Below are 72,089 nucleotides of genomic sequence, written 5' to 3'. Positions count from 1 at the left end.
TCATCACAGTCATCTTTTAGTTTCCTTATTCTCTTTTTTCAAGTAATGTTAAAGATGTGTGTGTGCGTTTTGGTACCCATGTCACCTTCGGTTTGGTGATTTGTGAAAAGCACTCTCAGAGCTCAGCGTGCAGTTACACTTACAGGTAAATGCTATTCCAGCCAGAGGCTACAAGGCAGAGGTAGCACAGGGAAAAGTCACATGTGGCACAGCCCACAGGACACAGACTAGCTTATTCCTCCAGCAGTGCGTTGTGACAACACATGCAGGTGTGTCTGCTGGAGAAACTCACGGTTTCTGCCGGGTACAGTGCACATCGGCATCTTCACCAGGCAGGTACCAAAACTCCAGACTCCCGGAAGGAAAGCGGGCACTTGGTATAAACCATTTGTTTGTACAAAGAATTAAGTCACAGTGAGCCATATTTATCACTTAGGTAAAGTTCCACATCCGTGTAAGGAATTCGAATTCCTAGTCCAACGCCCAGTTGCCAGGCTAGGAAAGCAGGCCTTTCTAAGGATGGGAGTCTCAGGCCCGTACATGTGGTTTTGCATCAAATGTTCACATATGTGAAATTATTTCACATTGCCATACAGGAGTTTGGAGAGATTGTTTAAAAATGCCCAATATTGTCTGTGTCATTCCAAATCTTACGAACTAGAAGTAATCACTCTACGGTAGTAAAATTTTAAATATTTTTGTCAGCAGAAGGTGCAGCCCCAGGATCGGCCGCGAGGTGGCGCAGCGGCACAGGCCGCTCGGCGATGCGGATGCGCAGGCCCAGTCGGGCGTCTGGGGCGTCCGTGGTCCCCGGGGTCTCCAGGAGCAGCGCTCCGCTGGGCCGCTGGGCCCAGGAGGCCCCTTCCTCGGGCCTCAGAGTGGTTTTGCTCCACCCGTCGAGGGGCAGTGCGGCCTCCACAGGCCGGGGACTGGTCCAGCGCAGCCAGCCGGGCCCAAGGCCGGCCCAGTCGGCCCAGGTCGGCGCCCAGCTCCTCCCGCGCTGTGGGCCCCCGGCCGCCCCCGGAGGAGGACACGGCGGGGACGCGTCCGCGGAGCCGGCCCGGCTCTCCAGGTAGGCCCTTCGCCGTCTCCCGGCCCCGGGCGTGGGTCGCGGCTCCAGCCAGGTCCCCGCAGCCTCTGCCTCGTCACCCGTCCTTGCGCAGGTCGCCTGGCAGGCCTCGAGGACGAGGGGACCCTCTGCGGCGGCCACTCACCTCTGGGGACCCGGGTTAAAGTGTCCTCAGAGCCGGGCGGGCTGGGGACGCGGAAGCTGAGGGCAGGTGGGCGTCAGGTAGACGGGCCCGGGGTCAGCATCCAGGCCTGTGGCGTCCCAGGTGTGCAGGTGCTCCCGGCACGTTCCGGTGAGCTGTGCGCCGCCCGGCAGTGGGTGTGCAGCTCTCGGGGAGGAACCCACGAATGGGACCGTCTCTGTGCTCAGTTTCCCCACCAGGGACGTGGAGCTAATTACAGTGTCCTCAGGGGAACATATCCCTGAAGTGTCCCCGCTGCCCAAGGTAGCCCTCAGCGTAGTGAGTGGTTTGTTACTGGGACCGTCACCACTGCCTCTGTCACCATGGTGGGTGTCCTGGACTGTTTCTCACACAGTCCCACATCCTGCCCGCCCTATTATCCCTCACCAATTTGGGGGGAGGACACCTCAATTCTGAAGCTATTTTTCTGATCCCATAAACGGTAATTTCAGTTACTCATTAACTAAAAACTACTATGCCACCAACAAGCTGGTGTTACAAGGTAAACTGAGGCACATTAGAATTTACAAGAGTTCATCTCAGCAAACATCCATTTAAATCAGTTCTGTCCCTGTGAGTTGCTAAAATCTCTCAGTGAGTCCTCCCAGACTTTAGAAGGACCCCTTATTAGGAACGTAGGACCTTCCATGACCAGATCTCAACAGTTCTCTTCTCATCTCTTACCATCCAGTCATACTGTCCAGACCAGAGGTGTTCACCAATTCCTCATCTTCCTAATTGCCTTTGGCATCCACTCTAGAAGTCTTTCTCTGTGCAGTAACATTTCCACAGAACCCTCAGAATCCTGTACTTATTTCTATCCTAGTCCTTATTGTGCCACCTGGTTCCTTGTCTGTAACCACCTTCTCCAATGCAAGTGTAATCTGCGTTCTTCCAGGGCACGCACGAATTGTCTTGTATGCATATTATGTTTGTCATGCATATGCCTTGTTTACTGGCAGAATCACCAGTGCAAAGCTAAGCCACTACAAATCAGTGTCAAATAAAGATTATACAGTCAAAGATATTCCAGTGTGGAAGATAAATAATGAAGTTGTTAGATGGATAAAGAAGCAACAAAGCAATATTTGATGCAATTTGTACCTTTTCTTCGTTCTTTTAAGGATCGCCAAAGCAGGATCCAGTTCACACACACACAGGTACACAGATGCATGTCAGGTGCCCCTACATTTCTTTGTTCCTTCCCTGTAAATTCTCCCAGACTACTTCACATTGACCTTTTCTAACTGTGTTCCAGTTCTGTGCCCTTTCAGAGGTCCAGCCAGCCAGCCCATCTAAGATATGTAAGCTCCTCCTGGGCATGGTATGACTCCACATTTCAAGGGCCCAGAATTGAGCCATATCAGATTCACTTTTTTGTTGTTTTTGTTAACATCTATATTAGAGTATAATTGCTTTACAATATTGTGTTAGTTTCTGCTGTATAACAAAGTGAATCAGCTGTACGTGTACATATGTCTCCATATCCCCTCCCTCTTGCGTCTCCCTCCCACCCTCCCTATCCCACCCCTCTAGGTGGTTACAAAGCACCGAGTTGATCTCCCTGTGCTACGCGGCTGCTTCCCACTAGCTAGCTATTTTACGTTTGGTAGTGTATATAAGTCCATGCCACTCTCTCACTTCGTCCCAGCTTTCGCTTCCCACTCCCTGTGTCCTCAAGTCCATTCTCTACGTCTGCGTCTTTATTGCTGTCCTGCCCCTAAATCACAGCAAGATTCTTTTTGACCCACCTCCTGGAGAAACAGAAATAAAAGCAGACTCGCTTTTGCAGGTGATAAGGCTAAAAGCTGTGAATACTCACAGGTTTTTGTGTTCTTGTCAAAAATCATGGAGAAAGCATACATTGTTAATCCTCATTCATCGTTAATTCTATGGTGCATTTTTCTGGCAACTCATGTTACAGTAATTAACAAGGAGGCCATCAGTCTGGGGTTGCTTTGATGCTTGGGCCGACTTGAAGCCCGGGCGCTTCAATGGAGAACGTGAAACTTAAGAACAAATGATCACAGATGGCCAGCTGTGCTTCCCAAATATAGCTTAAGGTCCATCCCATCAAATGATTGCTCTGCTTTGCTTTGCTTCTGTGTCTTCTCTATAAAAACCTTACCCTAGCTTGTCCCTGAGGCACTCCTAACCACACGTGGTTTGATGCTGCCTGATTTACATGGATGTTGGCTGAGATGAACTCTTGTAAATTCTAATGTGCCTCAGTTTATCTTGTAACACCAGCTTGTTTGTGGCATAGTAGTTTTTAGTTAATGAGTAACTGAAATTACCGTTTAAGTACCATGAATATTCGGAGCATTCTAACAAAGTTACATAAATTTGATGAAACTTAATAGTACGTATTAAATTTGCTGAATAATTCTTCCTTGATGATTTGAAGGCATGCAAAATCTGATTTATCTGAGTATTTTTAGGTCAGTTTTATTGAGGTAAAATCTGAATTCGATAACATTTTCCATTTTTAGGTGCATAGTTCTCTGAATTTTGACCCATGTTGACAGTCCTGTAACCATGATGATGATTAAGATTTAGAATGTTTCAGTCACACCAAAAATGATTCTCCTGCTTCTTGGAAATAAATCACCTCCTGCCACCAGCACCTGGCAACCATTGATCTGAGTTCTGTCCCTGTGAGTTGGCAGAGTTCAGAATGTCATATAATTGAATTTATAAAGTACATGTCCTCATGAGTCTGGCTTCTTTCACATAGTTTAAAGCTTTGGGGATTTGTACACGTTTTACATGTTAGTTATTGATTCCTTATTATCCCTGAACTGTCGAAAGCACCATAGCTGTTTAACCACTCACCACAGGATGGCCATTAGGTACTAGCCAGTCTTTGGCAATTACAGATAAAGCAGCTGTAGCCACTCATAGGTTTTTCCTGGACATGTTTATTCATGTCTCTTAGGTGATACCTAAGAGTAGGGTTCCTGGGTCGTATGGTAAATATATTTTTAACTTGATAAGAAACTACCAAATTATTTTTCTATTTTGTAAATATTTATACTCCCACCAATAATGTCTGAGAGTTCTCGTTGCTCCCTGTCTTTCCAGCGCACCATGTTTTTAGGATTTCCCCATTTTAATCGGTGTGTGACAGTTGATCATCTTGCTTTTGAGTTGCATTTCCCTGCTGGGTTGAGGACCTTTCCATGTGCTCCTTTTCCTACGCATATCTCTTCTTCAGTGAAGCGTCTATGTAAATGTTTTGCCAATTTTTAAAAGGAATGCTTGCTTTCTCACTCTGAGTTGTGGAAGAGCTATATATAATCATCGTAAAGTCCTTTATCACCTATGTGTTTACCAATATTTCATCCCTGTGTGTTGCTTGCCTTTTCATTTTCTTAACAGTATCTTTTGAGAAGCTAAAGGTTTTACTTTTGATAGTCAGTTATACTAATTTGTCTTATGTTATTCATGCATATTCTGTCCTACATAAGAAAAGTTTGCCAAACTCAAGGTCACACAGTCATTCTCCTATGATTTCTACCAGCAGTTTTATAGATTTATATTTAGATCTATGATGTATTTCAAGTTAATGCATGTCATTTGAATTATGGGCCAAAGTTTGTTATTTCTTTCTTTCTGTTTTTTTTTTATGGGGCTGTCCATTTGTTTCACTACCATTTGTTTTAAAGACTATCCTTTCTCCATTGAATGTCTTAGCACCTGTATCAAACCATTTGACCATATATTTGTGGGTCTATTTCTGTGTAGATTCTTTCTGTTCCATTGATTGATACATATATCATGTGGCCAGTATCACATTGTGTCGATTATTGTAGTGTTGTAGCAACCGAACATTAGATTGTGTAAATCCTCCAACTTGTTTTTTCTTGTTCAAAATTATCTTGGCTAATCTAGGTCCTTGTATTTTTCAGTGTGTATTTTAGAATCAGCTTACTGACATCTACTGAAAAATTACAGGGATTTTGATTGCATTGAATCTATTTAACTCTTCTGATTCCTAAATTTGGTGGGTTTTCTTTTTAATACTTAGGGTTTTTTATTTACCTCATTAAGATTACATAATTTTCAGCATGTGAATCTTGCACATATTTGGTTAAATTTATCCCTAAATATTTGATGCAAATTATAACGGTACTCTCTTGTTTAAATTTCAGTTTCCAGTTATCTATTATTATTATCAAGAAATACAATTGAATTCGTATATATTGACCTTGAATCCTGTGCCCTTTCTTAGCTCACATCTTAGCTATAGTTCTGGTTTGCAGGGTTTTTTAAATTTTCTACATAGGAGTCATGTCAGCTACAAATATATATTTTTTTCCTTTCCAGTCTCTATGTTTTTATCTATCTTCTTGCCTTATTTTTCCTGTTCACTGGTAAGGGCCATGTCATTTCCTGATCCTAGGACACGTGCGTTCAGTCTTTTCTTCATCAGTTGTAGTATCATACCATTATTTGATAATTTATCTGTAGATGCTCTTTTTCAGGGTGAAGAAGTTTTGAGTTTGGTGAGAGTTTTTAATCAAGAATGGGCATTGAATTTTGTCAAAAGCTTTTTCTGAATCGATTAAGATGATCAGATGGGTTTTGTTTTCTTTTGTTTTCAGTTTGCTGGTGTGGAGAGTTACACTGTCTACTGTTAACATTTTCAGGACCTCGCTTGCAATGGGATTTTTCTTATTACATTGAAGGGGCTAGATTTGTTGCCCCTCCCCCAGAATCTTAAATATTTTGATCCTGGGAAAGAAGGGTCCAGATTCCCCCATCCCTCGGGCCCTGGCAATCACCAATCTGCTCTCTGTTTCTTTGAGTTTGTTTTTGGAGATTCCACATATAAGTGAGATGCTACTGTATTTGTCTTTCTCTTCCTGATTTAGTTCACTCAGCATAATGCTTTCAAGGTTCATGCATGTTATCACAGATGGCAGGATTGCCTTCCTTCTTTTTTATGGCTGAATAATATTCTGTTTTATAATATAAACCATATATATAACATATATGTATAATTATTGGATATGACAATTTACATTCCCACCAACAGTGCACAAAGGTTCCCTTTTCTCCACATTCTCACCAGCACTTGTTATGTCTTGTCTTTTTGATAATAGCCATCCTAACAGATGTGAAGTGATAGCTTGTGTTTTTGTTTGTTTGTTTGTTTAATATTTATTCTTTTATTTATTTATTTTGGCTGTGCTGGGTCTTAGTTGTAGCATGTTTAGTTGCAGCATGTAGGATCTTTAGTTGCGGCATGCAGACTTCTTAGTTGCAGCATGCATGTGGGATCTAGGTCCCCGACCAGGGATTGAACCCAGGTCCCCTGCATTGGGAGTGTGGAGTCTAACCCGCTGGGCCACCCGGGAAGTCCCCAGATAGCTTGTGGTTTTGATTCACATTTCCTTGATGATTAGTGATGTTAAGTGCCTTTCATGTGCCCGTTGGCCATTTGTATATTTTCTTTGGAAAAATGTCTATTCAGTTCCTTTGCCCATTTTTTAATAGAATTTTTTTTTGCTATTAAGTTGTATGAGTTCCTTGTGTATTTTGAATATTAACACCTTATCAGATATATGGTTTGCAAATATTATTTTTCCATCCTATAGGTTGCTTTTTCATTTTGTTGATATTCTGTTACAAAAGCTTTTTAGTTTGATGTTGTCCCACTTGTTTATTTTTGCTTTAGTTGCTGTGCTTTTGATGTCATATCTAAAAAATCATTGCCAAGACCAATGTCAAGGAGCTTTTTCCTGTGTTTTCTCACAGGATTTTTAAGGTTTCAGGTCTTACATTTAAGTCTTTAATCCATTTTGAGTTAGTTTTTGTGAGTGGTGTAAGATAGGGGTCCAGTTTCATTCTTTTGCATATGAATATCCAGTTTGACCAACACCATTTATTGAAGGGACTGTCCTTTCCCCATTGAGTACTTTTGGCTCCCTTGTCAAATATTAGATGACCATAGATGTGTGAGTTTAGTTCTGGGCTCTTAATTCTGTTCCATTGGTCTATGTTTCTGTTTCTATGCTAGTATCATACTGTTTTGATTACTATAGCTTTGTATTTTGAAAATAGGAGGTGTGATGACTCCAGATTTGTTCTTTTTTATAGTTGCTTTGGCTATTTATGGTCCTGTATGAATTTTAGGATTGATTTTTCTATTTTGTGAGAAATTCCTTTGGAATTTTTATAGGGATTGCATTGAATTTGAAGATTGCTTTGGATAGCATGGACATTTTAACAATATTAAATCTTCTGATCCATGAAAACAGGATATCTTTCCATTTATTTGTAACTTATTCAGTTTCTTTCATCATTGTCTTATAATTTTCAGTGTATATACTTTTACCTTGGTTAAATTTATCCTTAAATATTTTATTGTTTTTGATGCTATTGTAAATGGGATTGTTTTCTTTATCTCTCTTGCAGATAATTTGTTATTAGTGTGTAAAAATGCAGCTAATTTTTTATGTTGGTTTTGTATACTGAAAGTTAGCTGAATTGGTTTACTAGTTCTAAGAGTTTTTGGTGTAATCTTTAGTACAGTTTATATTATTTTAGAGACAGATATCTAAGTGAGAATTGCAAAAATGTCTAATACATACAAAAAGAAAATATTTATTAAAGGTGATAATTTAATTTAATAAAAGAGACATGGAAATACTTGAAAAAGAAAGCAATTTGATAAATATTGACAGTACAGATTATTCCAGTGAGCAAAGAAAACTAAAAAATTGAATAATCAAAAGCTTTCACAAAATGCTATCAGAATACACACACACACACACACACACGGTCTTTCAATTTGGGCTCTTACTGTAGTGAATGACTGTTTATCCCGTAGTTTTGTGCTTAAATATGCTGATTGTCTGGGAAAGAGGAATTGGAACAATAAAAATTTCCCCTAACTACAAGCTTTTTCTTAGTGTCATTTTCTTTTTTTTTTACATTAAACTGCAAGTTTTATACTGAAAAACTCCCACTGTGTGTTTAATCATTTAATTCTCTATTGGATATTACACATGGATGAACAACTTCAAGTAACGGTTCAATAATAAAAAGTCAATGCTAAAACAATACTAATCAGTATTGTTCTCTTAATAATTCAAGAATCATTTTGGAACTTAAACGATAAAGTCATAATCATTTGTTATCAATGCAATACATAGTGTTAATTCAAATTAATGGCGAATAACATTTAGAGAAATGTAAGTGTGTGAATACTATTTAATATAAGACTTAAATGTATATTTTTTAAAGTGGAATATTTTTATTACCAACTTGTTATTCAGCTTTTCATTTAATCTGAAACTGTATCTGAAACCTGTAATTATATCCTAATGTATCATCTCGATTCTTGAATCTTCTAGGTCTTTTTTTTCATCACTCAACTTTTTCTTTTATGGCAGACAGATTGCATAGTGATCCCCAGTGTTCCTTATTTCCTTGCGTTTATGCTTTGTCTAATCCCTTGTCCTTGAGTAGGGACTGGATCTGTATTGTTTGTAACCAGTAGAATATATCAAAGGTTCTGGGTTCTCTGATTGCATTACATAGTCTGTAACTTCCATCTTGCTAGCTGACCCTCACCCTTCTTGGCTTTGGTAAAGCAAGTAGCTCCGTGGGGGGAGAGAGAGGCATGAACCACATGGCAGTGAATTCAGGTGGCCTCCAGCCAACACCCCGCTAGAAGCTGAGGCCTTCAGTCCAATACCCCAGGAGGAAATGAATCCCTCTAACAACCATGAAGTGAGCAGATCTTTTCCTGCATGAGCCCTCAGATAAGACCCCAGCCCTGGCTGACACTATATTTGCAGTCTCATAAGACCCTGGAGCCCATGTGTGTGGGTGTATGTACTTAACCTGCAGGAGATAGGATGGTGGTATTTTATGTATAAGTGAATTTTGCTATTGTTTACAGATACTCTCAATAAAAACACCATTGGGAAGTTACCCTGGAGATTGATGTGAGCTGAAAACATTTAAAGCTAAATTTCCAAGTGTGAAGTTCTGACCCAAGTCAGTTAGATTAAGAGAAATTGTAAAGGTTGATTCTCATTCTGGGTATTAAATAAGAATGAATAATGTATAGTATTCTTACAGCTCAGAGCAGTAAGATTCAAGTTGGCTCTTTTAATGAACATGGCAAAACTGAAATATCATTTATTTCAAACTCTTTATGCTCATTTAAAAAATGGGTATGTGTCTAGTATGCTACTTCTGTAACCTTTGGAAATGTGTAACTCTAAGAACTCTAATTTGTAGTTATTGTGGAGTAGTGTGACAGAGACAAAACATTTACCACAGTCAGAGTCTACATACCAGGACCAACCATGCAAGTCAGCCCTGACAAATGAACAGAGTTGGCTGTGGCAGGCATTGGGGCAGATTTGTGAGACACCCAGGTCACATTACAGTCCAATCAGGGAAGCTACGAGTTGAAATTTGTTGCCCAAGATAATAGAGTTTTACACTTACTGCTGGTGTGTCACCTTTTTCTTCACAGCCAGCAGATTCTCATTCTGTGATGCTTTTTCTTTGTCTTGTCTAATCCAAACCTAGTTATCTGAACAGAGACCTAGAAACAACTCAGTTGTCAACTAATAGATGTTAATCTCTTACTGATTAGTTCTGTGAATTTACTTAAACCATTTAATGAATGCCAATTTCTAGACTACCACCTTGAGAATCAGTAGGTTAATTAATCTAACTTCTGAAAGCTGTAATACTAAATGTTGAGCTATTATTAGAAATATTTGCACAAGTGAGTGTTTACACTAGACTAATGTATAAGACTATTTGAAAATCTGTATGTGGAGAAACTTATATCAGTATTGGTCTCTTGGTCCCTTAGAAATTAATAAACTCAACCATCATTCATCTTTATTAAGAATGTCTTAAGTATGTATTTGAGATTCAGATCAGTTATTCACTTGACCCTCATAATCTTTCTACAAATCAGTCCAAGAACTGAGAGGTAAATTATTTTTTTCAAATAAATTCTCTATAATGATTTTACTTTTATTAGCAGGGAGTTTTAAAATTTGTTTATTTGTTTATATTTTCAAAATTGGATCCTCAGTGATATGTTTTTTTTCTACACTGTGAGCACAAAACTATAACTACAGGTTGACTAACTGAATGAAGATAAAAAATAACAGTCAGTTAAAACTGTTGATGAAAGACTGGCCATTCTAAGAATTTGACTGTGCCTTTTGTATATCTTGAAGACTTCTTAATTCTTGTAAAGGGGGGAAGAAATTAATTGGGTTTCTGTAATCAAATCAGCTGGTAGGATTCCTTTTGTTGTTGTTGTCTTTTTATGACTTTGAGTAAATGTTTGAGAAAGGATAAAGCAGTAAGCGTGGTCACTGGGAGGAGAAAAATGGAGCAGCACCACGGGCAGAGAGCCCCCTTAGAGACAGGGGTCCCCAGAAGACAAGTTGCTGAAACATGACTATCAGAGGCATATTACACACTTGCTGAGTAATAACAAAAAGCAGGCTTGGCAGGCAAGTAAGGATTCTCAATGAAAAGGTGAACAGACCTTTGATAATCATCCAAAATATGCAGAAGTCCAAGACAATGAAGGAAATGGTAAAACAGTAAGAAATAGTAGGTATGATGTATGTATTTTTTGTGCATTCAAAACATTGTTCTGAGAAAGAAAGAAAGAGAGGGAGGGAAGGAGGGAAGGAAGGAAGGAAGGGAGTCAAAAAGTGGAATGTGAAAGAAGATATATCTTACTAATAATGCTTAGTAAACAAATCTAAGTAAGTTGTAAATGGTAAATAAGGACAATAATAACAATAACAGTAAATGATTTAAATTTGTCTGATAACAAATTATCAGTTTGGATTTTTTGTGTGTGATTCAGTTTATATATATATATATATATATATATATATATATATATATACACAAACACACACACACATGTGTATATTTTTGGATTATTTTCCATTATAAGTTATTACAAGATATTGAATATAGTTCCTTGTGCTATGCAGTAAATCCTTGTTGCTCTCAGCTTGGATTTTAAATCTAGCTGTGTTTTGTTTAGATATGACATAATTGACTATAATATAGAAAGATTGGGAACAAAGGAAAATTCAATCCAGAGGCATGCAAATAAGAGCAAATTTTAAAATCAACCAAAGGGTATCCTAAGGTGAACATAATTCATATAGATTAATCCAAAACACCAAGATCATACAGTAATTTGAAACCAGCTGCCACACATATTGTAGAAGGCAATCTGACCCAATTTAATCAAATCAAGTATGTGCATGTTCTTGACATACAAATTCCACTCTTAAGTGTAGAGCTCAGCAAATAATTTCAAATGCATTCAGAAGGCAAGGTTTACAAGGATATTTATCAACATGTTGTTCATATAGTGGGGAGTTCATCATTTTGTCTATCACTGAGGGAGTGGATACATTGAAAGTGGTGGATGGAAGTATAAGATGCTAGGCAGTCCTTAGAAGATACAGATTATGTGTGCACACTGCAGTATAATTAGATGCTAAAAACATAAAGCTGAATTTTTAAAATACAATGAGAGCTATAATATAATGCTATTTACATGAATTTACAACGCATAAATTCTAAACCATAATGCATGCTTCACAAGATCATGTATTTCATTTACATCACATACATGTGTAACACATTATACTGTTTGCCTGTGGGGAAAGATAGGAGTGAGGAATGGCAATAGAGAAGGGGTGTTAATTAACCCATTCACTCATCTATGGAGAAAGCGTTCGCAGACCAATGATAATAGTGTATGTGAAAATGTATAAATTCTAAACCATATATGTCTTGAGGTGTAGGTGTCTCAGCCCCTACACCTCAAGACAGAAGGAAAGTGCAGTTAAATGGTAGCCTGAGTTCCACTTGTGGTGTGGAGCAACAGGCGCCCAGCAAAGGAGCTCATCTTCTGTAAAATCTATGAGTAACAACGAAAACAACCAAACAAAGAAACTGTTCGAAGAAGAAGAGGTGCTTTTGTTCTTTTTTTTTGGTGAGTCCAGGGGAGGGCTAGTCCAAACTTGGAGCAATCATCCTACCGGGGATGAGTTTTCCATTCTTTGTGACTTTTTCTCTGAGGGGACCCACAGTCACAGCTTGACCTGGGAAGTGAAAAGTCAACCTTCTGGAGGAACCAGAAGGACCCAGGACAAATGTAGATGCAACAAATCGCTCACAAAAAGAGACACATCCATCATGGTTAAATGTGTATAAGGTGCTCACCATCGTAAATCATCAGAGAGTATTGAAAACTCAGTAAAATACTACTGCACACTTAATGGAGTGACTACTGTTAAAAAACCAGTGTGTGCTGGAATATTTGTAATGCCTTTATTCACAATAGCCAAAAACCGAAAAAAGCCAGAAGTTCTATCAAAAGGTGAATTAATCAACAGAATGTGGCATATCCATATAATAAAAAGGAGCTACTAATATGTGCAAAAGTATGGATGAATCTCAGAGTCATTGTGCTGTGAAATAAAATTCATATTTTATGGCAAGACAAGAAAAATTGAAACATAAAAAATTTTCTCTGCCCTTTGGCCTCTCCTCTCCCCCCACTGTGCTTTGGGTATCTGCATTAGGCATGGACCAGAACTCCTCCATAGGAAGAAATACCTGCTCACCCATAAAGGGCAACATTCTCTTAGCATCAGTAAGACAAGTCCCTAAAGATAACGTTCCTTTTTGATAAGGGGTCACATGGTGCTTAGATCTGGATTGTGTAAACTGTTATTTAATGAACATCCCCCTGTCTCAAAAAACTTACAATTGTGCTTTGACTTTAAAATGTGTGGAACAGTTCGCAGAGCTTTCGAGATGCTCTTCCTGAGTTATAATCCTCAAATTTGGCTTGAATAAAATTTTCCATTTCTTACTTAGCTCAACTGATTAAGTTTTCATTTATGGTGCTAAATTAAAGAAATGCAACAAACAGTCTCTACTAGATGATTCCATTCATATAAAATTCTAGAAAATGAGAGCTGAGTTACAGCGACAGCAAGCAGATCTGCTGTGGCTGGAAGTACAGAAGATGGGATAAACTTCAGTGTGGAAGGAAAACTTTCTGGGCGCTGGTATAAGTGCTCTCACTTCTCATCGTAGTGGTGGTTTCATGGCTATATTTATCTGCCAAAGCTCATTAACTTATGCACTCAAATAGATGTACCGGGTGGGCCAAAAGTTTCGTTCCATTTTTTCCGTATGATGGCTCTAGTAGCACTTAGTTGTCTTTAACTTCATTCAAAACAATGTTGTTAGATTTTATGTGACAGCTGTCACATCAGCGTGCATTTAAAAAACTTATGAAAATGGGTGAATTTTTGCGTAACCATTTTAATATTGAAGATGGAAGAAAAAAGCAACATTTTCAGCATATTATGTTTTATTATTTTAAGAAAGGTAAAAATGCAACTGAAACGCAAAAAAAATATTTGCGCAGTATATATGGAGAAGGTGCTATGACTGATTGAACATGTCAGAAGTGGTTTGCGAAGTTTCGTGCTGGAGATTTCTCACTAGACGATGCTCCACGGTTGGGTAGACCAGTTGAAGTTGAAAGCAATTAAATCGAGACATTAATTGAGCATAATCAACATTATACCACATGAGAGATAGACAACATACTTAAAATATTCAAGTCAAGCATTGAAAATCATCTGCACCAGCTTGGTTATGCTCATCGCTTTGATGTTTGGGTTCCACGTAAGTTAAGCGAGAAAACCTTCTTGACCGTGTTTCCACATGAGATTCTCTACCTGAACATAATGAAAATGTTCCATTTTTAAAACAAATTGTAACGGGCAATGAAAAGTGGATACTGTACAATAATGTGGAACGGAAGAGATCGTGGGGCAGGTGAAATGAACCACCACCAACCACACCAAAGGCTGGTCTTCATCCAAAGAAGGTGATGTTGTGTATATGGTGGGATTGGAAGGGAGTTATCTATTATGAGCTCTTTCCAGAAAACCAAAGGATTAATTCCAACAGGTACTGATCCCAATTCGATCAACTGAAAGCAGCAGTCAATGAAAAGCATCCAAAATTAGTCAACAGAAAACGCATCATCTTCCATCAGGATAACGCAAGACTGCATGTTTCTTTGATGACCAGGGAAAAACTGTTACAGCTTAGCTGGGAAGTTCTGATTCATCTGCTGTATTCACCAGACATTGCACTTTTGGATTTCCATTTATTTCAGTCTTTACAAAATTCTCTAATGGAAGAAATTTCAATTCCCTGGAAGACTGTAAAAGGTACCAGGAACAGTTCTTTGCTCAAAAAGATAAAAAGTTTTGGGAAGACAGAATTATGAAGCTGCCTGAAAAATGGCAGAAGGTAGTGGAACACAAGGGTGAATACGTTTGTTCAATAAAGTTCTTGGCGGAAATGAAAAATATGTCTTTTATTTTTACTTAAAAACCAAAGGCGCTTTTTGGTCAACCCAATACTAGATTGTACATAGATTGTATCTCAGTAAATACGACTTTAGAAAGTAATCTGAAAATGTGTAAGACAGATTTGGCAGTCATACAAGATTACAGAGAAATTCATATGAAGCTTCTCTCAGAAATGAATGATGTATATAAAAAGTAATGTGTATAGAAACTTGAATTATAAATTTAAAAATATATGATTATTTATATTTGTGTGTACAATATACTGCATCACAGAGCAAGTCTCATTAAATTTGAAGGATAAAACTAATTTGTTTTCTGTCATAAGGCAGTATAATTAGAAATAAATGATTTAAAAATAGAGCAAAACCCATGTCTTGAAACTTGAGTAGTTACTTCTAATTAAATTATGTATTAAGAAAGAAATATTAATGAAAATAGCACTTTTTTGGAATTAAATGATAATGAAGAGTCTATGTATCAAACCAAGTAGGTTTCAATTAAAGTACTGTATAAAAGGATTTATTAAAAAATTGAAATCAAGAAGGAGAACAAAAGAAAGAATGAATGTTAATAACCAGAGTTAAGAAATTAGAAAAACAATGCTTGTTGAAAGACAAGTTGAAGGAAGTAAATAATTAACAATTAAGATAAATTGATTAGATAGGAAACAAATAACAGCAAAGACCAATAATACCACAAGTTCATTTGTTCAAAAAATAATAAAGTAGGTAAATGTAAATGTTTAGGAAAACTGAAGAAGAAAAGAGGGAAAAATATATATGAATGCAAGGGTGACACATGAGCTAAAAGAGTAGAGATATAAAAAAATGTATATATAAAATTGGATTTCAACAACTTATTCAGTATAATTTTTAATAAAAGATAATTTTGTATAAAGTCATAATAGACTCAAATAGAATTTGGTTTAACTAATATCTAATAAAATATAAAATGGTATAAAATTAACTTCTTTACTCCTCCACGCTCAGATATAAAAAAAGTCATCAGGTTCAGTTGGTTATATATAAACATTTCACTAAAACCTCAAAAAAATAACCTTTATGTATTACAAATAGCTGATTCCCAAAGTAGTTTGTTTTATAGAAATAGTGTATAATAATGTATCATGAAATAAAGTACCATGAAAGTATGTTTTTAAAATAATTTAAAATTAAAAAGTAAATCTAAAAGTTAATGTTTTGAAGGTAAAATTTACTGTATTATTTTTTCCAATAGATGTAGAATATGTATTTGGTAAAATTTATCAGGAATTTACATGTATATAGATAAAAATGGCTCCTTTAATTTATCCATCAAAAAATACAGAAAACAATAGTGAATTTTAAAAAATATTTCCATTAAAGGCAAAAATAAGACAAGGCTGCTTGATATCACTGTGCCCACTCAACATTGTATGAGAGAGCCTAGCCAAAGCAATAAGACATATGAACACACACACACACACACACACACACACACGTCTGTATGAAGTTTGGAATGATGGATTAAAAAAATTCTTTTTATTGTTAGTTGGATTTTCTGTATTTTAAATTTAAAAATTTAAAAATCTTATAAATTTATTTGGCATGGTATTTAGATAAAAATCAAGAAAGAGAAATTCGGTAACTTTTCTATAAACCATAAATGACCAAATTTGTTTAAAAAAATGAAATCAATACTTCCAACTTAAAGTACTGATAAAAATTATAGCAGTCATAACATTAATTCTATGAAAATTATGTAAGTCCTTATGTAGAAATACTGACATAAGATGATGATCTAATACTTGCATGATATACCACAGACTTTACCATAAAGAACCTTATCCCCACCGAATATTTAACTTCAGTGCAGTTTCAAGAAAAAGAGTTACAAGAACTCTTTTGGAAAAATATTGGAAAAACTCCTTCTAATGTTCGTATAAAACATGGAAAAACTCCTTCTAATGTTCATATAAAACAATCACAACTGAAAGAAGCCAAGACAGGTATAAAGAAGTCAAGAAGGGGAATTTGTTTAAAACATCAAAGCATGAATACACGAATCTACTGAAATCAGAGTACAGTAATAGTCAAATAATCCAGTGGAGCAAAATCAAGGTTCCAGAAACACACTCAACCTTGTACTTGTCATTTGTATATAGTGAAAGTACCTCTTCAATTCAGTAGAAGAAGAAGGTGTTAAATGAGACAGAATATCAGTAGATTCTGTATGAAGCAGCTCTCTCAGACCTCTTATCAGGGCACTGAGCCCATCCATGAGGGCTCGGTCTTCATGTTCCATCACCTCCCAAATGCCCCACCTCTAAAACCGCCCCCTGCTTGGGGGTTAGGGTTTCAACCCATGGATCTTGGCAGGACACAGACATTTAGACCATAGCAACCACTGTGTCACCTGCCCCCTCTCACAGTTTATGAACCTCCTCCTGATGATATTTCTGCTAGAATGGAACGTTTCTGCACCATGGCTTTGCGCCTCTCTTCTAATTGTTGGTTCTGTCTGGTGCCCCATGTCCTCCATGTAACTCCCTATTAAATAGACACTAATTGCGGAGTGTTGAGTGATTCCTTTGCGAGCATCACCTTTCTGGATGGACTCAGCTCCTGCTCCTCTCCACTGTAGAACTGTGGGTATTTAATTGGTGAAGTTGCTTCCGTGCGGAAGTGGCCCTAAACATCCCAAGGAAAGACTGTAAGGATCTGCTCAGGTCTCTGTCCTCCCTGACAGAGAGAGGGAGAGATCTCTGTCTCCTCGGTGGGATGAGAACAAAAATATTTTCCTGCCTAAACCTCCAGGTGACTGTGAGAGTCTGATTAAGTACCATGGGTAACAGTACTTTGAAATCCACAAGTTAGGTACAAATGCAATGTATATGTTTACATTCAGAATATATCACTTATTTATAAGCTGTAATCCTACGTCCAGTTCTAGTTTTCTGCTTAAAAACTAGTAGATTAGGCCTTACCGAAGTTATAATAATTACATTCACAAATGAAAATACTTTTTCCCGATACTCAATTCCTCCTACTGGGCCCATTTACCCATCACTCATACAAAAACTCTTTTGGCTTTTAGAATCATTTTTAAAAGCCATAAAAGCTCTCATACAAATCATGCAAAACGGTTGTTCTGACAACATAAATGTCCCATGCATCAAAAACACATTAAAATTATCCCAGTGGCTATGAAAATGCATCCAGCAGAGGAGGCTTCGTTCTTTGATAAGGACCCTACAGTAGTAAAGAGCATGGGGCCCCTGACCCCCTAAGGTGGCCACGTCCAGGCACAGCAGGGCCAGAGCCATTGGAAGGTTTGCACCATGACAGGAAGCAGGAAGGCCAGGGTGCAGGCCATGTGTAGGAACAGAAGGAGTGAATATGGTGATCGTAGATGATCGAACTGCTTCTGTACCATGGCGTGAGGATTTCAAGTTTAAGAAAAGAATAGCCCTTTCAACTATACTCTTTTTAAATTTTGAGATAATTCTCTATATTCTTTGCATTTTCAAACCAAAGCACTTTAACATGGGCTCAGTGTAATTTTTTGCAGGTCTTCTTTTCTTCTATCCTCAAACGAAAGCTGTCAAGGCAGAAGCAGTCATCCTGTAAACCTCTTGATTTGTTGTGCAGATCTAACTGTACCCACACTTGGCTTTATCACATATGTATGTGATATTTATCCATATATAAGTCCGTATATCCATATATAAGTGAGCAGGTCATTGTGTTTCACCACAAAACCCAGATCGAGAAAAATGTGGCCTCAATACCACTCTCTGTTGTCCTTATATTACAGCTTGGTTTTGTAAAAAATGGTACCAGTTGAAAGTTAGATACACAGTAAATTAAAATTTGAAGAAAAATAAGATAGCCTACTTTGTTCTTAAGGAATTCAAGGGATATTAAACACTTTGATGGTGTAACATATGTGCATTGGTCAGCGATACGTGCGAACGAATTAACAGTAGAAAATATTAGAAATATTTCTTTACAAACATAATATCAATTTACTGTTCAAATTCTATTTGCTCCCATTGAATCCTATACATCCCCTAGCTTCATATATTCTGCACTCTATTCAGTTTGTCTTCTATAGCACCTAATATGGGGTATAAGGGGGGGAAATGATTAATATGTGAAGACCCTAAAGGATTAGATATAAATGAAATTAAAAACCCAATATTTTATTAAACTTACTAGCAAGCCACACCTAGTGTGTATCTTCTGTCAGTTTGCAAGTTTCTAGTCTATTGCTTGTTACTAGAAAGCATTTGCTAGTGTGTCTTTAAACTTCTGTCACATAAAAGGGTGCAGCTGATATGGCCACTGTCATGTGATAATTGAATCATATACAACATGTTTCAAGAATGAAACATGGCGAATACACGTGTTTTGTTTTGACTTCCTTTTCTCGAAGCTAACTGAAGTATCTCTAATATGTTACACCAAAGCATCCGTTCTAATACCCTGGCACTTACTTTGGGAAAGAGCTGAAGTGTCCATGTTTGGGGAAACCACTGGGAAGGTGCAGAAGAAGGGTGCCTTCAAGTCTCAAGAACTTCAAGGGGCAGCTGTGCTGTCTTGAGATGATGGCATACGTGTGGGAGAATTTTAAAGCTATTCTGCAATTTCAATTTGGAGGAGCACCTCCACCTCCTGCAATCTATCAGAATTTAGTCCCAGCCCATGACCATTTCAAGGATACACAAGTAGCCCCTTCTCTTTTCAGGGGCAAGAAAAAAAGGATATTCCAAGTTGACTGTGTCACATGGAGGAAAATACAACAGGTACACCCTGGGAATAAATGCCGCGGCTCATCAGAACAGCTGATGGTCTGTGTCTGAACTCATGTGAACGGTCAATACACGTTGATGAAGAATGCAGCCGGCAGCCTCTTGCTGTGTGAGTGCCTGTTCCATAAACGGCAGGGATGAGGTGGGTGTGCTTTTCCAGGAAGAATAAGGGAAAGGAGGGTAGGTTCAATCTACCTGTGATTTAGATACTAAGCAACTCTTGTTGAAGACATGTTTTGCAAACCACTGTAACCTGTTTCCAATTAAGGTTCTATATTTCTTTTCCTTGGGTGTCAGCTCTGGACCTCCACATTTCAGGAGATAGATTGAAAGCATGTCATACCAAGACATTCTGACTTCTTCCATTGTGGGAGGCCGACCTTACCTTCCTGGTTTTTCTAGAGCTGTCATGGTTCTGGCACTAAAAATCCCATGTCCTGGCAATTTCCCTCCTGGGATGTCAAAAGTCCCAGTTTGGGGTGATGAGTACAGAAGTTTGGGAAAAAATGCAAAACCCATAAGGTGGCCCTTAAAATAGTGTTACAGAAAGCAACAATGTTTTAGTGTCAGGTTGATGGGCACAGCTTCTCCTCTGATGGTCTTCCATGGTGACAGTTGGTGTTTGCCTGTAGCCACTGATATTGACAACCGCAACTGCTGTTTCCCATAACAAAGCATCCACAGTTGCATCACTTCAAGTGAAACAGATGAAGTGCGCTGTAATCATGAGTGTTAACAATCCACCTTTGATTTATCTGTAGCTTAGCTGCCATGCTTTGCATGGAGCTAATGTTAGTTTACTTTCAGCACTGTAAGGTGACCACGTTTTGTGAGAGTTCAGATAATGAAAATTAGAATGGTTACAGTACCAATATCTTCATGACCCAGACATCACTGAAAATGACGGTCAACCCACTGTTTTTTTTTTTTTTTCGGTACACGGGCCTCTCACTGTTGTGGCCTCTCCCATTGCGGAGCACAGGCTCCGGATGTACAGGCTCAGCGGCCATGGCTCACGGGCCCAGCCGCTCCACGGCATGTGGGATCTTCCCGGACCAGGGCACGAACCTGTGTCCCCTGCATCGGCAGGCGGGCTCTCAGCCACCGCGCCACCAGGGAAGCCCCATTGTGTTATTTTAATGGTAGATGGAAGGTCACAGGTACCTGATTAGGGAGGAAAATAACCCAAACAGAGCACGGGAGGCAGGGAAGAATTGGGATTTGGGTGTGGTGGTGGAGAACAGATGTAAAACACATATGGAGACTGTCACATGCGCAGGAGAGACAGCAAATACATATAAATCAATTGAGGTTTTCATCCCCCAAAAGACACCACTGCTCATTTGGAAGTGGCGACCTCTGAATTAGCTTGGGCAATCCTCACTAGCAAACACTCACCATCATATTCCCTTGCTTGATCTATGAAACTGAGTAAAGTTGCATTTCTTGGTTAAGAGGCTGCAACTAAATGTCCTGTGGGTGAACCATTTTGATAGCAGATATGTTGGATTCATACAGTGAAGAATAGATTCTGTTGACTACAATCATGCTTTCTGCCGTGTATCAAGTAATGAGACCAATGACAGCAATAACAGGTTTTCCCGAGGTGCTTTGATTTGAAAACTGTACTTTCAACGTGTCGTCTTGATTTCTATGAAGATTTGATGAAACTGCAGATGGTTGCTATCTTGTCCTCATGCAAGCTAGACTTTGCTTCTCTGTGGGCATCTTCAGCAGACAGTGCAATGGTAAAAATTTGTCAGATTCCATCAAGTCTGTAAAGCTCTTACCTTGAAAATGAAATGGTGTTACCCCCAAAATATCCTGCACACATTTTGCACAGTGTGGCTAAAAGGTGTGTTCTTTATTTACCTGTGATAACTGAGTCTTTCGTAATAAAAGATTTTGGTCACTTTTCAGTTTCTCAAAATGTGCAGAAGCACTTAATGAGATTTTTGACTTTAATGAGATGGAAGACAGTAACTTTATACTAGTTGGTGAGCAGTGTTACTGATTGTAGAAAAGATGTTGCCAAACTGACCTGCCGTAAAATCGTGTCTTCAAAGTATGTGGAAAAACTGTCCTTCTTTAATTCGACAAGACATTGAGGATGATAAAGGAGGAAGGAATTATAGGAAATCAGAAATGCGTGTGATGTTTCTCTAGAACTGTTAAATGGTCTCAGAAAGACCTTAAGTTATCTAGAAAAGGATAAACTGACTACACGAGACGTTTAATTCGCTGTTATGTATAGGTTCCAACAAAAACTCATAGAGTTAAAAAAAAAACACCTCATTCTTGGGAAAGTAGCATTCCTTCAGAACTCAAAAAAATTCACAAGGAAGGACAGCCACATTAGAAGAACATTCTACATTTTTTCATTTTTTCATTAAAGCTGTTAAATATTTGGAAACCACTTCAGTTTCATAAATTCAGGTTGTGCTTTAAAACCATTTTCCCTGAGAAAGAGGGGGTTAAACTTTTGATGGCATCCAGTGTGCTTCAGAGTGTTTACAAATGATTGACATTTTAGGTGTGGGTGGTCTATATGATGAATTTATAGATGCCAAAGTCCTGACCGACAAATAGCTGTTTCGCCAAAACAAGCCTGTAGATACAAAGCGGATGGGTATTTCTGGAGAACTGGAGACCAATTTCTACAAGTAAAAAATTTGGTGATGCTAGCAAACAAATTCCTAAGTATCCCCTGCTCAAATGCTTTTATGAGAGGAATTTAACTTGATGTCATCCCATTGGACTGACACCAGGAATCAGAGTAATGTGGCCTTGAGTAGAGCAGAACTCAAGCTGATTGACTATTCAGTTTACCACCATGGAAAAGAGAAGGAGGTGCCAGGTTACTGCGAAAGGAAATAGAAAGAGTAAACTTTCACCTGCATCATGGGACATAAAGAAATGTCATGATTACTTTGTAATTAAATGCATAAATATCCTATTGTATTTACAGTCTCCTTTTCCAAAGACATACATTTTTGTGTGTTAAGAATATAGGGTAATAGAGCTTACAGATTTTAAATATCCAATGAGGAGTTTAAAGAGTTAAAACAAATTTCTGCATCAGAGGACAGAAAGAAATATTATAAAATATTGCTATACTTTTTCACATATTATTAAATTAGTCCTCCTATTAATTATTGCTGATTGCCACCGTCCAACTACCGTACTTTTCCTAATTAAAAAAAAAAAACACCTCTCTAAAGCTTAGTTATTCTATATTGGTTTTAAAAATCTGGGCTAGAAATAAGCTAAATCACATTTTTCATTTGTTTTGTTGAGTTTTTTTTTTTTTAAATATTGGATTCAGACAATTGAAATGTGTTTTCTTTATCTGGGTTCCTGATGATACTAAGCACTTACTTTGGTACAACACTCATCAGTTTGCACAGTACTTTATTCCAATGGTTGCATCTTATCCTCCAGTCAGCTACTTCTCCTAAGGACAGCAGAGCAAACATTTAATATTTGAATTGTGCAGGAAACTAAGGCTCAGTGCAGTACAGTGACAGGGGTAACACAGTTTGTTGTTACAATTCAAATGTACAAAAAGTAAAGGTGACCCTTTTCTCCGTGTAAAACTGGCCTTAATATATTTTTGTGTTGTTTACAATGCTACTTTTCATGCTAACTCAGTTTCTTTTGATGGATGCTCACTCTTCAGCATCCTCCATCTTTCATGATCCTCCTGAAGTCCATGTCTGAGTGCAGGTGAGGGTTAGACAGGACACAGATAAACTCAGGAGCTCCCGGGAGTGGCGAGGGCGGGGCTCCTGGGTCCTAACTGGCTCCTCTCACATCCCGGCTTGGGCGTGCTGGAGAAGTTTAACCTGGGTCTCTATGTTCCTGGATTCTCCCTCAAGACCCCTGCATTCGGTGGGGAGTTGGCGTTCCCACTGCCTTCCCTTCCCTTCTCCGCCTCTGCCTCCCTGGCCAGGAGGGCTGTGGATCTCCATCTCTGCCCATGGACCGGTCACCTTCCCTTTGTCCTCCTGTGCTCCTGTTCGTTTAAAAATTACTCTCAGACGTCTGAAATTTTCACATGATACATAAATAAGGAAAAACATTTGGCACCCAGAAAATCATTTGCCCTCTTAACAAACACTCTGGCTTCAGATTTCTCTTCAGGGTAACCGAAAGCTAAGCTTAGGAATTTTTCTGTAATGTACATCTGAGTCAGTGTGTGGTACTAACTCACCTGGTGGGAAGCCATAGTGTTCCTGATTTTAAATGAAATCTAAGAAAAATTAGCTTAATAACTTCAAACTATCATAACATGTTAGCTTGTCAGAGGGCAGTTACAACTAGTGGATGGCAAAGCCACAAAAATATTCCCCTCACATCCATAACTTCTGACGTTTCCTCTTGCATCACACATTTTGTTTCCTTTTATACATTACATGCTTTATGAAGAGCATAGTAGATGGTCACACATTCTTTCTAAAGCATGTGCACACACACACAGTAACAATGGGAGTGGGGTATTTAAACATGTATCTCTCAAAATTGTTAAGAAATTTTTTAATACTTTTTTTAACAGTGGTAGCTAAATACAAGTTTTAATCACTACATGTTAGGTCCATCTGATGTAGATAAGAACTCTATTTTTTATAATCTGTCTTTAGGTATTCCCAAAGTGTGTCTACAATTAATCGTTAACACCTGTAGAATCCATCGGGCTTCTGCATCCAGATAACCCTGAATTATGGGATGGAGGGAGCTTTTCCAAGTCACCTGATTCTGATGCAGAGTCATGAGCTGATTGTTTCCAATGAATATGCAGTATCATGAATGTCTCTCCATTAACATCACATGCCAGGTGTTTTTCTGATATACAACTTTTTTTAGTGGCCAGTTTAGCCATCATCTGAATTGACTCCAGGGGAAGCAGCATGCTCTTCTGGATCATAGTGTTTTCAATGAGTGATTCTTGGAGAATATTTCTTTACATGAACTGCCCTCGTTCTTTTTTATAAGCGCCTAAAATCTCTTGGTATGATTGTCTTCTATTGATAAACATTTTGGTTTCTAGTTTTCTGTTATTGCAAATAATGCTGTAGTGAATAACTATATATGCATACATGTATACACATACGTAATATGTGTGTGAGTTTATAAATGCACACATACACACAAAATACGTGTGTGTATATATAGCTTTTCTGCACATATTTGTAATGATAGTTGTACAAGTGGGCAGTGTTTACACTCATTGTGTTTTCCTCTTTGCTCAGTTGTAAAATCAGGGTAATAGTACCCACTTTGCATGTTGATTGTGAAGCTGAAACAGCTTGACCTATTTATAAAAGCTCATAACTAGAAAGTACTTAAATAGTATTAATCATCATAATTAATATGCATTATGGAGAATGATTTAACTAATATGTTTACTTTTCTTGACAGTAGAACAGACCTAGAAATTTGTTAGAAAAATTAAATTAAAGCAGAATTTGAGAGTTTTTTAGAGCTTGAGTTTATTCTGATCCCTCATGTGTATCGAGGTCTGCATTTCCAGGTTACTTACTGTTTAGTTTGTGATCTTTGGCATTAGAGAGACCACCTTACTTATATTTTTATATGGTGGCATTCACTCTCAAGGAATTTAAATCTGGCCTTTTTTTTCCTGTTCTTGAGTGAATTAAGGATTTATCTACTTCACATTTGATGCTAAATATGTAGATAAGTAGCGTTTCTAAATTTGGCCCTTGCTTTTCTGAGATGTACAGGTAGCTAAAATGGGCAATACTAAATAGAATTTTTAAAATGAGAAATGTATTAGAGAAGTTGTTTTTGATCCTTCACAGGACCATAGACTTTAAACAGTCTATTAAATCACCGATTTCCTGACAACGTGCAGGGAAAAATTAATATGGGAAGATTACTAATAAAAGCCTGTATTTTTCAGGCCCTCCTTAATATCATCTGAGAGAAAAAAATATATCCCAGAACATAATGATAACCAGCTAATATAAAAGTCAATACAAATCAAGAAAGAAAAAACATTCTTTAATGCAAAGGGAAAGATACAGCTCCCCTCTTTTTTTCTTAGAGAGTTTTCTTTGAAAATTTGTAACTGTTGATTCTTTCTCTGCCCCGCTGAGATGTAGATCTCAAAGCCACGTACCAGTTTCACTGTCTAAGGCTGTCTTTCTCAAGAAAATAGGTGCTGTCCCTTTAAAATGTTTCCCTCATTTCCCAGTCTCTGTCGGGGGAGGAGTACAGCTTCTGTGGGCACCTGGCTCCAAGCTACCTTTCTTCATAAGGATAGGAAAAGTTTATTTTTCCTAAAACCAATTAGCTAACACAGATGGTCATTCTAATTACCAAGAGAATTTAGGATGAGCTATGTGTGACAAATGATGCTGCTGAGTCCTTATACTTGAAAACTAGTTATTGTTTATCTTGAGTATATGCTTGGCTATGTAAGAAGGTGAGACTTCTTTGCTTCTGCATCTCTTAGTAAATAATCTGTGATGCACATAACATTCTGGTTGAATGTTTATTCAATAATGCATTTGTTGTCTTTCTCTTCTACCTTTGTGGAAAGTATTTATGGGGTGGAATGAAATTTTGTTTTTAATTATATTTCCTCCTCACTAGTCAGACTTATTAAGATTGTTAGAAGGATTTTTCAGTAAACATCACGTTTGAAAGATACACACACACACACACACATATATGTGTGTGTGTGTGTGTGTGTGTGTGTGTGTGTGTATATATATATATATATATATATCCTGAAATTTTTTAAGTTCATAGCTTTCTTTTTTGGTTAGTGCAGGGAAACCAACTTAATCCTAAAAATCAATGGAAGATGAAATGTAATCATTTATTTTATTATCATTTAAAATTAAAGTCTTTAACATGTTTTCAAAGCATTTGATATTCCACTGACATTCAGTAAACAAAGGCAGTTTAAGAAGTTCTATTTTATTTGTAAAAATTATATAGTTTTTCTCTTCATAAATTATAGGTACTGGCCATGTCAGGTTAATATACACATTTTAAAGTCATTTTTGGCTAAATATTCCCCAATAACTCTCCAAAAAACTTGCATCATTTCAAAGCCCAATACTTGCATATGGAGGTTTCTATTTTCCTACACTTTCACCAAAGTTATGTATTATTTTCAAAATATCTCATTATTTTATTAGTGATATATATATATACAATTTTTGTGAATTCTGGCATCAAGTTTATGCTATTCTCAGATAATCAGTCCACTTTTAGTATTTCTGGAAGCATGGTCATAAAATCGGAATAATTTCTTCCTTAAATGCTTGGAAGAATCCACCTTCCAATGAGCTCTTACGAGTAATGGTTTTACTGTACTCATTTCATGATGTGTCTGTCTATATAGCTATCTACCCTTCTAGTCACCCATCAGTCATTAGGTGTTCAGAAATTTCTAAGTTAATTACAAGTTATCAGTCGAGTCTGGTCTAAATTTTTCAGCATGCACGTCTTTAAGTAAAGTTTCATCTTTTTAATGCAAAATATGTATACAAACAAATGCACATTTGTAAGTGTACTTTGCCTGAGTATGAACAAACACGTAACACCTATAATCTAAACCTCTGTCAAGATATAGATCAGCACCGCTTCAGAGAGGTTCCACGAGGCCCCTCCAGGTAAACACCATCCTCACTCTCCAGAGGCAATTACTTCTCTGATTATTTTTTTTTTTGCCACAGGTTAGTTTTGCCTTTTTAGAAATGCATGTAAATGCAGTGATACAGTAAGCTGTCTTTTGTGTGAAGCTCCTTTCACTCAGCCTAATGTTTTTGAAATTCATTCGTGGTGTTACGTGTATTCGTAATTCATGCAATTTTGTAGTTGTTGTTTTGAATAGTTTTTATCATATGAATAACCGGTGCTTTTATGCATTCTTGTATTGGGGGAAATCTGGGTTGCTTTCAGGTTCTTTTTCTATTATGAATGAAAGTTACCATGGATATTGTGTAAGTCTTTTTGTGAACGTGTGTTTTCATTTCCTTTAGGTGAGTGCCTAGGATTTGAATTGCTGGGTTACAGGGCACATCTGTGTTAATAAGAAACTGCCGGATCTGTTCCCAGCGTGTTTGTCCCATTTTACATGCCTGCTAGTAACATATGAATTCCACTTGTGGAAATCCTCAGCAACATTTGGTGTTAGGTAGTGATAGTTCACAGTGGTTTCAATTTCCACTTTTATACTGAATGGTAATATAATGTGAGCTTTCTCGGGTGTTTATTGCTCATTTGAATAACTCCTTTCCCATTTTTAATTGGGTTGTCTCTTTTGAATGTTATGCTTTAAGGGTTCTTTGTATATCCCAGATACCTGTCTTTTGTCAGATACGTGATCTGTGAATGTTTTCAAGTCTGAGGCTTGCATAATCTTTTTTTATGGTGAATTAATGAGCAAACTTTTTAATTTTGTATAAGTCACATTAATTTTTCTTTTTTCCCCTGATTTTCATGACCCCTCTAAGAAGCTTTGCTCATCCTCCAGTCATAAAGATATTCCTCTAAGTTTTCTTCCGATGCCTTGGTAGGTTTAGTTTTTATACGGAGGTCTATGATCTATCACTTGAATTTTTGTGTACAGAGAAAAAAATGGTAAAAGTTCATTTTTTAATGGAGATGAAATTCACATAACAGAAAAGTACACTCATAATGTTTTACAACCACCAACTCTGTTTAGTTTCAAAACGTTTTTGTTACCCCCAAAGGAAACTCCTGTCCATAAGTAGTTGCTCCCTGTTCTTGCTACCCAGCAGCTCCTGGCAACCATCAGTCTGCATTCTATCTCTATGAATTTACCTATTCTGGACATTTCATATAAATGGAATCATATAATCTGTGGCCTTTTGTGCCCTACTTCTTTCACATAGCATAAAGTTTTTGAGGTTCATTCTAGTTGTAACATGTGTCAGTACTTCATTCTTTTTCATGGCTGTGTAATATTCTACTGTATGGGTGGACCACAATTTGTTTATCCATTCATCTCTTGATGGACTCTTGGGCTGTTTCCATCCATCGTTTAGTTCTTGTGAATAGCACCACTGTGAACATTCTTGTATTTATTTGAACATCCATTTTCAGTTCTCTTGGGTGTATATACCTAGGAATGGAATTGATGGACAGACAGTAATTTTAGGTTTAACTTTTCGAGAAGCCACCAAACTCTTTTGTGCAATGGCTGAGCCATTTTACGTTCCTGCAAGCAACGTCCAGGTTTCCAGTTTCTCCACATCCTCACTCAGCACTTCCTCCCTCCCTCCCTCTCTCCCTCCCTTCCTTCCTTCCTTCCATTTCACTGGGCATAGAGTGGCCCCTTATTTTGGTAAGATTCATTTTTTTCCATTAATATTTGCAGTTTATCTGTCACTGTTTGTTGAAAAGACTTTGTTTATATTTGATCTGTTGATCACTTTCTGTTACTGATTGCTAGATTGACTGCACGGTGGCCAGGAAACATTTGCAGTATGATTTCAAATACGTGCAATTTAATGAGGATAGTAATATGTAACTACATACACCCAGTAGGTATTTTCAATCTAAATATTTACAGCTTTGGGAAATGTTTTCTTGTGTGTTGAGTGCCCCCAAGTATTCTATGGTTTTGCATGGTTTTGAATGCTTGCTCTGTTTGCTGTGGTTTAACTCTGATCATTAGTTGGGGGAGGGAGGGACTGCTCTTCTGCCTTCTGTTCGAGATGAGCTACCTTCTGGCAGTTAGTTGCTAACTGGAGCACTTCCCTACCTCTTAATACTCCGTGGATGCCCACACTTCAAAATTAGTATAAATGACCCTGACACCTGCTGACGGTGCTCTCTGGAGCCTCTTTTATAAGGGCATTAATTCCATTCATAAGAGGTCCGCCCCCATGACCTAAGCAACTCCCAGAAGCCTCACCTGATAATCCCATCAACTTTGGGATTTAGGGCTTCAGCGTGTGAATTTTAGGGAAGACAGATATTCAGACCATAGCAAGAGGCTGACGCTGCTACAGTTAGTGAGATCTCATTCGCCCAATCCTACTTACCAGATGGAAGAGTGTCCCTCGAGGTCTGAATATTGAGGTTTTAGTAGCACAGCAAAAGGTATACACCCCATCTTGTGCACCCAGGTTCTCCTGTTTTGTTCCCTGTGACTTTATTTCATCCTTTACTCTCTCTGACGTATCTTCAACCTTTTACTCTCTACTGGCTCCATTTCTCAACCCAGGCGAACAGTCATGTTTTGCCCATGATCAAAGAGTAACAGCTCCCTTCACCCTGTAACCACCAGCTTGGTTCTCCACTTTCATTTTATTCAAAGTATTTTTAAGAGTAACCAATACTAAACAGAGCCAACCCGTCACCATGTATTCTCTCCCTAACCCACTGTTTGTTTTCCTAATGAAATGGTTTTCCTTAAGATTAAAAAATCTTTAATAGCTAAATTTATGGTAATATTTTCCATGTTTATCTTTTTGATTTACCTGCTGCATGTAAAGCTATTTTTGTTTCTTTCCTCATGACCTCTCTACTGTCTACTCATTCTTCCTTTTAAAATTCCTATCAGAAAATATTTAAATTAACTCAAGAAGTTTAAGTTTACTCAAGAAGTAGAAAAATTATTTAACTCAAGAAGTAGAAACCTCAACAAACCAGGAATTATAGTAGGAATTGGAGAGGTATTCAAGTAGCTGCCCCTCAAATGGCATCAAGTCCAGACAGTTTTATAGGTGAATTAGCCCAAACCTACATAGAAGAGAAACTCCCTGTAATCTTTAACTCTTCCAGATAATATAAAAATTTCTAACTTGTTTTTACAAAGCTAGCATAACCCTGTTAACAACACAAAACAAGACAAAACAAACAAACAGGAAAACAGATAAAGTCCCTCCAAGAAATCTATGGGCCATTTCTATTTTCTAAGTTAGATGCAAAATTCTAAACAAAATGTGAACAAATCAACCTAGAGTTATATTGAAAGAGTAGTGCATGATGACCCAGTAAAATTAATCCCAAGCATTCAAAGATACAAAATTAGAAAATAGATTAACATAATTCAGGTCATTGATGTTTGAAGAAAGTAAAACATAGGATCATTTCAGCAGATGCCAAAGCATATGAATCTCTTTTCTATGTTTGGAAAATCCTTCAACTTAGGAATCTCTGGAGAAGCAGAACCTGCTTCCTATTATAGAAACTGACAATTCCATGTATTGCTTTTCCAGACTCTCTTGTAGCTGGGTAGCAAGCACATGACCCATGTGACTCAACCCAGACTTTGAGTCAAGAGCTAGTATCACAAAGGAGTAGGGGTGGTGTAAGAGTCTCTCTCTGTAGCAAGTAGGTTGTGGTTTTACTCAGATTTTTTTATACCTTAACCTATCCTTTAAATATTTGTACTCCAAGGATTTGGGCTTCTGCATTGCAATTTTATACTTTTTTCTGTATCGTCTCATTCTCATGCTAATATTTCTTAAAGATTTGTCTTCATGTCAGAGCTCTCTTTTGATATTTACATTCTATTGCCCATTTTTATATCCACCTAAGATTCACAGTCCCAACTTCTGTTGCTTTTGAAGTTTATTTATAAATATTAATATATCACTAGTAGGAAATACATACCTATAATCTATCATTACTTTATTCTGGTTTCCCTAAATGAATAGTTTAAGGAACTATGAATAGTTTATATGAGGATGTGACCCCAGGGAACAGAAGTGAGAACAGGAGGATGGAAGATGGGTTCGGTGGTAGCTGCGTGCTGTTTCCTCAGTGATTGCCCGTGGCTACTGGCTGCTTGACCATAAAGATCTTCTAAGGAATGTCATGAAGTACGTCTCTTGTGTCTTCTCTAAGGCAAGAAAGTAGGGAGTATTTATCTTCAGCTCCCATGCTTCTTCATTAATCCAGGGTAACCTACTGGGTGTAACTCCCTTGCATTTCTAGGCTGAACACGCATGAGTATAGATCTGTTCCTGTGGGTTCCCTAGTGAGAGAAAGCGAGAGGCTTACTGCACAGGGCCAAGGCCAGCCTCTGTCAGGTTCCACCTTTGCAGAGCTGAGGGAAGCCATTAAACAAGTTGGTAATTCCATGAATAGGGTGAGAGCAATGAAACAAAATAAATCCTAACATAGAGAAATAGACTTAAATAAATACAATATTTCTATTGTATTTTTATCTTAAATGTAATATTATTTATTAATTTTACAAAGTTTTAATCCTTTTATTTATAAAGTAAATAATAATGAGTTCCTATTTTCCCACTATGAGATTAATAAAAATCCGAAGTTTGACTGTTTCGTGACTGTTAGCCAGGAATGGGGAAGTGAGTGCTCTCATACATCTTTGGGGGAGTGAAAAATTGTGTATCCCATACGCAGAGAAATTCCTCAGTACTAATGAAAATAAAGAATGCATTTACCCTTTGGCACCATGGTCTTTCTTGTAGGAGTTTATTCTACAGATATACCTTTACAAATACAAAAGTGACAAATGAACAAGTTTAGTTTTTGCAGCATTTCTGTTATCCAAAAATAAAGGATTCAGAACAATCAAGTTATGATATATTTATAATTCATACAAAGAAATATAATTTATACAGTGTAGGTGTAAAGCAGATTTTTATATTAGGCTTGTTAATATTTCATTTCAGTTTTTATAATTTCACTGATTTTATGTCAGCCTTATCTATTGAGAACTGAGAGAGGTGGGTTTAAAATCTCTTGCTAAACTAATGGTTTGCATGTCTTGGGGATAGAATTACAATTGATTTTTTAAATAATTAATGGACCTTGCTCAATCATCTTATTAGTTTAATCACTTGTGGAATATTTTGGAGTTTCTATGTAGTAATATGTAAAGGCTGTATTCTTTCTTCGGTGATGATTAAATTATATGTCAACTTAGCCAGGCTAAGGTACCCAGTTGTTTGATCAAACACTAGTTTAGATGTTGCTGTGAAGATTATTTTGATGCGATTGACATTTGCCATCAGTTGACTTTCAAGTAAAGGAGATTACCCTCAATAATGTAGATCGGCCTTCAGATGAAGGCCTTATGAACAAAGACTGAGGTTTCCTGAAAGGAGAATTCTACTTCCAAACTGCAATGTAGAAACCCTGCCTGAGTTTCCAGCCTTTAGACTCAAGACTGTAACATTAACTCTTCCCTGAATGTTCAGCCTGCCAGTTGCCCTACAGATTTCAGGCTCTCCAGCCCCTCTTTCTCTGTGTGTGTGTGTGTGTGTGTGTATAGGCACATATATATATATGTATATGCATATATATCTGTGTGTATATATATATATATGTATATAAATGTATACATAGAAATAAAAGAAATATTAACAAGTCTGATGTAACATCTGCATTGTATTATATGAATTGTATTTCTTTGTATGAATTGTAAATATATCATCCTTTATATACTCTCTATAGAAAGTAGAGATTAATACAACTTTCTTGACTTTTTCTTGATTTTAAAAGAAATTCTTGAAACCTTTTATCATTAAGAATTAATCTGGGGTCATATTCTTAAGTTATTTTAGGTTCTGGAGCTCTCATATATTCCCTTCCTAAGTTATATTTTGTTTCAGTATCACCTTTGGAAGAATAAATACATGGGTTTTAAAACGTTTGGAAAAAGCACCTATGTTCTTGGTGGTGTAACTTTCTATGTAAGATGCAACATGATATGGTAAACATCAAGATGGTATAATTTGTACTCTTTTTTTCCTTTGGTCATTGGCATTATTTTTCATATAAACTTGCATAAAGTTAAGGGGGTTTGCCTAGAATAAAACAAAGTGATTTCTAGCCAACACTGAATGTAGTGGCATTCAGCTGGGTGAAGGAGAAGTAACCATATCTTCACTTCAAGCTAAGTGCACAATAAAAATAAAAATCACTTCATAGTATAAATTTCCTAATTATTGATATTGCTGTAATTATTACTGGTATAAAATGAATTATACTTCATTCTGGCCTTTCTTTTAAAAAATGTGAGAACATTATAGAAATATTTAATGGCTTATTATTTATGATGTCTATCAAAATATAAACTTAAATGGTGTTTGTTGCATATAGTAACTCCCTTGAAATAGAGACCTGTTTATGTATTTAAAATATTATTTAATTTTATTTATAAATTTTAATAAATATAACTTTTAGTCCCTCATAATGCTTAAGGTGACATGCAGTAAAGTCTATAAAAATATTTTTTAAACCTCGGAATTTCCCAATTATAATGCAGTTGACTTATTCTTTAATTATTCTTATTCTAAATAGTTTGACCTATGTTGTCTTCTCTACTTTGTATTCTACTGAAATCACCTGAAATGTCTAGTTAGTTATTTTAAAGGGAATGTCTTAAGAACAATTTTTTAAGTAATTAGTGAAGAAATTCTTCTTCAAGTTGAGGTGACGTTTGCAAATATGTTTGTAGTTCAGATGTATATAAAAAAACTTTTCAATGATCTAATTTTAATTTGATAGTATAATCGTTATTTTCATTGTAATCATCATATCATCATCATACCTCATATTTAATCAGTATTTACATCCTAAGGGCAATGTCCAGTCCTTTATTGCATGATCACTATTAATTTTCAAAAATGAGTCTATAAATTAGACACTGCTATTATTCAAATTCTCAGAAGAAGAAATGGAGGCCCAGAGAGTAGATAATTTGTTCAACATCAGAGAGTTGGTAAGTGCTAAGAGAGATCTGACCCAGAATTGTCTGATTCCATAAAGCAAAGTCCCAGCCACTGCATTATTTTGCCCCATCACATCCTCATTAAAAACATGTTCCTGGCCAAACAAATTCTAGAAGCACCAGCTTTGTTTGTTTGCTTATTTTGCTATAAACCACCTTCATCTGAGTGGTATGAACCTTAACCTTATCCTTTCCACAAACTAGAAATTGGTTATCTGAAGAATTGTTAGTGATACATTGTTTAAAAAGAAGGGCTGTGTAAACTAAAACAGTGTATAAGCTGAAGTTGTGAGGATGAAGCCATGACTATCAAAGAAGTTTAGTCAAGAAGAACCAAGACTGCAAGAGACATCCAGAGTGGCTGGAAAGGGAGACCAGTCAGCCCATTAGTTGATGGAGGGGTTTCCTGCAAGTCAGTAGTTACCTATGTCTGTAAACAGGTACCCAGGATACACTTGCTCCTTATTCTGAATGCCCCTGACATTCCCTCATAGCCTTAAAAACACAGTTTAGAAGTCTTACTGTGTTCTATGACTAGCATATGTATTTTGTCTCTATGAATTTCAATATTTCCTGATTAAAAATTCATAGTAGTGTTTCATTGTTGAGTTCCAAAAGCAAAGAATGAGGGGAGGGAAATGACCACAGATTTTACAGACTTGTTTATAAAATATCTGTAACAGAGCTGGATGGAAGACTTAAGGCAGATTCTTGTGAAGTTGTATAATGTTTAAGTACAAGGGTGTAATGAGATTTATCCCAGCATCGTATCATATTCTGCTTATCAATACCTTGTATCCTTAACTAGCCCTATTTTATATTTTTAAGTTTTCATTTCCTGACTCATTTATACCAGCATCTAAATAATGTCAAGTCTGTTCATCCTAAAATCAACAACAGGTACCAGAATTTTTAACCTGGCAATTACCCCTGACTTCTACCCAAGCTTTCTAAACCCATTCATGGCAAAACTTTTGAAAATGTTATTTACACTCATTTCATAATTATTTCTGTAACTTTTCATTATTATTATATTTCTTATGGTGATCTGTGATCACTGATCTTTGATGGTACTATTGTGAAAAGATAACTCACTGAAGGCTCAGTTGATGATTAGCATTTTTAGCAATGAAGTATTTTTAATTAAGGCATGTACATTGTTTTTTTAGACAGAATGCTGTTGCACACTTAATAGACTGCAGTGTAGACTAAACATAACTTTTATATGCACTGAGAAACCAGAACATTTCTGTGATTCTTTTTATTGTGATATTTGCTTGATTATACTGTCTGTAAGTGAACCTGCAGTGTCTCTGAGGTACGCCTGTAATCTAGAGATGATTTAAGGTGTACAGGAGGATGTGCTTAGTTATATGCAAATACTGTGTCATTTTATATAAGGGACTTGAGCATCCTCAAATTTTGGTATCTGTGGGGAGTCCTGGAACCAATCCAACATGGATACTGAGGGACAACTGTACTGATTTTTGCCACCATCCACAGTGATACCAAGTGTCCTCAGAAATATTTCAGCAGTCATATTTCTTGACCTCTCTCCTGCGTATGTCCTTGTTCACTACTCTTTACTTATTAAATCTCCTCTGCCTTGCTTATTATATCACACTCTCCTGGGTGTCATTCATTCTCCTTTTCTGCTCCTTACACTAATTTATGTTTTTCTCATGTAGATTATTGCAACTCTCTCTAGCCTTCATGAGACAGTGATAATCCCCTTTAATAGACTGTCTTAAGTATGGCAACAACATCCATTCTAAATGTAAATATGAGTATGTATTTATTTTATATAAAACATTTCATTGAAAAAGTCTGAATCAAATAATATTAGGAGTACTTCTTTCTTGCATAATTACATTGATTATATAAGTTTAGTTAATTAATTTTTAAATAGCTCTAAGAGCTCAGGAAATTCTTTTAACTTCCTTGAGATTCAGTTCTCTCGCTTTTAAAGTAGGGAATTTAGTGGATTTGAAGTCTGGGTTCTCAAATTAAATGAATTCAGAAAAATAATTTAAGTCTTTCAAAAAGCCAAACTGGTATTGCATGTCCATTCCCAAATAATTGGTTCACAGTGTAGTAAATATATAGATTTTGATTTCTCTTTATATCATGTCAAACATAACCATGTAACATGTTAAACATGTTACATATGTTAAACACAATATCTGATTAGTAGTTGTAGGTATCTGATGAAAATACGTTTCAAAACCTTAAAGTTCATTGTTATTTTTTATGCTATTTTGATAGACATATTATTTTAAAAGCAAAGAGCAAATGGAAAAACATTAAAAAACTTAAGTGATAGAGAAAAGTTAAAAATAAAATAAAATTAGATCATTTCTGTGGACCTTTCTAGATATAAATACTATAATGCCATCAGTTCCCAGGTGAATTATCATCACAGTATGGAATCACAATTCAAGAAATTAATGGAAAGTTTCCATGACTCTCAAATTAAACCAAGGATGATCCCCAGTTTTTCTTTTTTTTAATTTTATTTATTTTTGGCTGCACTGGGTCTTCGTTTCGGTGCGGGACCCTTCTCTAGTTGCTGTGAATGGGGGCTACTCTCTAGTTGTAGTGCACGGGCTTCTCATTGCGGTGGCTTCTCTTGTTGCAGAGCATGGGCTCTAGGCATGCGGGCTTCAGTAGTTGCAGCACATGGACTCAGTAGTTGTAGTTTGCGGGCTCTAGAGCACAGGCTCAGTAGTTGTGGCGCATGGGCTTAGTTGCTCTGCGGCATGTGGGACCTTCCCAGACCAGAGATTGAACCCATGTCCCCTGCATTGGCAGGCGGATTCTTAACCACTGTGCCACCAGGGACGTCCCCCCAGTTTTTCTTTATGTTCTTTAAGAGGCATTTCTTTGCTAAACAGAAATAACATTATGACAGAACTAGCTATTTAGGAGAAAATATAAAAACTAAAGTAATTATTTATTTTAGTAATATTTTTGAAAGTCTGTTAAAAATGAGAAAATTATTGATAGGCCCTGCATAACAAAGAATATAGCTCTGAACAAGGTCCTAGAGGAGTCCTGTCCACCAAGGGACCAGGTGATCCATGTCTACCTGAGCCCCTGGCTCAAATGCAGCATGACTGCAATTCCAAATGTAATCTCTTCAGACGGGAAGGTCTTTACCTGCCATAACCAGTCTATAAAGACTGGAAGAGGTCTTTACATCTTCAAATGCACAGATAGCAACACAAGTACCTGGATGATGGAATTAAGGTAAACATGACATCATCAAGGGAAACTAATAAAGCTCTAGTAACTGACCTTAAAGAAATGGAGATCTATAATTTGCCTGACAAAGAATTCAAAATAATCATCTTAAGGAAACGATGAAAGGCAAGAGAATGCAGGTAGACAACTAAACAAAATCAGAAAAACAATGCACGAACAAAATAAGAACTTTAATGAAGAAGTAGAAACCATAAAAAAGAACCATGCAGAAATACTGCAGCTGAAGAATACAATGACAGAACTGAAAAATTCAATAGAGAATTTCAACAAAAAAAAGCCGGATCATGCAGAAGGAAGAATCAGTGTACTCAAAGACAGATCATTGGAAATTAACCAGTGAGAAGAACAAAAAGAAAAAATGAAGAAAACCTCCATGAACTATGGACACCATCAAGCAAATGAAAGTATGCATAATGGGAGTCCCCGAAGAAGAAGAGGGACAGAAGGGGGCAGAAAGCTCATTAAAAGAAATAATTGCTGAGAACTTTCCAGGTCTTGGGGGAGACATGGACATCCAGTTACAGGAAGCTCCAAGGACCCCAAACAAGGTCAACCCAAAGGAGATTACCCTGAAACACATTATAATCAAAATGTTAACAGTCAAAGACAAAGAGAGGATTTTGAAAGCATGAAGAGAAAAACAACTCATCACATACAAGGAAATACCTATGAGGCAAATAGCAGATTTCTTTGCAGAAAACTTGAGGACCAGGAGGCAGTGGGATGATGTATTCAAATTACTAAAAGAAAAAAACCCCCTATAACCAGGGATACTAGACCTGGCAAAACTGTCCTTCACAAATGAAGGAGAGATAAAGACATTCACAGACCCCCCAAAAAAGGGCTAACAGATTTCATCATTGCTAGACCTGCTTTACAGGAAATGCTAAAAGGAGTTCTTCAAGTCAAAATGAAAGGACACTAAGTAAAACATGAAAATATATGAGTATAAAATTCAATGGTAAGTTAAATACATAGTCAAATTCAGAATACCCGAATACTGTAATGGTGGTGTGTAAATCACTTTTATATCTAGTATAAATGTTATAAAACAAAATTTTTTTTTTTTTTTTTTTTTTTTACTTTTCAGTGAAACAGTTTTTAATAAGAACAAATACATGGCATTAAGGTTCAGAACTAATATAGGCCTGACAATCAAGTCCTTGTTTTCTGGAGGAAAGGCCTCAAGTCCATTCAATTTCCAGTAACAATGATAAAACAATAATATTATAAAAATAACTATACTAGAATAATTTATTAATGAATACACATTTTTATAAGATGTAAAGACATCAATAGCATAAAATGTAAGTGGAGGAGAAAAGTGTCGAGTTTTTGTATGTGAGTGAAGGCTAGTTGTTATCAGCTTAAAATAGACTTTTATATCTGTAAGATGCTTAATATAAGCCTCATGGGAACCACAAGGAAAAAACCTATACTAGATACACTAGAAGTAAAGAGAAAGGAATTAAAGAATACTCCTACAAAAAGTAAATTACAAAGGAATGCAGCAAGAGAGGAAGAAAGAAAGAAAAGAACAACAACAACAACAAAAACAGAAACAACAAAATGGCAATAGTAAATCTTTACATATCGATAATTATTTTAATCATCAATGGACTGCTATCCCCAATCAAAGGACACAGAGTAGCTGAATGGATTAAAAACAAAAAAACAACAACAAAAAAAATAGGGTCCAATAATATGCTTCCCACAAGAGCCTCACTTTAGCTTTAAGGACACACATAGGCTGAAAGTGCAGAGATGGAAAAAGATATTCCTTTCATGTAGTCAAAAAAGAGAAGGAGGGGCTGTATTTATAACATGAAATAAACTTCGAAGGTCACTATATAGTGATAAAAGGGTCAATTCACCAAGATAATGTAACAATTGTAAATATATATATACCCAACACTGGACCATTTTAATGTTTAAAGCAAATACTAATAGAACTTAAGGGAGAAAGAGCAATACAATAGTAGGGGACTTCAGTAGCCCACTCTCAACACCAGATAGATTATCCAGACATAAAATTAATAAGGACACGGGGAGGGGGAAGGGTAAGCTGGGACGAAGTGAGAGAGTGGCATGGACATATATACACTACCAAATGTAAAATAGATAGCTAGTGGGAAGCAGCCGCATAGCACAGGGAGATCACCTCGGTGCTTTGTGAACACCTAGAGGAGTGGGAGGGAGACACAAGAGGGAGGAGATATGGGGATATATGTATACATATAGCTGATTCACTTTGTTATAAAGCAGAAACTGACACACCACTGTAAAGCAATTATGCTCCAGTAAAGATGTTAAAAAAACAAAATAAGGAAACAGCAGACCTGAATAACTCTATAGAGCAAATTGACATAAAAGACATTATACAGATGTTCCACCCAATAGTGCCAGCATATACGTTCTTCTTAAGTGCATGTGGAACATTCTGCAGAATAGATCATATGTTGGGCCACAAAGCAAGACTTAACACATATAAGAAGACTGAAATCATATCACGTGGCTTTTCTGACCACATGGTATGAAACTAGAAATCAGTAACAGGAGGAAAATGGAAAAATTCACTAATATGTTTCATGAAGGGAGTTCAATTGTAGATAAAATTAATCTGTATTGATAAAAATCAGATAGTGTTGCTTCCAGATGGGTGGTATTGACTGTAAAGAGAGACTGGAGCACACTTTGGAGTGACAGCAACGTCCTGTGGCTTGTTTTGTGTTAGGGTCACATGGGTGAATATGTATGTTGTTAAAAGATAAGCTGAGGCATGTTATAAATTTTAAGAGTTTATTTGAGCAAAAATCAATTCGAAGTGGGCAGCATACAGTCTATAAGATAGAAAGGAGCTCTGAGGAACTGTGCAAAATGAAAGACTTTTACAGGCAGAAGGGAGTAAGAATGAGGAATTTATACTGGTGGTTTGTTATTGCAAAGTTACTTTTCTTTAGTGAATGACAAGGGTCTATCAGGCAGATAACCTAACAAGTGCCGATCAGATGATTCCTGATTGACTAGTTTAAGGTTCCATTTCTGGGAGAGCTGAAACTGTAATTAGGTCTCAGTTTAGTGATATGGGACTTAGCATAAGTGACTCCATTTTGAACTGTTTTATTTTTCACAGTGTCAAAACTCATGACCTTTTTATTGACTGTAAAATGCATCACAGTGAAATGTTTTAAAAATAGGAATTTCAAAACTATATCCATACGTTATTTTTGTATCCTAATTACCATCTAAGTTTATAAAATAGAGTACTTATCTAATTTTATAAAAACAAGGTCTCATTTTCATTTTCAATTTAGATCATGTATTTCCTTTTTCAGCTTAGTGCTTTCAGTCTGAATTGTTTCAAGCTGTTTTATCTGTCCGGATGTCATGTCATGTATGCATGTGTAAATGTACGCAGTGAAAAGATGGAAACATAATGAAACTCTTTCCATTATTAAAAACTGCAACACAGAGCTACATTTCAGTTCTTAACTACAAAGACTGTTCTCTGCCATCTTCCTTTCCCCTGCAAACCAAGCAGCCACTAATGTATTGAACTAAGTGCATTGCCTAATAAATGTTAGCTCTTGTTCCCACTGACAAAAACTAATACAATCTTTACAGCTATAAATTGTAGCCAGTAACGATAGCTAGCCAATTACTGCTATTGCTTGCAGAGGCAGTAGTTAGCAACCCTGCCTGCTTGGAATACACACTGGTGCCTCCTCATTAAGCCTCTGAAGTCACATATCAACCCACACATATCTTTCTTTTTTGACAAAAAAAAAACAGAGCAAGTTAAGTTGTTCTATACAGGACTCTCTATACCAGATCTAGGTGAAAGAGACCAGTCTGGTGAAAAATAGGCTAGTTATGAGGCAGAAAAAAAAGTGTGCTCAGCCTAGTTTCAGATCCCCTCTCAAATTGCCCCCAGGAGCCTTTCAGTTCACTTCAGCAAACGTATATTCAGCCCCTGCTGACTACAGAGTGCATTTTGAGCTCAGTGAGGTGAGAAACACCTAAGGAAGCCCTAAATATTGAACTAAATACAATACAAATGTTGGAATAGCAAAGAGAGCAAGATCCTTACCTCTGGGGGAGTCTGTGAAAGCTTCCCAAAAGAAGCAGCGTTGACCTGGAGAGACATTTGTTCCTAATGTCCCTGGGTAGGAATGCCCTGCCCCCCACCTTTGTGTTAACTAACGATCTCACAGAAGCTTGAAAATGTATGTTTGGAAATGTCAGTTTGTCCAAGTGGCCATGGCACGCAGCAGAGTATGCTTGAGGGTTATCGTAGACGATGAGGATTGAGAGGCAGTTGTGACCTTGAATAGATCCTGAAAGATTAACAGTTTTTAAAATTTCATCTGGTTCCATGCTTATCATCTGAGGGCTGATCATATTACCCCACATTAAAAGTAGATCTTATATGGAGAAATAGCACTGCTGTTGGGGTTTCCTCTTAGGTTGACCTTTTTCAAAACAATAAAAGATCATCTTAAGTCCTTTCTTAAGAGACTACTCCCCTCCCTCTCAACATAGCCCAACCTGGACCCCCTCATCCTCACTCTGGATGTCAACACACCATATCCAGCCTGTTTTATGAGATCTGCCGTATTCCAGAATTTTTGTGTGTTTTTTTTTATCCTCAGAATTTACCAATCTTATGTCTTATCCTAATAAGACTGTGTTCTGAAAACTAGTCTTAAAATGAATTTAATTATCTGACATGAAAATCTTCAATAACATAATTTGTACTATCCTAATATTGGTATCTTTTTTTCCCCCTGGGATCCTAGATCACCTCTAGTAACCACAGTTTCGCTTAGTAAATGGTTGACATTGTAGACGTCCCTGGGTGGACGATAAATAATCTATTTTGCATCTCACCTCACGTTATCATTCAACCCTCATCTCTCAAACAGCTGTCTCTTCTGCACATAGAATGTTGCCCCAGCTAGTGACCAAGGAAGGTCACTAGCAATCCCGTTATAATTCGGAATTATTTTTAGATGGCCCATCTATTTTTGGTCTACTGGTAGATTTCAATAAAATTAATCTTCTCTTTGAAACTTGGAATGTGTTATGTGCCATTTATTATTACAGTCAGGCACTCCAGACAGGGTAAATATGTTGATTAACGATTCTGGTGGAACCCATGTCCTGGGCTTTGCTACTTCACGTAGCAGAGACACATCATTCATCAGCAGTGACCACATGGCCTGCCATATTTTATTTACTAATACATTTCAGCTTTTGCAAGCTTAGATTGCACATCAAGAGAAATTTGAAATTAGAAACTTTCAGGGCATATAAAGACCACTTTGATTTGTACACAGAATCCATCTGGCCATCTTCTGAAGTAATAAAACACACTTTAAAACTAAAGAGACCAAAGAATCTATCTCTTGATTTTTCTGTTCCCTTAAAATATTAGTATTCACAATGTAAAATGTTTTCACTTATAATTAAGTCACTAATTTTTCTATGCTTGGGTACTGGAGTCAATTAATTTGAATAATAAGCTTAACAAAAAAGCAGTATTAAACTCAAGCCATTGTATTGTAAGTCATTATTATTAACCTCTAAACTAATTTTCCTTGCAAAACTAGTGAGTATGTGCATCACTTCAAATGTTAATTTAGGTTAACTGTTTAAGCAAGTACTGCCTTTGGGGCTCCATCTAAACTTGGATAGATATAGTTCAGTTACTTTAATTAAAAATATTCAATTAACTCAAACCCAGTTGGCTGTGAGTCCAGACAACATTAAACTTCTGATTAATAATTACTAAGTAAATAAATATTAAATGAAGAATGATTGATTTTTCCCCTTGAAACCTGAAGTCAATACAATTCCTTTACATTTTTTCAGGTAATTAATTAGTAAAGAAAATACCAAATTTATTAAGAGACTCATTTTAGAATTAAAAGACAATCTTGGAAATGCCAGCGAGGAAAATTTGAAAAATTTGTTTTCAAATTTTGTTAAATGAGAATGAAATATTTTCTTAAAATATATTTGTATTCTATTTCTAAAATATTCAAACCTGAGCAATTTGTATGCATATCAAAGAAATAATTGCTAATGAAGATAAAGACTATTAATTGATAAAAGTCTACTCTATATGCATTTTTATTACATAATCAAATTATATGATCACAGAGAAAAGTCAGTGGTCCTGAATAGAAAATATGAGGAAGGTCATGGTTCAGGTGAAGTTATATAGTAATAAGAGTACTTTTGAGAACTTTCAGGCACTACAGAATTTTGCAACATTTGTGCCTCTTTATATTCATTTTCCACTTCTGAATTATAGAACATTTTCTCATGACTAAGGAATTTATAAACCCCATGAGCTTCTCTTGAATCTGTTTTGGTTGGGAAAATTTTCATACTGTTGAGACCTGAGATCACCTAACACCCATAATCAGTATGTTTTATAATTGATCCATGACTTTCTCCAACTTGCAAACATTATTAAGTATTTGGAAAGTATGTTCTTTACCTTTAAACTAAGTTTAAATTAAAATAAATGTACTTGTATATATTTTATATATATATAAAAATATATTTTTATAGGTAATATAAAATATATTTTTATAGGTATATAAATTTTTAATATATTTATATATTTATATTTTATATTTTATATTTTTATATATTTTATATTTATATATTTTTATATATAAAAATATATTTTTATAGGTAATAAGTTCTGTTATAAACAGTTGTGATATTTTAAGAAGATAGGAATTGTGAGGCTTGAGGAAGCTATCATTATTTAACTTAATTTTTTATTGAATGAGTTGTAATGACAAAGGCACCTCTGATATATGAAAAAGAGCATAGAACAGTGGTCTAATTTGCATCCTTTATTCCTTCATTCATGCATTTATTTGACAGGAGATGTACAGCAGTACCTCCCCCATTTGTGACAACCGAAAATACCTCCCAACACTGGACATTTTCAAATGTCTTCTGGCATGTGCGCACTAGTGTGCGTGTTTGTGTGTGTGTGTGTGTGTGTGTGTGTGAGAGAGAGAGAGAGAGAGAGAGAGAGAGAGAGAGAAAGCCCCCACCATCCTGACAAACGTTCTCTCATTGACCAGACACTGCTCAGGCTCTTTTGAGCTCTTTTTCAGCTAGGCCTGATTTCTGATTTCTGTGTTCACTTGTGCACTGACTGTTTTTACCGAGGATCCTGCTAGGTCAGTTTAGCTGTCCTCCATTCTGCTCAGCCTTGAATTCTGATGAATTCCTCACCGCCCCCCCCACCAAGTGATGTGTGATCACCCTGACCTGCCTTCCCTAGGAATCCTGTTAGGGCAGTTTAGCGGGGACTCTCTCCCTTGCTCTTGATATTCCTGTTAGTAATTTTACATCTACTGAGCATCACCCTTCTCCTGGGCTATAAATCCCCACTTGTCCGTGTGTATTCATAGTGGAGCCCAGTCTCTCTCCCCCACTGCAGAATTCCATCACAGTGGTCTCTGTACCTATCAAGGTAGGCCCTCCTTGAAGAAAGTCTTTCTTACCATGCTTTAGCAAGTGTCACTCAATGATCTTTTCTTTAGCATCCTGCTTCCTGGTTGAGAAACACAGCTCTTCGTGACTGTACATGTCAGCACAGCAGACTGGGTTTCCTATATTTGTGCATTGTTATACGTAACATTTCAGTTTGTTTCAACATCTATCCTTGTTGAACATTTATTAATCTACCAGTACTTTATTTATTATTATTAAATCTTTAGGTCTCTAAAAGTGAAGACATTTATTTTAAACTAAAAGGGTATTTAATGTAAGAAGTAAAATTTTAGGTACTTTGATCTAAAGGGAAGGACAGTAGTGGAGGCATTTTTTTCTGTACTTCTTTTATTCCAGATGTAATGTATCCTTTAAAATATAATTATATTTTTCCTGTTCTTTTAGATAGACTGTAGATCTTCAAAACATGAAAAGCTTATACAGAATGATTTGTCTTTACAGTGACTTTGAAATTTCTCTCTTAAAATGTCCTCTTATTATTTCTAACTCCTTTTGCTAGATCACATTAAGCAGGGCTTGTATAACCACTTTTGAATACAGTAATTTAACTGTAACTCACCAATTGATATTAGAATCTTAGAATTTTTAAAGTCATTATATTTTAATCTTGTAGACCATCAGATATAATGCTTAGGAGGATTTTTATTTAACTTTAAAACTATATCACAAAGCCTCTGCTTTGTGCACATGGGAGAAATAGGCCAGGAATTAATCTCTCACCATAAACAACTAGAAAAGTGCAGGGAACACTATTTCAGATATTGGATGACAGTCAAACAAGGCTCTGGAAGAAAGGAAGTAAACAAGGTGTGTGTGGCCTTCATGTACACTTGCTGCCTGTAGACAAGTGCTGCGGTGTCCTGCAGGGAACAGGAATCCAAGTAGACAACAAATTTCACTCACCTTCAGGAAAGCAGATCAGACTTTAGGAAGTCAGCAGTGAGTTAATTGAAGCCTGGAGTACCTAAGAAAAGGAAGCCATTCAGGAAAAGTTGGGTCAAGAAATCTTTATAGGTGACACCACTGAGTTTTTGGCTAACTTAGAATCTTAGACTGAAATCCAAAGTGGGTAGGCAAAAGAATTTGGGGGAAAGAAAAATTACAAAGGAGTTGTGAGACAAAATATTCTCCAAGCTCACACGGGGTCAGGGCTTATTCAGATTCTAATAAGCCTGAGGAGAGAGATCTTTTTGATTCAAGAGACATTCAGTAGAGCCCCAGTAGGGAGACACCGTAAAAGTAGGGTCAAAAATGCAGCAAAACTCAACTTTCAAAAACAAAAAATGTCCAGCATCTAATAAAAATTAATGAAAAGGGAAGAAAATGAGATATATAACCTGGGGAAAGATTAGTCATTAAAAATAAAACCAGAAAAAAAAGAGAAGATGGGCCTAGTACAAAAAGAATTGAAAAAAGAACATATAATTATGTTCTATATGTTCAAGGATGTACAAGAAAATATGAACATAAAAAGGACTTAAATAGATTTTAAAAAGAAACAAATGAAATTTTAAGAGTTGAAAACTACAATATATGAAATGAAGATATCAGTGGATGATATTAACAGCAGATTTGATACCATAGGATAAATGAAAATCTGTGATCTTGAAGACATTAAAATAGAAATTCCTTAAAATGAAGCATATCAAGAAATCAGAAAGAAAGAAAAAGAAAAAAGACAAGATTTCAGGGAACCATGGGAAATATCAAGCATTGTAACATGTGTAAGTGGCGTCACAGAGTGGGGAAGCAGGAAAAGAAGGGAGGAAATAACTGCCAAATTTTTCAAACTTGGTTGAAACAAGCCCACAGATCCAAGCCTCTCAATGAAACCCAAGTAGGGGAAAGACACACACACACACACACACACACACACACACACACACACACACACACACACAGTCATTCTTGAATTCTATGCATAGATAAAATATCCTTCAAATAATTAGGTGAAATAAACACATTTCAGACTTATAAAACTTTGGATAATTTGTCAAGAGTGAACTTGCACTACAAGAAACATTTAAAAAGTTCTTCAAGCAAAATAAAAATTATGCCTTATGGAAACTTGAATCTAAACCAAAGAATGAAAAGTTCTGGGTATAGTAAATATGTGATATTTATCAAATTTGAAATTTTTCTTTAAAAATAGCTTACTATTTACAGTAATGATAATAATAATAGTTACTGTATGGTTTCTAGCATACATAGAGGCAAAATTATGCCAACTGTTGACACAAAAGCTGAGGATGGAAAATGTGTGTATACTGTGTGTATACTGTTGTAAGCATCTTAATGCTGTACATAAAGAAGTATCATTTTAAAGGTGGGCTGTGATAGGTTAATGATAGATACTATAAATCCTAGATATCTTCTAGTTTTGCAGTCTATTCCATAATGATACAGCTGGCAATTCACCAGGAAGGCATAACACCTATAAACAAATACCCCAAAGGAAGGAAAATAATTATTCTGAGTGAAAGAAGCTAGGTGAAAGAAATGTACATGCTGTATGATTCCATTGATATAAAAGTCCAGAAAATGCAAACTAACTAGTGACAGTAATAGAACTATGGTTTCCTGCGGATGGGCACAAAAGTGTAGATGGATTGATTACAAGGGGCACAATGAAATTTGGGAGATGATGGAAATGTTATTATAATTGTGGTGATGGTTTTTCAAGTATATACATGAGTCAAAACTCATAATATTGTGCATTTTAAGTATATATAGTTTATTTAATGTTAATTACAACTACAATTAAATACCATTGCATACCCGCTAGAATGGCCCCAGATTTAAAATACTGACAAAACCAAGTATTGTGAAGATGTGAGCAACTAGAATAGATTGCTGGTGAATATCTACAGTGGTGTGAGCCCTTTGTTCAGAAGTTTCTTATAAAAAGAAACATAGTCTTACCCTGTGATTCAGCAGTTAACTTCTACGGATTGTGGTGGTCATGAAAATCGCTTTTCAGACCTCCTACGGTGAAAAATGTGATTGACCCATGGCCCCAGCTGCTGTGCTCAGAAATCCATCTCCAGGTTTGTGTGGGCACCATGTTGTCATGAGTTGTTCTTTGCCAGCGCATGAATGTGATGGAGATGTTAAGGCAGGCTAATTCCTAGGGCTCTGGGGACTCTCAGGAGAGAGAGACAATCTCTCATGGGTGATTTGGCTCAGAGATTTTCTGACAGCTTTGTCAGAATGATCTTAGAGCTGCATGACAGACAAGACCTTTCAGTCCTTTTGTTTCTTGCTCAGAGATCTGACCTGCCTCATGCATGGGCTGATGGCTTTCTACATCCTCCTGGTGCCCTCTGTGTTTTCCTTCACATGTGTTTCCCCCACTTAGTCTTGTGTATGTCTTGCATCTCCTCTTGGTGTTTGCCTCTCAGTGGACCTGGGTTATCACAGGTAATTTCTCAAGACATGTTTATCAGTGTTTACAGCAGCCTTATTTAAAATGCCAAACTGGAAACAACCCAAGTGTCCATCAGCAGGTGAATGGATAAACGATTTGTGCCAGATTGACACCATGGAATACTCTTCAGCAATGGCTGTGAATAGGAATTAATTACTGGTATATGCAGTGTAATGAATGGATATCAAAAATGATATTCAAGTAAAAGAAGCCAAACATGATAAAGTACATAATGTATGATTGCATTTGTATGAAGCTCTACCCAAGATAAATATTGTCTGTGTTGACTGAATGGAGATTGGGGCTCTTACCTGGGGCAGAATGTTCAGGCTTACAGACTATATCTTGATTGTGACAGAGGTTACTGGTCAGTATTATAAATTTGTCAAATTCATTGAAATGTATCCAGATTATACCTAAAATTGATTTAAAACATCTGCACAACAAACAATGTAGATTCTAAATCAAATTTAGGTAAAATATTGACAATGATTTTCTTAAAATAGTATCATTATCCCTATCCTAATATCTAATACTTAGTAAATCAGAAGGTATATGCAATTAACACATCTAATTCCACTATTTCTACTATTTCTACTAATAGATAAACTATTGTTTTATTTGCCTGGCATCCTTTTCCTTCCTGAAAAAATGATTCTCTCTCAAATACAACTCAATGCTTCCTGTTGCATCTCTCAGTTAAAGTACCTCACCTTCTTCACTTTAAGCTGAATCAGCCTGTTCTTGGGATTTACAAAATGAGAGTCTAATGTGAAAAGGGTTCTTTATCTCTGATGGAGAATCTGGGACTCTGTGATGTTGCATCCATGGATCAAGTTTTAAGGTTAAATCTGCTCTAAAAGGGATAAACCTGGCCTTAGAAGATAACGTCAAAATGTAGAGAAACAGGAGATGATTGTGTAAAATCTAGAGTTCTGAGGAATGCACTAATTGTCCGTGTTGCTAACTCTGGGTCAAGTCCGACGCTAAGTGCATAGTTCATCTTTAAAACAGTTTTGCGGAGATTAATGATCTCTGTCTCCTCAAAGAGGATGAAAATGCAGTTCAGAAGGGTCAAGCGTCTCGCCCATGGCTACAGCCTTAGGGAGGGCAGAAGTCTGTGTGTTTATTCATCACAAGCTGATGCCTACCAAACCAGTTTCAGAGAATAGGTTACTGAAGAACAGTATGAATATGCTTGGAGAAAAGCGTAAAGAGCAGGTGTGGCTGATCATAGCAGGCATCTTAAAAGTGGGCTTACGTGTATCTCTTCTTCCCATTCACAGTTTTCCTGAAAATGGTATCAGTCTTGGATAACTTATTTTACTTTGTCAATACCTGAAATGTAAAATGTAGTTGAAGAAAATGTATTTTCCAAATGAATATAGTGAATATCTATGTTTATCAACATTTTGGACATTGCTTTCCTTGCATTATCCAAAACTCTTCTAATTATTAATCCTCCCTAAATAGGAATTTCTATAGATAGATAAAGTTGAAGATTAATGTTTACAGTAATAAGACCAGAATTCATTGTGACGTTATTTCTACATCATCGAGAAAAACCATATTGTTAATAATCAGTATTGCATCTTATACTAAACTTTGACTACCACCTAGAGTAAATTCCATTTTGAATTTCTAAAATTCATATTCTTACTTGACCAGTGGTAGTGCTCCACAAGTTTCTGTTACTTGTTGCTCACCTTTTTGGTAGAATCTCATTTTTTTGGTGGCTTTTACCTCTACACACCTAAGTGTTTCTCTCCTGTCTAGAATTCTCCCATAAATTCCAGATGCCCGGGGCTAATAGCCTCCTGTCATAAGATGGCTTCTGCAAATTTACAGTTTACATGTATCATAGTCTTCTGTGATCCTTACTTCATTCACAGCACCATTATCTGTCTAGTGTCTCGAGTTGGAAGCTCAGAAGTAACCCTAGTATCTGCAACTATTTCGTATTAGATACACACAATGTTAATCTCATTCAATCCTTTCTTCTTCCTAAATATTCTCATAAATCCATTTCACCTTTATTTTCATTTCCATCATTTTAATTCAGGTCTTTATCATCTTCGAATATATCATGCCATTCAATCCAAACGCCCCTAGTCAGAATCTTTTATTATCTCTCTCTAACCTCTCCAGAGTTTTATTTTGGCAAATCAGGTGCTTTGAGATCTTGGCCCCAATTTTTCCAGCCTAATTTGGCATCTGTGAGCTTCTCTGTGGCAGAGACTTGATCTCTTTCATCTCTGTCACCCCAGCACCTAGGATAGTATGTGACAAATAACACCTATTAGGGAAGAGTATAATGAATGAATAATATATAAAGAAATGAATGGATTTTAATGCATAGTTCAAACATATCTGATTCTTTCTTGGCAGTCTTTATTGACACCTGTTTGGGGAAGAATCAACAAGCCATCAAGCGAACAAATAATAAACCTTACCTCCTAATCCATGTAAGAATTTACTGTAAAACTAGATTATCATAGATAATTCTGTAACAGTCTATAAACTTTAATGTCACATAGTAGTGGATAAAATTAATACATTTACTATAATAGCAAAATATATATAAGTATCTTCTGGTCGTGGATTTAGGAAGGTGTATGACTTTAACTAATGTCTTTGATCCTTTATAAACTGTCCATTCACATGTAACCATGGACTAAACACTTCTGAAATCCAGCTTCTTATTTAATTCATGGTCTCTGTGTCCCCCCCCAAAATCATGAAAGTGGATGTTAATTTTTTTAGAAGAAAAACATTATGTGCTCAAATTGATGGTCTTCTTTGCCATTAGGTACATGAAGTCCTTTAATACAGAGAATCAAAGTATGAAACGTGTGATTATCCTACTTTATGGGCCAATATAGACACACAGTACATTCACTTATTCATCAAAATTTAGTAGGTGCTTACCAGATATTAAGGACTTGAACTGAGAAGATTAAGAGGTGGATAAGAAACAGATGCTTTATTAAACACTTACACTTAAAGCACAAAGAGAGTCTTGCTAAATCCTACTGGCAAAAAGGTGACTGTAGTCATGGGTGTTATGGGAACATGAATACAACAGGCTCCTTTTAGAAACTCCTGGTTCTTGACATGTTAAAGTTCTGAGACCTGTTTAGCTTAGGTAACAAACTTCTGTTTTATTTATTTGATATAAGTTTTTTTGCCAGTTAAAAATTTATTTTATTTTTGCAACTTGTTATATCCCATAGAGTTTACACTGTATAATAGCCACTGGAAAACACTGTATTAATAACATGGGGTGATAAACTTTAAGCTTCTCTGTCGAAATAACAAAACTCTATCAGCTTGTTGGCAAGTAAGAACATATGTGCAGTTGTTAAAAGTAATTTCTTTAATCTCTGAATAAACCAGAGTATCTGCTCTAATTTAATCCATAAAACTATAAGAATATAAGATCCATATAAGCACTGTATATTGTAGGAGAAATGCAGAATTTTCTCACCTTATTTCATTTGAATGAAGTTTTTATTAGCATTAATGGATTAGATTTATTTCAAGATTCTAATGGATTTGATACTAGGTTAGTAGAGAAGTGTCAGTGAGAGACGTGGATGTGGAGGATGGATGCCTCTAGTTCTTAAGCTAGAGACATGATCTACAAGCCATGTTCTAAATATTATTAAAAAGTAAAATCCGGGCTTCCCTGGTGGTGCAATGGTTGAGAGTCCGCCTGCTGATGCAGGGGACACAGGTTCGTGCCCCGGTCTGGGAAGATCCCACATGCCGCGGAGCGGCTGGGCCCGTGAGCCACAGCCACTGAGCCTGCGTGTCCGGAGCCTGTGCTCCGCAACGGGAGAGGCCACAACAGTGAGAGACCCGCGTACCGCAAAAAAAAAAAAAAAAAAAAAAGTAAAATTCTAGTCTTACTTTTTATGTTCTAACTTTATGCCTTTTATAGCTAGTATCTTTTTTCCAGTTCACTTGGGAAAGGAACAGTTGTTATAAATATAAATATACATTTTCAGATGCATGATGTTTATGAGATATGTAGGTTACACTAGCGTATATAATATTGAATATTGATTTCCGTTATACCACTTTCTTTTTATTTGCTTAAAACTTTCTGAAATATTACTCATTTAAAAGCAAGGAAATCTGTCTTTGACATCAATATATTTTTCTTTAAAAGCAATTTAAGATGCTTATGACTTGCATAATTCAAAGCCAATGGAAAGTTTCAATTTTCAAATCCTAGGAAGATATCATCCACATTTAATTATGTATTACAGAAATTGTATTTTACTCAGAGCTACACTCAGCCATGTATACAATCTTAAAAAGAGATATGATATTCCACAGAATGATGTAGTTTAGGCATATCCATTTTTGTGTACTGTGTATTATCCTTAGAAATTACTTCGAAACCCTTTTTTTCCAACATCAGTTGATGAACTTTGAACTACATACAGTTCAGGGTGCCTAAATAGGAGCATTTTCTTTTTAAAAAATATTGGTGGGCTTCCCTGGTGGCGCAGTGGTTGAGAGTCCGCCTGCCGATGCAGGGGACACGGGTTCGTGCCCCGGTCCGGGAAGATCCCACATGCCGCGGAGCGGCTGGGCCCGTGAGCCATGGCCGCTGAGCCTGCGCGTCCGGAGCCTGTGCTCCGCAACAGGAGAGGCCACAACAGTGAGAGGCCCGCGTACTGGAAAAAAAAAAAAAAAAAAAAAAATATTGGTAAAAATACTTTATTTCACATACTAAACATTTTTTACATGAAAAGTCATTAGAAAAGATTATTATTTGGTTATGATTATTGAAGTGCCTGGCTTTTCATATATTGCTAATAAGTTTTCTCCATCTTGTATTAAATGCAAAAAAGGAATAGAATAAATAAAATAAAATTTAGGAAATAGAGACAGAAAAAAGGAAAAACAATCCTGTGTGATACCCCAATGTAGACACACTGCCATTTTGCACATGTTAGTCATTTTGCTGTTTGGAAATCTCTATTTAACCATGTATTTACCCATGTGTGTATTGCTCCGAGTAATTTTAAAAAGGGTCAGTATTGTTCACTATATTTTTTCTTACTGTACCATGTGGAGCTTTCTATGTAAGATGGTGTTAGACTCTTAGAAGGTTGGGGGTGTGCATGCTGCGAGTGTTTTGTTTCTTCCTTATCTTCGCTTTCCTTTCCTCTTCCTCATCTGCTTCTGTCCTTCTCCCTCCCAGTCTTAGTCATTTCACTGACAAACAGAAGAGGCTCAGTTGCAAAAAGTAATTAGAAATTTTCAAGTTAATTCCATGGTTCTTTTTGTAAGCTTTGGTTAACACATGATAGAGGAGTATGACCATTACATAGGCTGACCGTTTTTTTTTTTCTTTTAAGGTGGATCTATATTATTTGTTCAAAGTATTCATCTCTTCAATTAGCTCAGCAAAGTATACTAGCCGTTTAATACAGTATTCAACAAGGAAAAAAAATAAGACCTTAACACTTGTGACGACAGAAGCAAGAAGGGTTTAAGAGAAGATACTATAGCTGATCCTGTGCCTGAGCCTTGTCCCCTTCCTTTCTCACTGTTCAAAATAAAAAACGAATATTAAGTCAAACAGAAGTTTTCCTAATAAACCACACTGCTTTTAAATCAGGGAAGTACTTTACTTCAACCATCAGAAGCTGAAAGAAGATACCCTGGAACTTGCAGGGGGCATTTGGCAAGTTCTTGATTTGCCTGAATTTATATGAAAACATATTTTGTTTAATTTAGTGATAGTATAGTTTCTGGGTTGGGATTTTGCACCTTCTTCAGATTCTCCAGCAGTTCCAGGACAGAAGAGGGTTAGACCCCACAGCCATGAATGGGACCCCTGTCTGGCTGCTGGAGCCACTCTCATGATGTCCTTTTTGATGGAAACCTAGGATAGAAGTTGACATCGATAAGACAGAAATAAGAAATTTAAGGCTGATTTTAAGGTAATTCTCTATTTCCACATGTGAATTGGGTTTGTTTGCAATAATGCTTTATAACAAATACCTTTCACAAAGCTAATTGCATCTTTTTTTCCATGGATCTGCTCTTATGGATCATGTTACCTCACAGGCTTGGCCTGCTTTATAATACTTTAAGAATGTTCAAAGATTCGTGTTTCCTACTTTTACAAGGTCTGTCTAAACGTTCTCCTTCGTGCCTTGGATTTTATGCGTCTGCACTGTAGTTTTCAGTTGGCACTTTTCTAAAACTGCTGCTAGTTACAGAGACATTTCATTTTTCTGACATTCTTGGAAAAATTACCTTGAAGTTTTACCTTGGGAATATCAACTTAAAAATGTCGATCCTTTGTTTTAAACATGGTTACCCAGTTGGTCGATCCTTCATTTTAAACATGGTTACACAGTTTTCTGTCTCCCCTGAGTGTGTGGAACTGCATTCATTTTATCACTGGTGATTCTGTTATCATTGGACATCAAATAACTTTTGGCAGAAACTCAGTTCCTACTGTGGCGCTTAGGGCTGTTTGCCTGTGCACTAAATGGTTCTAGACAACAGATTTCTCATGCCTTTGTTGGGTAATTTACCAGTCTTATTTCTTACAGTTGGTTTGCTATTTCTTGCTGTTATCACAGCCCTCCTAGGTGCTAATCTGCTCTGAGCTCAGGAATGAAGTCAGCAAGCTATTTCCATGGCATAAAATAAGAATTAGGAAGTATAAAGTGAGAGATCATGGCTCTCACTATAAATAAAATGCATGGAATTATTATATAGTATAATATCATGAAATCATAGTTGAAATTTGGTGCTAAATATTTTAAATAGGCTTTCAAAATCCATAACTCAATCTGTTAGTTCCTTGAGAAAACCTTTGATTCCCTGTTGTAACTGTTTAACATTCACATAAAAATTTAAAAATTATATGACAATCTATAGTTTATATGTTGATAAATCATATATTAAAATACAAAACTATGGCTAGGAAGGGCACACATTATCCTCCTGATAATAGCCATCTCTAAGGTGAGAGAAGAGATGGATCCTCAGATTTATCTGTTAAGATTTTATTTCTTAAAAGCAAAACAAAAAAATAAACTAAAAAGTATCCAAACAAAAATGTAAAAACTGTCCATTTCTGAGGGAGAGTACATATTTCTTTGTGAATTCCTACAACTTCATTTTTTGATTTTGTAAATGTTTACTTTTATCAAACATATAAATATACTTAGATGTAAGAGGCAAATACTTTAAATAACCGTATAGTGAAAAAAACCTATTTCTCCTCCTCCCCTTCCTCACCCCCAGTTTCAGAAGTCTTCCCTTTCAGCTACGATAGCTGATACACACACACCCACATACATATCACATGTCCACATATCCACACACACATCCACCCATATACCTAGAACAGGATTATATTGAGATTTACTGATTTTTCAGTTAAATACATTATCATTTGACTTCCTACAGTGGGAGGTATGGATTTAGCTCTCCTTTTACCTTTCCCCCGTCACACATACCAGTAAAAATAGCCGCATGCATTTTCTTTAATCCCATCCTTTTAATATTCTACATTAATTTTTGCCAACAATAATACAATAGTTTTACTATTATGACTATGTAAATATTATTCACGGGTGAGTTATGTAAGGTACTACACTTCATTTAATTTTAAAAATGTTGTTGTTTGTGTAGTATAGAATTCTCTCATTTTGTCTGTGTGTGTGTGTGTGTGCGCGCAATCATGTATGTGTTTTCTATGTAGCTATCAATAATTTATCCTTCCTAACAAATCTATTTGAAAAATAACCCTCCTTGATTTGTTTCAAATGTTTGGGTTTTCTCTCAGTTTGAATTTCATGGAGAAACCAGGTTTCTGGAATCAATGGAATCAATTCCATTTCAGTCTCAGTTTGGACCAGCTGTTCTCCAAGTCTGCTGAATTTTCGCCATCCTTAAATTTCCTTTCACTCACATCCTGTAATTCCTTCTGTTGCTGACCTGCCAGGGATCTCTTAGGGCCTGGATCCTATAACTTACTCTTTCCTGGCTTTCTAATACATTTTGGAGAGGTACCGCTGCCAGTAATTTCCCCAAAGGGGATATATAAGTGTGAATGTTGCAGAACTGAATATGTCTTTATTCTGTCTTATATTTGATTGATAATTTTCCCTGACATAAAACTCTGGATTGCAATTCATTTTTTCTCAGATTCTGAAATGTTTCTCCATTTTGTTTGTTTTTTATTCACTTGTTTTTATATTGATGTCTTTTAAAGTATCATATTTTGTTTTGAAAACCTGGGTCATTTTATTGACATATGCAGCTGTGTCAATAATAGATATTTATCTAAAATGACTTCCATAAAGCCAGTTTATCCAGGTAATATGTAAATTCTGGCAAATATAGACTTACTTGCCCATGGCTTAATATACCATGGACGTTAAATACTTTGTAATGTTGAAAAAACTCAATGAAACTTAACTTCTGAATACAAAGAAATGCAAAAAAGTCAAATTGTATCTTTTTTAATAATCTCAAGACTCCACCAGTTGAAATATATGAAATTTGTGTTTCTTAACCTCTCTGTGCATTACTAGGCTCATGTTTGAAATAGAGTATCATTAATTGATCAGATTAAACTAGTTATTATGTTCATAATTTCTAGGATAGTGACTGCCACCTAAGAGCTCAAAGGTGTTAGTTATTATGGTTACTTTTGTTAGATTGATCAGGTGAAATAATTTTAATAAAGTTAACAAAATTATCTATTAAAATGTATTAGTGAGAGCTCCACTTTACATTATTGTATATATTGAAATTTGATACTGGACATTTAAAACTTGCTGAACTGAGTTTTTTTAAACAGCTTTATTGAGATAGAAGTGTAGATAGGAGTGGAATTGCTGGGTCATACGGTGATTCAATGTTTAAACACCTGAGGATCTGCCAGATTTTGTTCCCAAGTGACAGCATCATGTTACATTCCCGTCAGCAGTGCATGAGAGCTCTAATGTCTTTATGTCTTTGGCGTTACTTTCATTACCAGACTTTTTGATTCTAGCCATGCTAGTGCATGTTTCTTGGCAGTTTGCCTATCTTTTGGAGAAATGTCTTTCAAATCCCTTGCCCGTTTTTTTTTTTTTTTTTTTTTTTCAGTACACGAGCCTCTCACTGCTGTGGCCTCTCCCGTTGCGGAGCACAGACTCCGGACGCACAGGCTCAGTGGCCATGGCTCACAGGCCCAGCCGCTCCGCGGCATGTGGGATCTTCCCGGACCGGGGCACGAACCCGTGTCCCATGCATCGGCAGGCGGACTCTCAACCACTGTGCCACCAGGGGAGCCTCCTTTGCCTGTTTTTAAATTGGGTTGTCTTTTTATTACTGAGTTGTGAGTGTCCTTTGTATATTCCAGATACAGTTCCCTTTTAGATATATGTCATGAATTAAAAATATTTTCTTTCATTCTGCACGTTGTCTTTGCTTTCTTAACAAGTCCTTTGAAGCATTAAAGATTTTTAAAAATTTTTGATGAAATCCAATTTATTTAATTTTTCTTTTGTGCTTGAGCTATTGGTGTCATGTGTAATAATCTGTGGATTTTAATGTCTAGACGTGAAGTCACTTAAGTTATTTAAAACATATTAATTTAAAAAGTCAATTTACTATTGGATATAGAATATCCAGTAGGCTCCACTTTTCTCTGTGAACTAATAATAATAGGATATATCAGTGTTCACATGAAGAAATCCTTTTCCCCAGTATTGATTTTGAAAAATTGCTCAAATTGGCAAGGAAGTTTTTATACAGCATAATTTTACGTATAGCATATTTTGTGTGGCAATATCATATTTGCACATGTGCTATTTAGGCAGTACTACTCAGTATATAATAATAGTGAATTATTTCTTATTTTGTTTTCCATATGGAACAAGAGTTGTTCTTTGAACCTGTATTTTCCCACTTAAAAAAATTCATCTTCTTCTTATGCTTAATAAATATTAAAATACATAAAAATCTTATACTTCACATTCAATTTTAAGAGTATTTCCCCCTAATTTCATTTTCGTAGAGTATATACATGATCACCTGTGTTTGCTTATTATCTATCAAATGATCTTGATCTTGATTACCTATGTTATCATTACTGGATTTTTCCTGAAAAATGCTATTCAGTCACACTGTAATAAATAATGAGTGTGTGCCATTTAGAGACATGACAAGGTGTGAAATGAACAGCAGAAAAACAAAAGTTGGTAAGAACCAGTGATGTAGAAAGATACAGAAAATATGCAGGTGAAAACCATGGCTTTGGTGGCTTTAAAAGGAAAGACAAGATAAGCTGAAAGATGATAGAGAGCCTGGCCTCAGATTTAGGGAGATCATGGAAACAGTAATGTCAGAGGAAAAGGAAGATGCTGATAAAAGAGAGTCAGTCCAGACAAGAGAATAACAAAACACATGCAGGGAGAAGGAAGAGGGAGGAGAGGAATACTGGTGTGATTTTTCAGGTCATCAGTAGGGGGCGGGGGGGAAGAATTGTGCAAAAAATGAGACACCTGTGCTAATTGCATTTTTCTTTTAGTGTTATGTACAACTCTTTCCTACATACAGTTGGGAAACACATGTAAGAAGAGATCCTGGTGAAAAATGCAATTTATAATTTCAAGAAAGGACAGTAGTGACCTGGAAAATTGATATGTACCTTGTAATAGTGTTACAAGATCAGACAGATTTCTGTGATGCAGTTAAATGAGGATTGGATTTGCCAACATTCAGTATTGGGTCTGTTTATCACATGCCAACGACATGGACATGACATGGGTAATTACATTGCTCTCTGAGACTCAGTTTAATCAGCTGTAAAAGCATGAAGAAAATACCTTTATCACAAGATTCTTTAGAGATTGAACAAGATAATGCCCCGGTCACCAGCCTTGTAGGCAAGGGCTTAATAAAGATCTGTTTAATTACAAACAAATAATTAGTGAATTACAAACCCAGTGTCCAAGGGTGTCAATAATGTTTCAGTAAAAAACCTTAGAGGTTTCCAGCATTATAGTTGGATGTGGCTGCAATTACTCTAAGATGGTAACCCTAAAAATAGGACAAACTGTTGAAATTAAGGCAAATGTTCCTTGGGCATTTAAGTACCATTCTTTACAGGAAAGATAATTTAGAAACCAGACTGCATCAATACTTGATATAGACTCTGAATCTTCATTGATACTCTTTGTTTGTATGCATATACATTAGTAGACTGACTAAAGGTCTATAAAAGCTAGAATTATTGACAAATCATAGCTACACATTAAATTATTCTCTTGTATATCCAAAGTACACTTAAGGCTGCTAGTCTCTGATCTAACTAAATACTATATTGCCTTCCATTTTTGTATGAAAACCTGGATTTCACTCTTCCAATCAGGTATAACATCTGCTGTGAATGGGAGAGTCAGAAATCATAATCATGGATGTCAAATGAGTAAAGTCTGTAGTTGTGTGTGTTTTATGAGTGCTAATTCCTTAGTATGGATAACTGCACTGTGGCTATGTGAGACGTTGGTATTAGGAGAGGCTGAGTAAATGTTATTGAAAAATAACATGTTTGTTGAATTAATAGCTTGTCTATCAGATTTAAATATACTGTTGCATAATACTTAGGATAGAGTATCACTTGATATGATCTGATTGTTTTAAAGAAAAAAAAGGCAATTCAGAAATATTACTCTACGGTGTGGGTATTTGTTTTCCACATTAGTCATCTGCATTGATTTCTTTAGCATTCTTTTCACTTGTTGAAATTCAGTATCTTAGAGATTCTTATACATGTAGTTTAAGAAATGTTCTCACATATGGTATTAGGCATTATCTTTTTATTTAATACTTATTATATTGAATGCTAGTTTCAAAAATATTGTTATGGACATAAAAAAAGGTGTTCTCAGATCTCTTTTAGACATTTCTAGATTGCTGAAGAGTTCATTATTGATAAATAAACTATATTAATACAAATCGAAGTTTGTATTTATTAGCCCTCAAAAATTTTTTGAACATATTTAGGAAAAGATCGTATTTTGATGAAAAAAAAAAACCCTACCCAAACAAACAAAATCCCTACAGTAGTTTTTGTAACCAATCATAGAAATACTGCCATTTTGAATGAGTTTTTTAACTTTTTAAAAAACATTATCGAAGTATAATTTACATACCATAAAATTTACCCATTTTATATATACCATTCAGTAATTTTTATATGTTTACTGAGTTGTGCAACTGTGACCATAATCCAGTTTTCAAATGTTTTTATCACCCCAGTAAGCTCCTCATGCCCACTTGGAGTTCCCACCCTTAGTCTCATATAATGACAAACCTATTTTTTGTCTCAGTAGGTTGGCACTTTCAGGGCATTTCATATATATCTGTCACATACAGCGTGGTCTTTTGTGTCTGGCTTCTTTTACGGTTCTTCCACATTGTTTCAGGGATCAGTGTTTTGTTCCGTTTCATTTCTGAATAATATTCCGTTGTATGAATGTACCCCAATTTGTTTATCCATTCACCAGTTGATGGACATTTGGGTTACTTTCACTTTCGGGCTATTTTGAATACTGCTGCCATGAACATTTGCATTCAAGTCTTTATGTGGATATTAATATTTTCTTGAACAGTATCTAGTGCCTAGTTTTTCATACTTTAATGAATACCGGAAAGTGGATTACCTGATTTTTGTAGTTCTTTGCCTACTTATTATGTTTCAATGCTTAGCTTCCTTTTCCCATTAAAAAAACATGACCATCAACTTCAAAACAGTAAACTGTCAGTGCAAGTCCAATGTTAAAATGAAATTATTCCCATGAATTCAATATTTGAAAATATTACATTTTCCACTTAATTTAAAATGAGAAGATGTTCTATTAGTAAACATAACACTTATGAGAAACAAAGCACATATCAGAAAGAAGACAGTAAATAATATCAGGTTTAAAGTTTTTAAATAGTTTAATTATCTGAATATAGCAACAAATGTACATATATTTGAAATGACATAGGTACTCTAGGGTAATCTTGTCTGCTTTAGGTTTAAAGATATGGAAGGAAAGCTGCCATTTTTTATTTACAAATAATGGCAAATTTATATCAATTTTTAAAAAACAATTAGAGGTAGAATGCATATTTATCTACAGAGTTGTGGAATTGCAAATGGAAAATTTCACGTAACTTTTTCCCTGTATTGTTTATAAAGTAAATACTATATTTTCATGTATGTTTCCTCTGTTTGCAAAGTAGTAGTAATTTGTAAAACCTCAATCATGTAATCGGATTTGGCTTCAAAAGTCATGTGTGCCATGCCCTTATGCTAGTGCTGATAATTGCCCCCCAAAAACAGTTCATATGTATCACAACTACAAAACGGTTGATTTTCCAATAAGTATTTAGCAAATAACAACATTATTATTATTATTATTGTCATTATTTTCTTATTAGTTGAGCATCTCTGTATTTTCAAGGAGGAGGTTCCTCTGGCTGGTTTAAGAATTAAATTGACATGAGACAGATTAACAGGAGAAAATAAGAAGTTTAATCCCATGTGTACATGGGAGAGACCCAGGGAAAACGGGTAGCTCATTGGAATGTCTGGAGCCCTCGCCATAAGTACTATTTTCAGCTAAAGGCAATAGAGGATGTTGGAGGTGGCAGTTCCAGAGCTCAAAGGGTAGGGAAGCAGTTGGCATGGGGATGGAGACGTGAGTGTTTGGTGAGCGAGGGTTTGCTGGGCCCGACAGTGGCCACAGAGAGGAATTCCAGCAGACGTTGCTGCCTTCCTCCCTGTCTGCATGCCTGGTTCACACTATAGTTGCCTCTGGTGATAGCTCCCTTCCTGGAACAGGTCCTCTGTCTACATCCTTGAGGCAGTCAGGGGAAGGTCAGAGTTTCCTCTCGAGTCTTCTGGGCTGTGACTTTTTTCAGCTCTAAATAATCCTCGTACCAAAGAGCCCTTTTGGGGTGGCAAGTTTTGCTCCCCTATAACACACATCCCCTTTGTTGCCTTATCTGCTCACTTATCTACTTAGATTTTATCTTGAGAAATAATCGTATCTTCGTTCTTCTCACATCCAGGAAAGCAGAATTGCCAGGAAGAAGTTGCCATTCAGTGGTCTTGCTCTGTAAAGTTCTTATGCCATCTGCAGATCTTCTGTGGTTTAGATTTTTTTTTCACAAAAGGAAGAAAGGGGACTAGTTTTGAGTAAACACTCTCCATGTCCCAGGATCATCGAAGCAATATTGTAAGGCAGGTATACAAATGAGAAAACCTCGGGGCAGAAAATTTAAATTAAAAACTCAAGAGCACAAACACATGAGAAGGGCAGAGCAGCTGTTTGAGTACAGTTGGAGCTGAATCCAGAGCTGTGGTTAAGTTCTGTTCATATGAAGATTTGTAGTGAATGTTTTGTCTAACATTGTGGCCTTTTAAAATTAAAATGTATATGTCTTACGTCAGGGGAAGAAAATAATAAAATTCCACATTAAGTCAAAATACAGCACTCATTGCTGTACGAGATAGTTATAATTCAGGAAAATAATCTCAGAAGAGACTCAAGCTCTAGTTAATTATTTGCATAATCTGGATTTTAAAAAGTTAGGCAAGTCCATGACGATTATAAGCCTCCACAGCATAAACTGTTGCTGTTACTTTTCTTAATTTCCACATTTGTTATGTACCTATTTTACGTTAGGTTCTGCTAAATGAATACATAGGAAGATAAATGTCTCCTATGGATGTGTTTTAAAGAAAATAAGAAATACCTTATTTTCTGGCATATGGGTTGAGTTTTGATTCAAGTAAAAAAAAATAAATAGGGATTTCTGAATATCATGTGAATTTTCAAGCTAGTTGATATTCTTTCCACAGCTTGTGTCTCCGTCCTAAGTGAGGAAACGGTGCAATCCCACAGTTGAAGGAGTGTCCCAGCAGTTAGATACACTTGGGAGAGGGTCTTCTCCCATCACTATTACTTGTGACATATAGCAGACTTTTTGATAAAACTCTCAGTTTCCCCTCTATGAAAGTGAGGGTGATGAGCTCCACCTGATGGAGTTTTAAGACGATTTGCTCTCATGGAATAATTCCAAACCTCCCAGCTTTACCGTATTTAGCAACTAACTTTTCTTTTGTCTTCATCTTCTCGTTTTTTCTTTAATTTATTTTTTTATTGAGGTATAGTTGATTTATAGTGTTGTGTTAATTTCTACCGTACAGCAAAGTGACTCAGTTATACACATAAATAATTCTTTTTTATATTCTTTTCCATGATGGTTTATCCCAGGAGATTGAATATAGGTCCCTGTGCTATACATCCTATCTAGTTTTTTACTTTCTTTGCACCACAGAAGCAAAGGGCTCATTCTGCGGTGTGTGTGTGTGTGTGTGTGTGTGTGTGTGTGTTTTCTTTCCTAAACTGCAGAGAATTTTTTTGAGCCATAGTTTCTTTTAATTCCCAAAGGAATTATTTTATCCCCCAAATGTATCTAATTCAAATGGCAGCCAGCTGTTAAAGTAGCACTGATATTCTCAGTATACTGAATAACATTTTCAGGCTTCTTACACAGTGGGCGAGAGTGTCTCTGGGCTTAAGCTGTGAGGGACACAGGAAGATCACACCTCTCCCTCCCTTGTGAGTGACTAGAGTACAAACTGTTATTAACTTCTCCTTTATCCTCATCCTTAGTTACATAAGGTGTTACAGTTCAGAGTTTTGTCCCACAACATCACTCATTGGATCTGCCAAACGCTCCAGAATTAAGCAGGGCAGTTATCAGTGTTCTTATTTCACAGATGAATAAGGAGTGGCACAGAACACTCAAAGTCCCCTGCCCTATAAATGTAGGGAATAAGCAATTGGATATGCCTAACGTCTTTTTACTTCAAATGCAACGCTCCGTGTCAAGCAAAAGCAATCTTTAGGGCTAAGGTGGAGTAACAGGGTCCAGATCAACAAATAACATATTTCCTGTGAACACAAAATATGACATCATGGTTGCAAGCACTGGATATCACATCATGAAGGACAGTGATCATCGAGAGACCAGAAAAAATAAGGAGAGCCCCATAATTTTCTTAGTTTGCTTCTTGGAAAGAGTTTCCAGCCTGCAGTGCAGGTGGAGGGCACTGAAGTCGAGCCTGGCGGAGTCTCTGTGTTGAGGTGTGTTGATGAAGCGACGGAGTGCCTAGATTTGCAGGACAGAGAAACGGGGAGGAGGGAGATGCACAGGGAAAGAACTCCAGATATTGGCAGACGGTCCCTTGAGTATTCCGTTGAGTAGGGGTCAACTCATGTGTGTGAGGAAACTACACCAATCAGGGGAAAGCACCACCCACATGATTAGTAGTAACACTGCTAGTCAGAAGACTCAGTACCGCTAACCTGCCACTTCTTCCCAAATTGATCTTAGGGTGATCACAAAACCCCTGCCACCAAATAAGTAAGTCCTGGAATAGCCAGAACAACTACGGAAAAGAATAAAAAGGTTGAAGGACTAACATTACCTGATCTTAAGACTTTACTTTATCTTACTATAAGATAAGGTAGTGAAAATGTGTGTGACATTAGGATAAGGCTAGAGAAATTGATAAATGGAATAGATCTAATGAGTCCAGAAATAGATCTGTACACGAATAGACAACTGATTTTTGACAAAGGTACGGAGCCAGATCAGAGGGAAAAGGAAAGGACAGTGTTTCTTGGAAATGATGCAGGAATCATTGGATTTATATATACAGAATAGTGAATTTTGCTGAGTATTTCGCGCTATATAAAAATAATCCAAAACTGATCCTAAACTTAAATGTAAAACCTTCACTTAGACAACTTTTAGAATAACACTAAGAGTAAATCTTTGTGAACTTACATGAGGTAAATATTCCTTTAACATGACAGCCAAAACACTCTCCATAAAATAACACACCAGTAAATTGGAATTCATGAAAATTAATTATGTTTGTTCTTCAAAAGACAGTGTTGTTAAAATTCAAGCCAAACGTTGGGAAAATATTTTTAATTCATGCATATTATAAAGGATATATCTAGAATATATAAAGAACTCTCAATGATTCAAAAAAAACATTTTTTTAAACTGCCGAAATTTAAACAGATTCTCCACCAAAGAATACATATGGATGGCAGATAAACCAATGAAAAGATTCTCACTATCATTAGTCATTAGAAATATACTAATTCAACACTGGGATGCAACTACACATCTGTTAGAATAGCAAAAACTTAAAAAGAACAAACATTACCCAGGATGTGGAGTAACTGGAACATTCATACATAGCTGAATGGTACAACTTTGGAAAACAGTTTGACAGAAGTTTTTTTTAAGGTAAATTTATTTACCATGTGATCCAACTAATCCTTTCCTAGTTATTTACCAGAGGGAGAGAAAAGAAGTGTATTTCCACGCAAAGATGTATACACAGATGTTCATAGCAGCTTTACTTGTCATGACTCCAAACTGGAAATAGCCCAAGTGGCCATCAACAAGTGAACAGGTAGATGATTTCTCATATATGCATAAAGTATGATATGACTCAACGATGAAATGAAACGAGCTCTGATTCTCGATGAAAGAGGCCAGACAAAAAAGAGTACGTTATGCATGATTCTATTTGAATCAAATTCTAGGAAATTCAAACTAATCCATAGGGACAGAAAGAATAAGAATCAGTAATTGTCTAGGGATGGGAGTCAGGGAGAGTAAGAAGGAGGGATTTTCAACTGTCATGAAGAATCTTTTGAGGTAAAGGATGTATTTATTATCTTTATTTGGGGTGTAGTTTGATGGGTATATATAATATGTCAAAGTATATCTCAAGGTACTCTTTCAGTATGTTCACTTTGCTTAATTGTACTTACACTTCATATCAGTGGTACTCAGTAAAGTACATACATGTTTAGAAATGTGATCTTTATCAAAGATCCTGTTTGATTTAAGGACCCCTAATTTTATTTTAATCAGTGTTAGTATCAGTTTTAGCAATATATTAGAATGGCTTAAACTGATATTTTTAAGTGTTTTTTAATAACTATATAGAAGCCATTTGGTACTATTGCATATTCACGTTTGAGACAGTAAATGTGTGATCATTATATCTGCAGAACACCAGATCAGGATACCCAATTTCACCACTCTATTTAATTCATGCACCCTGTGTGGAGTTTGAGAAAGTTAGGCCAAATTAAAGAAGAGGCCTTGAATAGAAGAAGGGCTCATGAGTGCACCCACTGGAGTGGTTATACTCTCATAATGCATTTTTGGTTTCATATGTTGTGATCATACATAAAACTAGGAAAGGTGGTTTCAGGCAAGTGAGAAAAGCCAACATTTATCTGAACTCTTCGACCTGCATAATTTTTTGTGTGTTGTCAATCTGGAACAGGTTAAAGCACTATGCTGAAAATGAAATAGACCTGCTTCCAACATTCCAACCTCAGATTCAGCAGTGTGAGGGCTCGACCTAGGAGAACTTTTCTAAGAACACTGGAAAACTGTACACTTCCAGGGAGGGTGCAAGAAATGTTTTATATCTTTATACATGAACAGAAGCTTTAAAAATTGCCTTTGGTTCAGTAGTCCCCCATTAAAATTTTTTTTGGTAAGTCTACAGAAGTCATGGGGAAATACAATATTCGTGTCATTCACATTCCACTACTACCACCAAATGTGTCTATGATCCTTTTTTGAATTTTTTTTCCTAAGGACAATCATTCAGTATAGTGATTTTCCTGAGAATAACAAGATACTATTTTTTTAAAATGCAGTTTGTCATTACCCAAGGCACAATAATATTGTTATGTACTTACACCGTTACTTCTCTCAAGGGAGACTCTAGTATTTAAACCATTCAAACTCTCCTCTTATATGAGAATCAGAGATGATTATGTAGAAGAAGAATTATTTGCTGAAATATTTATTTATGATATTGTTCAAAAAGTTAAGTAATCAGATTAATTATTTCTACCTTAGGCAGTACATATACATTTTTGTTGGAAATTACTCATTTTATTGGGCAAACACGGCAGTCCTGGAAGGTGGATCTTTTATACTATGGAAGGCAGAGAACTTTGTCTCTTTTGTTTGATGATGTGTCCCCACACTTAAAATTGTGATTGGCAGTAAGGTCATCTAGAAACATTTGTTGGAGATTTTCTTTTTTTATTTTCTGCTCTGCCCTTAGTTGTTTGCTTTTAATGACTATTCTCCCAGGCAGTATACTTCCAAAGCAGAAACCATATGATTTGATGTTTACATTCACGTATTACCTATATTACATATTGATTACTAGCATGTTGTTGTGCTTTCAATTACAAAATCAAATCAGTCACACTTGAGGCATAAAGAACAGTGAAACAGAAAATGTCAGGAGTTCCTACCAGAGGGGAAAAGGTTCAGAAACAGATTTGCTCCCAGCCAGTGAGAATCAGTATGCTTGACAGAAACTGAAATGTCAAATTATTGTTCTTCTAATATTTTTCCACATTTACCATTTCAAATTACTACATTCTCAGTCTCCTATAATTAAGAACATATGTAATCACCATTACTACATCTAAGTTAGTATTAATTCAACAATATTTTTATAAATATATACAGACCACGTTGAAATTTTGCAGGGTGCTCCAAAGATTTTTTTTATAAAATTATATAATTCATAATCCAGTCAAAGACTGCACATTGCCATGGGTGATTTTTTTATTTTTATTTTTATTTTTTAACATCTTTATTGGAGTAAAATTGCTTTACAATGGTGTGTTAGTTTTTGCTGTATAAGAAAGTGAATCAGCTATATGTATACGTATATCCCCATATCCCCTCCCTTTTGCGTCTCCCTCCCACCCTCCCTATCCCACCCCTCTAGGTGGTCACAAAGCACCGAGCTGATCTCTCTGTGCTATGTGGCTGCTTCCCACTAGCTATCTATTTTACATTTGGTAGCGTATATATGTCCATGCCACTCTCTCACTTCGTCCCAGCTTACCCTTCCACCTCCCTGTGTCCTCAAGTCCATTCTCTACGTCTGCGTCTTTATTCCTGTCCTGCCCCTAGTTTATCTACAACCTTTTTTCTTTTTTTCTTTTTTTTTTAGATTCCATATACATGTGTTAGCATAGTATTTGTTTTCTCTTTCTGACTTACTTCACTCTGTATGACAGACTCTAGATCCATCCACCTCACTACAAATGACTCAATTTCATTTCTTTTTATGGCTCAGTAATAATGCATTGTATATATGTGCCATATCTTCTTTATCCATTCATCTGTCAATGGACACTTAGGTTGCTTCCATGTCCTGGCTATTGTAAATAGAGCTCCAGTGAACATGGTGGTACATGACTCTTTTAGAATTATGGTTTTCTCAGGGTATATGCCCAGTAGTGGGATTGCTGGGTCATATGGTAGTTCTATTTTTAGTTTTTTAAGGAACATCCATACTGTACTCCATAGTGGCTGTATCAATTTACATTCCCATCAACAGTGCAAGTGGGTTGCCTTTTCTCCACACCATCTCCAGGATACACTGTTTGTAGATTTTTTGTGATGGCCATTCTGACTGGTGTGAGGTGATACCTCATTGTAGTTTTGATTTGCATTTCTCTAATGATTAGTGATGTTGAGCATTCTTTCATGTGTTTGTTGGCAATCTGTATATCTTCTTTGGAGAAATGTCTATTTAAGTCTTCTGCCTATTTTTGGATTGGGTTGTTTGTTTTTTTGATATTGAGTTGCATGAGCTTCTTGTAAATTTTGGAGGTTAATCCTTTGTCAGTTGTTTCATTTGCAAATATTTTCTCCCATTCTGAAGGTTGTCTTTTCCTCTTGTTTATGGTTTCCTTTGATGTGCAAAAGCTTTTAAATTTCATTAGGTCCCATTTGTTTATTTTTGTTTTTATTTCCATTTCTCTAGGAGGTGGGTCAAAAAGGATCTTGCTGTGTTTTATGTCATAGAGTATTCTGCCTATGTTTTCCTCTAAGAGTTTTATAGTGTCTGGCCTTACATTTAGGTCTTTAATCCATTTTGAGTCTATTTTTGTGTATGATGTTAGGGAGTGTTCTAATTTCATTCTTTTACATGTAGCTGTCCAGTTTTCCCAGCACCACTTATTGAAGAGGCTGTCTTTTCTCCATTGTATATTCTTGCCTCCCTTATCAAAAATAAGGTGACCATATGTGCATGGGTTTATCTCTGGGCTTTCTATCCTGTTCCATTGATCTATATTTCTGTTTTTGTGCCAGTACCATAGTGTCTTGATTAGTATAGCTTTGTAGTATAGTCTGAAGTCCAGGAGCCTGATTCCTCCAGCTCCGTTTTTCTTTCTCAAGATTGCTTTGGCTCTTTGGGGTCTTTTGTGTTTCCATACAAATTGTGAAATATTTTGTTCTACTTCTGTGAAAAATGCCATTGGTAGTTTGATAGGGATTGCATTGAATCCGTAGATTGCTTTGGGTAGTAGAGTCATTTTCACAGTGTTGATTTTTCCAATCCAAGAACATGGTATATTTCTCCATCTGTTTATATCACCTTTAATTTCTTTCATCAGTGTCTTCTAGTTTTCTGCATACAGTTCTTTTATCTCCTTAGGTAGGTTTATCCCTAGGTATTTTATTCTTTTTGTTGCAGTGGTACATGGGAGTGTTTCTTTAATTTCTCTTTCAGATTTTTCATCATTTGTGTATAGGAATTCAAGGGATTTCTGTGCATTAATTTCGTATCCTGCAACCTTACCAAATTCATTGATTAGCTCTACTACTTTTCTGGTAGCATCTTTAGGATTCTCTATGTATAATATCATGTGATCTGCAAACAGTGGCAGCTTTACTTCTTTTCCGATTTGGATTCCTTTTATTTATTTTTCTTCTCTGATTGCTGTGGCTAAGACTTCCAAAACTATGTTGAATAATACTGGTGAGAGTGGACAACTTTGTCTTGTTCCTGATCTTAGAGGAAATGGTTTCAGTTTTTCACCATTGAGAATGATGTTGGCTCTGGGTTTGTCATATATGGCCTTTATTATGTTGAAGTAAGTCCCCTCTATGCCTACTTTCTGGAGAGTTTTTATCATAAATGGGTGTTGAATTTTGTTGAAAGCTTTTTTTGTATCTATTGAGATGATCATATGGTTTTTCTCCTTCAATTTGTTAATATGGTTTATCACATTGATTGATTTGCATATATTGAAGAATCCTTGCATTGCTGGGATAAACCCCACTTGGTGTATTATCCTTTTAATGTGCTGTTGGATTCTGTTTGCTAGTATTTTGTTGAGGATTTTTGCATCTATGTTCATCAGTGATATTGGCCTGTAGTTTTCTTTTTTTGTGATATCTTTGGTTTTGGTATCAGGGTGATAGTGGCCTTGTAGAATGAGTTTGGGAGTGTTCCTCCCTCTGCTATATTTTGGAAGAGTTTGAGAAGGATAGGTGTTAGCTCTTCTCTAAATGTTTGATAGAATTCACCTGCGAAGTCATCTGGTCCTGGGCTTTTGTTTGTTGGAAGATTTTTAATCACAGTCTCAATTTCAGTGCTGTTTATATTTTCTGTTTCTTCCTGGTTCAGTCTAGGAAGGTTTTGCTTTTCTAGGAATTTGTCCATTTCTTCCAGGTTGTCCACTTCACTGGCATATAGTTGCATGTAGTAATATCTCATGACCCTTTGTATTTCTGCAGTGTCAGTTGTTACTTCTCCTTTTTCATTTCTAATTCTATTGATTTGAGTCTTCTTCCTTTTTTTCTTGATGAGTCTGGCTAATGGTTTATCAATTGTTTATCTTCTCAAAAAACCAGCTTTTAGTTTTATTGAGCTTTGCTATTGTTTCCTTCATTTCTTTTTCATTTATTTCTGATCTGATCTTTATGATTTCTTACCTTCTGCTAACTTTGGGGTTTTTTTGTTCTTCTTTCTCTAATTGCTTTAGGTGTAAGGTTAGGTTGTTTATTTGAGATGTTTCTTGATTCTTGAAGTAGGATTGTATTGCTATAAAATTCCCTATTAGAACTGCTTTTGCTGTATCCCATAGGTTTTGGGTCGTTGTATTTTCATTGTCATTTTTTTCTAGGTATTTTTTAATTTCCTCTTTGATTTCTTCAGTGATCTCTTGGTTATTAAGTAGTGTATTGTTTAGCCTCCATGTGTTTGTATTTTTTACATATTTTTTCCTGTTACTCATATCTAGTCTCACAGTGTTGTGGTCGGAAAAGATACTTGATACGATTTCGATTTTCTTAAATTTACCAAGGCTTGATTTGTGACCCAAGATATGATCTCTCCTGGAGAATGTTCCATGAGCACTTGAGAAGAAAGTGTATTTTGTTGTTTGTGGATAGAATGTCCTATAAATATCAAGTAAGTTTATCTGGTTTAATGTATCATTTAAAGCTTGTGTTTCCTTATTTATTTTCATTTTGGATGATCTGTCCATTGGTAAAAGTGAGGTGTTAAAGTCCCCTACTATGATTTTGTTACTGTCAATTTCCCCTTTTATGGCTGTTAGCATTTGCCTTATGTATTGAGATGTTCCTATGCTGAGCGCATAAATAGTTACAATTGTTATATCTTCTTCTTGGATTGATCCCTTGATCATTATGTAGTGTCCTTCTTTGTCTCTTGTAATAGTCTTTA

The sequence above is a fragment of the Hyperoodon ampullatus genome (genome assembly GCF_949752795.1).
Source record: "Hyperoodon ampullatus genome assembly, chromosome: 20".
Lineage (NCBI taxonomy): Eukaryota > Metazoa > Chordata > Mammalia > Artiodactyla > Ziphiidae > Hyperoodon > Hyperoodon ampullatus.
Note: the sequence above shows the minus strand (reverse complement) of the source record.